This window comes from Numida meleagris, chromosome 3, assembly GCF_002078875.1.
Source record: "Numida meleagris isolate 19003 breed g44 Domestic line chromosome 3, NumMel1.0, whole genome shotgun sequence".
Lineage (NCBI taxonomy): Eukaryota > Metazoa > Chordata > Aves > Galliformes > Numididae > Numida > Numida meleagris.
In genome coordinates, this window is record NC_034411.1 from 92,854,194 (window position 1) to 92,926,282 (window position 72,089).

At 36.7% G+C, this 72,089-nt stretch overlaps 1 long non-coding RNA gene and 1 other non-coding gene across 2 annotated transcripts; one reads left to right on the forward strand and one right to left on the reverse strand.

Moving 5' to 3' along the window:
- TRNAS-AGA lies at positions 29,717–29,798 on the reverse strand. Its single transcript has one exon. It is a non-coding gene; the product is annotated as a tRNA-Ser (tRNA).
- On the forward strand, positions 47,926–49,977 carry LOC110396873. The gene is made up of 4 exons (XR_002437334.1): positions 47,926–48,415; positions 49,095–49,180; positions 49,291–49,367; positions 49,797–49,977. It is a non-coding gene; the product is annotated as an uncharacterized LOC110396873 (long non-coding RNA).

The following is a 72,089-nucleotide window of genomic DNA, read 5'->3' on the forward strand; positions in this document are numbered from 1 at the left end:
TTTTATTTTAATTCTCATTCTGAGCACAACAGCTGATTTGCTAATGTGTGGAAAAGCATTACCCAGAACTAATATGATTGCATTCATGGCATCCCCTGCCGTCTTCTTGTCAGCCTTTATAAACTTGTACTTATTTTGGACTGACCTTTTCTCTAATTGGACAGGAGCGCACAGAGAGATGTCCAGGTGCTAAAATAATACCTCACTGTAGTGAGACAAAAAAGAGCAATTTTCTTTAAGAAGTGTCATTTCTCAGAGAAGACATATAATCAAGACCCTGGCCCCCTTGGAGGAACAGGATTTCTGCTTTGTGCCCATCCAAGATTCTTTTTCCAAATATAAGTACTTCTCTGCCAAAACAGAGGGGGTATTTCTTTTCTTTCTCTCTTGAAATACTGCCTACTATCATTGATTTAAAAGCAGTCTGCTTAAATGGTACTGATGGTTGCATCCCTTTATGAGAGTGGAAATTGCTGGTCTAGGTCAGGGTAAGTAGGATGCCTTCACTCCTGCTGATGGTCTGAATCAAACACTGCAGAAGAACATGCCAGAAAACCCAGTCTGTGAGTATAAAGTGGTCTCTATTATTTAGAGACTGGTTTAGAGCTTGAAAGGTGGGATGTTACATCCTCCCTCCTTTTTCTTTTTAAATATAACAGATTGATTTTTGTCTATAAAGCCTCAGTTCTGCCCTGTGGTCTGTTCAAATGTGCAGCTGCATCTGTCCCACACTTCATACAGATCAATGGGATTCAGCAGAAGGGCACTGCCCATTTACACAGCTCTCAGTTCAGAGTGGCAGCATCGCTTCCAGTCAGGGATTTCAGTGGGAGCTGCACTTCAGGCCAGATGTGCTTCTACCGAACGTGTTCTGATGCCCATTTAGCAGTTCTTCCCCTCTGCCTGTCATTGCTGTTTGTGAAACGAGGCCTTCTTCCCCATATGCTTTATGAAGCTGTAGGAGGGCCACAGAAATGATCCAGGGGAATGGAGTGCCTTCTCAATGAGGACAGGCTGAGAGAGCTGGAACTCTTCAATGTGGAGAAAAGAAGGCTCAGGGGAAACCTGAGATCTGCCTTTCAGCATCTAAATGGGGGTTATAACGAAGAAGGAAACAGACTCTTCAGCATTGTCTGTTGTGATATTATGATAGGACAAGGGGAAATGGTTTCCAATTAAAAGGGGAGATTTAGGCCAGATATAAGGAAAAATTTTTTTACAATAAAGGGGATAAGGCACTGGAACAGGTTGCCCAGAGAGGTGGTGGATGCCCTGGCCCTGAAGACATTTAAGGCCAGGCTGGACAGGGCTCTGAGGAACCTGATGTAGGTGAAGGTGTCCCTGTTCATTACAGGGGAGTTGGACCAGATGACCTCTAAACGTCCCTTCCAACTCAAATGATTCTGTGATTCTATGATTAATGCAAAATATGGGTTCTCAGCATCTTTCTGAAAGGATCTCCTATCACACAGGGACAAAGAGACCTACAGTGTATAGATATAAAGCACATTCAGAGAGCTTAGCGTGACACCTTGAGCTATGCAGCTCCTGTCACAGTTGCCTGCCACTTTTTTTCATGTGTTTGTAAAGCACATTTTTTATATAGACTGGAAAATGAAATTTTAGGCTTTAATGCAGCATATATTTTTGATTGTCAGCATTAGCTGCCAAAGGAACAACCTGTGCCTTGCATAATCTACTATTACTCTGAGCAACAAAGATCAGGCAGCAAATGATTAGAATCATAGATCAAAACCTGGTATGAAGAAAAGAATTGAACTTGGTCCTTTTTCTCAGTACAGGGATTTCTGTCACAAAGATCTTTTGTCAACATAATTCATACCTCATTTCTCATCAGATAAGATAAATTTCAAGACAGTCTAAATGCTTGAATTTTAAAAGCTTTATTATATCTATAGAGTTTTAAGTATGGAAGAAATATTGCAGTAGCATACTAAACTTGACAGCAAAATTTGCTGGCATCACAACATGGTAAAATGAAGGCCAGAGGCTTAAACTTTTAAAAATTAGTGCTCGCACCATCTATGTCTGCTTCATTTAAAGCATGGGTGTTAAAGTAATGTAGGCAAGGAATAGCCAGGAAAGAGCAGATTACGTAGCATTCACTATAGACAAGTAATAGGTGCTACACAAAGTTTTTTCCCATAATGCTATATACATTGCACTTTTACAAGTATAAATGTTCTTCTAGAAACTTATTCTGGTACTTGGCCTCACCAGAGACAGTTCTCACTTGTTTCAGATGGTATCATACGTTATAGACTCCTTTCTTCTTTTTTACTGGCACAAACAGCAGAGTTCTGAGACATAGAAGTGTTAGAAGGATCTGGGGCATTTGTGGTTGTTTGAACTGGCTGCACTTGTTCAAGTCTGACGTAATAAAAACATTAATAAAAAGAGAGTTCTTGCCTGGAATGACTTTTGTGCAAGTACACAGTAAGAGGCTGTTTGATAACCCTATTTCTGTGTGGAACAAAGGAAAAATAAAATCAGAGCTGTATAATCAGATGCTCTAAGATTTTTATTTGTGCTGACAGAAGACATCACCATGTTATTTTTCTACTGTTTTAAACAAATATTATAGATATCTAAACAGGTAATATTGCTCAGAATGTTCGATTTATTCTCAGTGCACTCTCCATTGTGTTACCAAAAGTGAAAGTCAAGGCAGAATATAGACCTGCCAAATTTAAACGTTCTCTATATTTCTGTGCTCAGAAAGATGGGTAACACTGGAAGTAAAATAAAGAAATAATAGATTTCTTTCTAAAGGATTAACTCTTCTCCACATGCAGAGAAGGAGGATTGCCTTCTAAGCAGAAGGATAAGGAGCTCAGACCAGTTCTAGTACTCTACTTAGAAAAGCTCCCAGCAGATTGCTCTGTTGTTATGCTAAGTAGGAATATAATGCAGTGCCATCCAAAGCAATTGTCACTGGTTCACTTACAATTCTAACAGCAGAACATTTATAGCTGTAGCTCAGAGCTGAGTTACAAGATAAGTCTTTAAGTGGCATCACATTCGTTCGGAAAGATGGTGAGGAATACTGAATTAGAAATTAGAACAAGAGTTTTTATTCTCATTCCTTTTAAATTACAGTAACAATTTGTGACTCATTTAATGTTACCCTTATCTGATTAGACTGCAGACTCTTTTGACCTGACAGCTTGAGGGATGTAGCTGGAATGCTGAATACTAATGGCTATGTTAGGTGTGATTTTAGACTTCTCTAAATATTTGTCATAAGTTTCTTATCCATTTAGGGCCAAGATGAAAGAACTATGACAGGAACAGTAGTTTTCATACTGATGAAAAGGTGATTTCTTTAGCTGCAAAGTGACCTCTTCTTTAAAACTTGATGAAAAAAGGATGATAATGATTTCACTCTATAAATGTTCAAAGTACAAAGATCTGATTTTATAAAAAAATAATATCTGTGTCAAAATTAAAATAATTAAAACTAATGTAAAATATTTATAAATCATTATTTTGAGACTAGACTGACTGACATTAAGATTTCCATGTGGGTTATATTTGTAGAAATATTTCTCTGTTCCAGGATTTGCAATTGACTTCCATCAGAATCTCATTTTAAGACAGGGTTGCTTTTCATCCAGACTTTTGAGCTACAAAATCTGTGTACTGTTCCAGGTTTATCATCAGCTAAAACCATCTTTCCATACACTCTTTATCAGTTCTTTAGCCTCATTCTTCCACTTCAAAAGGTCCCTGAACTAACGATGAATATAATGGACTCAGTTAATCTTGGCTTTCCATATACACAGCGATAAAGTAAGTTAATGAAAGAAATGCATTGAGAAAGATTGTGATGACAGAGATTATAATCCCTGACAATGAGAAAGACAAACCTCTCGTAGGCTGCTAGGTGTACAAACCACCTATAATTTTGAGCCTCCCCTTCGAACACATGTGCTCAAGTTTGAAATCTTCAGGGTACTTGGTTATTTGTTCTGACAATTTTTTTTAAGCTTCGTTGTTTGATTCTTTCTTTTTCTTTCCCTGCTCGAAACAAGTTTAGTGAAATAAAAGTCATTGTAATAAAGTTATGTACGAAGCACAAAGTTGACAATTCAGTGCTTTAGGCGTCATGGTATTTATTTCAACACTTTATGTTCTTTGTCAAAATAGTTTGGGGAAATGGAAATGCGCAATAGTTCAGGGAAATGGAAATGCACAATACAGCCTTGTTTGTAATAAATGTATCCATAACCAAGAGATGACACTGTGTTTATCCAAGCTGTCATTTATATTATGGATTGTTGTATCTCTGAAAAAAAAAAAGATGAACTGTTGAATAAAACGTGACATACAACAGTTCAAAGCACTGTTGCTAATTATTAATCTAAAGTAAGGCTAAAACAAACTTATGTTGCCTCTTTTTGTATTCCTCTCTCTCTCTTCAGATATACCTAAAACAAAATAAAATAGCTTGTAGATATTTTTCAAGAGGATTTTCTTCACAAATCATGGGTTTAGAAGAAGAGCAATGAATAGGAAATTCTGTCAACACCGAGCACTAGAGGGAGAACCTTGGCAGAAGTAAATAGTCTGAATTCCACTACTATTTATATGTAGGTTGCTCCGAAAATAATGCCTCCTATTTAATTCAATGGAAACTGCAACAGATACAAAGAGCACAAGACTATTTCATAGAGAAAATTCTCAGCTACAAAATACTATTTTTCAACATAGTCATCACCCTTAGCTATGCACTGTCAGCAGTGATGAACAAGAGCCTTCATGCTGTGCTCGTAAAAATCTGCACCAGTGGAGGTGAATTCACTGTCACTCTCACCACTGCTAAAATGCACCACCCATCACCTCACTATGTTCACTGTTTGGTCTCCAGAAATATTCAGCAACTGTTGACGAATGTCGATAGATGCCATTTTTTTTTCCACATAGAGGAATTCGATGACACACTTTTGCTTCATGTACACTTCCGTGTCAGAAGCCATTCTGTCGGACTGCCCCTCTGCTGCAACAAAATGTGATGGAATATTGGCAGGAAAGTTCAGCCTCTACTGCCATTCCACCAACATCCACCTCTGACAGTGGGGGCCAACATTATAAAACATGAGGCATTACTTTTGAAGCAGCCCTAGTAGAAGTATGGTAATTTCACCTTCCCGCCTTACAGTTCACCCTTTCTTTCCATGCTGCTTAAGGGGAATAACTTTTGCTAAACGCTGGTCCTTTCCTTCTCAATTAACAGCTCATTTTTCTACACTGAGTTATTTAGATAAGTGATCTCAGATGGAGATTCTTCTATTTTTAATTCAACCAGAAAAACAGTACGTGATTCTGATTGAAATCTTTATTTCCAGTCATGACTATGTATTTGAGTCTTTCGGTATATAACTTTACTATGAGAGAATGTATTTTATATAACTGAAAATATACTGGCAGAGAATGTAGCCTGAAAGTGCTTCATATTATATAAATAATTAGAAAGAATCAAATTCAGCCTCCATTGTACTGACACAGAGCACAGTGCTGATTATTAAATTTCTTTTCATTAGAAGAAAACAACTCAGATTTGATCTTATGAAACAAAAGTATGTTTTTTATTTAATTCTTATTTCTTCTCTCCTCTTTTCCTGTTATCATTAAACATGAAGACAAGTTTTGCATTTAATTGTAAATGAGCTGTGAAATGTAAGCTGAAAAGGCAACTTTGGTATATTCAAGATTGGAGATATGTGAGCTTTTCCTTTGGCTTCATCATAATTCTTCTGGTCTTTCTGCTTATGACACACAATTTGCACCTGTCCAAGGCAAATGCAACATTTCATGTTGGAGTGTTTTGTTTAATATTGATGGAATTTTGTAATTATTGTTGTTGTTGTTGATGATGATGTTTCTCTTTCCGGTTGATGTCCCTTTGTTTAGTTGATATACTGTTAGGAGTGTAGGAAGAGATGCAACTCCCGTCTGTATTCCAAAGTTTTATTTGGGTAGAGTCGATAAGTATAATGATTGATTCCTCTGGAAGTGCTGCAAATCTATTTGGAAATTATCTACCTTGCAACTTCTGTCTTTGCGTATTTTCAAAAGCATTGTTAAAATAAGATATATTTTACCTGAGGCAAAGGTAAGTAATGCAATACAGCATAGCAGCAAGCTGTCACACAAACTAAATAGCAATTGAAGCTCAAGTACAGATAATGATTCTTTATTAATAGCAACTGAAAATGTATTAATTACCTCATAGCATGGATAAAATATCAGTTCTGATGGCCAAGCAAAATAATTTCAAGGTGCTTCAATGAAGGAATAAAGAATGGTTCATTTGGAACTGCTGGATAATGCCAAATCTTGACTGCACACTGTACTCAGTGTAGGTACCAGGTGGAGCTAGGACATGCTGGGCAGGTCCTAAGGTAGCCTGCACCTATTGTCTTTATTGCCATTGTAGATGGCCTAAATTCCAAATAAATCTGGGTTCCTGAGGAAATCCTCCTGGCCAGTGATTTGCATCTCCGAGAAAGCATCCTGGATAACCTTGTCCTCCTGGTGCTGCATATGATGTCACTGCAAAGGGTACACAGTGAGTGGTGGTGACACACAGTATTGGCTCTGTTTGCACAGATGTGTACTCCAGTGGATGTGCAGGTAACCCCTTAACTCCAGGGCTAAGTTCATGCACCAGAAACATAGCACTGAGTTTCTGAAATGCACTTATATGTAAGGTGTTTATATTCAGGAAAAGTAGATGTAAAGTTTCTTATTGGAATGATAACTTTTAATTTCCTTTTGTAGTTTCTCTTTCATATGTGAAAATAACAACTCATCATACAATTCACTTGCTGGACTGTTTGCTGGGAATCTATTTTATTGTCCCTTAGCCTATGCAGAATGTGATTGCCAGAATATATACAGGATTTTTATTTGCATTCAAACCTCATTATATATGGACACTATTGAGAACAGCAATGTTATTGCTAAATTCGACAGATTAATAAGAAGAGAGTTGTGGTCTGCCACACCGAACCAGATGTATTGAAGAAATTGGCTTCATTTTCTCCTCTGTGATTGCACATCTTCTCCTTCAGATTGTGGATTTTACCTACCATAAAGCTTAGGTTTTCTTGTGTCTTTCTAGTGTCTTATATCTCTCTTTTCATAAAACTTGAAGAACAATCTAAGTGGACTTTGTTGTTTGGCACAATGATCACAGAATCACAGAATTGCAAGGGTTGGAAGGGACCTCAAGAGATCATCAAATTCAATCCCCTACAAAGATACCCTACAATAGGTCGCACAGGTAGGCATCCAGACAGGTCTTGAATACCTCCATAGAAGGAGACTCCACAGCCTCCCTGGGTAACCTGTTCCAGTACTCTGTCACCCTTACCATAGAGGTAACAATGGTTGCAGTACTGGTTATGAAATGTGAAATCTGTTAGAAAACAGGATTATTTTTATTTGTTTTGTCTCCTGAGACATTATCATATTTAAGCATCTGTAGCTCACATTATATTGTTCCTTCATAATAGAATGCTGAAGGCAGAGATTTGCACAGCCCGGAGTATGCAACAGAGGAAATCACAAACTGAACTGTTTTTTTGCTGCTGGTGCAGACACACTACAACTCACATTCCATTTCTGTAATGTTAATGTGTCAATATGCTTATCAGGTGTAATAGAAATTCTCAGTACCAGAGAAAAAAAGAATCCAAGTAACAATTATTAATGAAATGTAGAAAAATTGTTCGCCATTCAATTTGATTTTGTTTCTTTAAATATACCTTACAATCTCAGAAAGCTTCATATAACCTATATTCTCTGGGTACTGACATAAGGAAAGGGACAGAAAGGCAAGCAGATTTTACAAAGGTTTTCTACAAAGTTTTTTTTTTTTTTACTAGTATGCTTCATATGCAAATCACCATAAAATGAGCAAATTCTTGACAGCTAGAAATGTTTCATACTGCATGTTTTTTATTTTGTTATTTACCTGATTTGTGATCTGACTACTATTTTTCAAAGCACTTTTATGTGAAGAAAAATTTGTCTGAGGTTTCTGGAATGTTTTATATTGAGCAGACTTCAGTCATTCATTCAAAGAATCAAAATAAAATGGACAGCAACTGTGGACATTTACCTGTGTTTGAAAAGTATAGAAGATAATATTTTACTGTCCTTCCAGTCACGTAATTTTGATGGCCTCAACAGGATCAATACTGCCTTCACTGCACTGGCTTGCTTTGATAAGCAGCAATTTTTTTCATTGATGGCTTTAGGCAGAAAAAGTGAATCAAGTGACCCAACACTGCACTTAATATCAACCCTACTGGAGAAATTAGATGGGGAGGTTTCAGAGGCTGACGATTGGCTACAGAAATAGGAAGATGGCATTTTATCATTTGACTGTCTTAACCCAGGGCTAATAACAACCAGACCTCCCTTTCTCACCCCCACTTATCTGAAAACTGCTCCGTGTGTGATGGTTGTTATGGGATCAGAAGTTAAATGCCCATACCTTGGAATGAGGTTGCTGCATTTTCTTTTTATCATTGCCACACATGGTTGAGAAGCTCTGAAATCCTTAAGAAAAGAGAAGTACAACAGCAGTGAAAGAAACAGGAAAAACTGGAAGAGTGCTTGAAGCACTGCTTTCAAAACAAGTACACAAATATATAAACACTGGGGACTAGAACAAATAGACCTATGGTAACAGAGAAATGATATAATGTGTTTCAGGAAGTGGAAAAATCTAAGACATTTAGAATTCAATAATGTAAATGTATTAACTGTATCTACTGATATATAAAATATATATATGCATACTTCTGCAGTGCACACTGAAATACATTATCTTCCTTCTCATCATTTTAATGGGTTTATTAAGAAACAAATAAATATGAGGTAAAATCAATGTAAGAAAAAATATAACTTGAAAAATAGGCTCTACATAACATCTAACTTCAGCTGGCACTGTAATAGTTTGGAAATTTTGCTTACTGGCCTTTTTTACTATAAACGAAATATCTGATTTATTCTGTCTATGCTCTAATAGTTCAATCCAACCAGAATCCATAATGAACAGTGAAATATTTTCTGTCTGTATGTAAATGGATGAGTCTGGCAACAACCTCTCTTCAAATAATGGTCATATTAATTATTGAGAAGGACAAACTTTACACTTCCAGATTTTGCTCTCAGCAATTTATAATTTGGCAAACCATAGTCAGCATGCACTGAAAAGTTGCACTGTGGGTATTTACCTTTGCTCTGCTTAAGTTCATGCTGGAAAACTTCACCTAAACTGTTCTATATCCATGAATGCCTCTATGAAAATAGAATTCTAGCTGTTAGCTATATTCTTGAAACACTTTCTTTATTGCCTGTTTCCATCTAGAAATAACCCCAAACTGCAGTGTATGTCTTGATTTCATATTCCTCAGAATCACTGATCCTCTGCATCTCTGTTCCTCATGGCAATGCCACCCACCCATATACACGCTGATGCCTTCCTGATGATATTGCCATGTTTTTCCATGCTCCCTTCCTCCTTCTTCCCTCTGGTGCTACTAGAAATAATTGGGAATGATCAAGGACCTCAAATGAGGCTCTGCAACTTGCTAACACTTTATCTGTGGTATGCCTGGAATTGTCTCAACTACTTTCAAACACATTGCCAACAAATGGAAGGCTGAAGAGCTGGTTTAGAGGAGAGAGCCCTGTGTGAACAGGAAGGCCTTGCTCTGTCCAAAACTCATGATTTGCTGCAGAAGTTTTGACTGCAAATTTGTTTTTGGCAAACTTGTTTATTGCAAACTTGTTTGTTGTGAACTTGTTGACAAACTTGTGATTGCAAACTGCAATCTAGCAGGCATAAAAGGATGCATGAGAGAAGCTCTGCGGGCCTTCTTATATCTGATAATTTGAAACACTGGCATGAGCACTCTCACAGATTGAGGACACCCACCACTGGCTGGAGCAATCCTGGAAGCAGAACCAATGATCTCTTCGTCTCTCTTTCTCTCTTTTCTTTTTTTTCTATTGTACAGTTGTTAAGCAATGCAAGGATTAGTTCAATTTCTTATTAAGTCGCATAATTTAACCACACACCTTAGACATATATAACTGTAAGAATGTGAATACTTTTAAGATAATTGTAGTACAGAGATTGTCATTAAAATTGAAGATTGTCTTTGCACATGGAGTATTGTTTTACCTTAACCTAGCCAGGGGATTTGTGAATCTGGTCACTCCTCCATTCGTTCATGGGCAGGATGTAACAACGACATAAGTGGAAATGGCAAGTAGCTGCTCTGAGACTCTGGAATAAAATGATACACAGGCATGGGATAATAGAAGACACCCTAAAACTGCCCCAGAACTGTAAAAAGCTCATCAATGTCAAATTACTTGTCATCAGATTTATTTCAGCTTGGGAGCTGGATGAATCCAATTCTAGCAATAGCAAAGAGAACAGCAGATATGATCCATGAGGTCATGGATCATAAAAGATCAACATACAGCAGAATTTGGTCCCAGAAATTGACTCTTGTATGTTTTATTGTGCGAACTAACCCTTCAGTGATACATTCAGGACTTAAAAGAAATATTTTTAAAAAACAATCAAAGTGCTAACCAAACAAGTAGAAGAACTAAAATTGTCTTTTTATTTTTTCCAACTACTGTGATTTTTTAAAGAAAGGCATACTAAGAATCTTTTAATGAAATAAAATGTCAGAGTTTACCCTGAAAATGTGCAGACAAAGGAAGCTTGCAAAAATATCTTTTTTGCATTTAAAAGCATAAACATGTAACATAACCAGAAAGACTAAAAAATTAGGATGACAATCTCAATTTGCTAAAGACATTTCTACAAAACAGTGGAGAGATAACACACTGACAAATTCTCTTTAAAATCAATTAAGTTTGCTATAGTTTCAGCATCTAAAAATTTTACACCTTTTAACTACAAAGTTATGTAACAATTTATATATTTTTCAGTGTTTGGTAAATGTTTCATAATAATTCTAATTTTCAAAATTTAATAGAATGTGTGTAATGGTGGTGTAAATTAGTGATAATATCTGCATTGAGGCAGGCACATTCATTTTCACACTGATACATTTACTGTTTTGCTTTCAACCATACTTTATCTTCACAAGTTTAGAGGACTTGTAAATTCCTCAGCTTCAGTATTCTTACAAGGTACAGTTTAATGATCTCTGGTAGATCCTTTTTCAAATTCTTAAAAAAGAAGATAAAGCCCTTGTGTCTTGGTTTTTATTTTTTATCTGAAACAATGAATCTGCTGATTACAAAAGCTTAAGTAACAATGCAGGTCAAATATATTTCATACAAAGGTTTCTAGCTAAATTGAATGTGCTTTGAAGAAAACAGTTGCACATTGTTCATTGAAATAATGTGCTGATCTTGTTCCATTCAGTTGCTAAAATATTATTTTGATATTTATGTTCATAATTAATACACTGCATTGTGTTTTATAGGTCACAGTGCTTCAGTTAATACATTTTAATCACAAAAGAGAAGCTTGCTTTCATATTCTCATAGATGCAAACTTTTATTTAGCTGAGATTCTATCTGCAATTTTTCAGTGTTTTCCCTTTAGTTAATTATGGTTTTGTGGGTTCGCTTGAAATAAAATATGTTGGAATTTCATAGGAAATGGGTATATGGACTTCCAAAGTATAATCTAAAGCAAAAAGCTTCAGCTCCTGAATAATTTTTCTTGTGGTCCAAGAATTTTCTTCGTATCATCCAGTACATCATATTCACAGAAGTATTTGAAAAAATAAAAGATTCCCTGAATATTAAGGTTATCAAAAACTCTTTTACAAATCCAAAGCAAATTATTAGAACCATTTTTTATTTCAGGAGTTTATTTTCAACATTCTTTATAAGTTGTAATGTTGACTCACTAAATGACAGTCTTGTTCCTTCCTATCTAGTTCTCACATCGTCAGAGAAAAGTTGCCAGCTAGATGAAGAGAGCTTAATAAAGCTATGACTTGAGATGATACAGGCTTTCTTATGCTGAAATTACTCTGAAAATTTGTTGTGAAAAGACCATAATTACCTGTTAATATCTAAACTCTAAAAGTACTCTGCAAAATTTATTGACTAAGGATCTACATTTGGTGGTTAATTTGTACAAATACACAATATATCAAAGGTATCGATTTTGCAGAAGTCTAAAAATTTCCTTCATCTTCATTAGTGTTCAAATCTTTCACTGTGTAGAAAGGAGTAATGTGATGACAGAAGAAGCAATGTCCTTTGAAACTTTTATAAATCTGAAATGAGGCTAGCATACCTGACAGTCACTTCCATTTTAGATACCAAGATTTATTTGTAAAACACAGATTTAATATAGGCTAAATATTATCAAATGCTTCTCAAATAACTGTAAATAGTTTACAGCAGGCAAATGTGAAATTACATTTCTTTATATCCAGTCTTCTGATCTCCATATTTATAGAAAGCATTTAGGTAACACATTCAGAGAATATGCTTTAGAAAACCCTCTGAGCAGGAGTCCATATGTGTCAAATATTCTATTTGTGATTGTTGCAAGAGTGCAAAAAATAAGCCTGCATTCTATGTAGTCCTGCAAAGATTGCAGGAAATAAAAATTGAAAGATTCTTTCATGAGTCCTTGTGTGGTGTCCCAAATGGCCAGAGCACTCCTGTGGATTTTACATCAAAAGTTCCCTAATGTGATACTCAGCATAGAAAGAGGAGAAGGCATGATAATGTTGGAAACGCAGTTTGTATTATTATATTCATTTCAAACAAGTATTGAAAGAAAAAATATTTGCAAGTTTTATTTCAGTCTTTAGGTTACAGATGTTATTTCTCTTTTCTCAATGGTTCACAATGTAAAATAATTCCCAGCAGGACTGTAGAGTAGAAAAGAACATAAAATAGACCTTCACCTCTGCTTTTCCAAAATTTAAGACCAAAATGTCTTAGCTGTACTCAATAAGCAGGCTATCTTTTCAGTTCATTTCTTCCAGAATAAATTATTTGGATTTGCTTGCAAGAGATGTTCTAAGTGAGTGCTCATTAGTGTGTAAATTTGAAGGTTTGTTTGCTAGATTACATAACACCAAGCAGAGTCAGTGCAAGACATCTCAGAAGAAACTCAGTGAAGAAGGTAAACTTTTAAAAAATAACGCAGAGACATTCAATTATGCATGTGTAGCACTGCAGATGTGCAATTAGAGAGGAGGAATGGATTGAGATTGGGGACAGGTAAATGAAATTTCAGAGCAGGCCTGGGTGGGACAGTTCCTGGGTCAGAGAACTGTCATTTCAAGGGGTTTAGCATCAGAGAGGTTGCTGGTCAGTAAAATTTTGTTGAGATTGGGCAATGGGGATTTCTTCTGCACATTTTCTTGTGAAAAAAAAATAAAGGGAGGGGGGACAGTCAAGCTGCTCTGGACAAGGGGGAAGGCAGAAGGTCAGGCTAGGACAGGTATCTACTACTTGCAATTGCCACCCTGTGGGGCAGGCAATGGCCTTTCCTGTCATGGGTCAACCTCTGAATTTGCCCAGTCTGCAAATGACGCTATTCTAGAAAATGTCTGCTTTGTTGAGACCCGAAAGTTGCCTCCCAGTGCGGAAAAAGATATTGACAAAGCGATTGCAAATGTGTCATTAATTTGAAAGATTATTCTAAAAATTATTATAAATCAATAAATTCAGTTTGCTTAGGTTCAAGATGGTGGTAAATTCCCAGTGTGTTGAAAGTATCTGCAGTCTTGTACTCTTCCATCTTTTGTCTTTATTTATAAAATACTTACATGTTTTATTACAAATACAAATATAAAAGTTAAAATTCCAGGAGTTCTGCTCTCAGCTGGAGCTGATACAAATTAATTCAGTGTATCAATTTTGCAGGAGAAATATTAATTTTATGTTACTTATCTACTCAGTTACTGTGAAAAATTAGAGAAAGATCCCTTTTAAAACTTCACAGATCCACACTTGTGACATTTGGTATCTTCTGCTTGCAAGAGCCTTGTTAAATAATCAGCATTCTAATGGGCTCACAAAGCTTAATCATACACTGTCTACATTTCCCTTGATTTCATTATACTTTGTATCAATGAGATGGAATGTTAGCATATTGCTACACCAAGCATATTTAAAGTACATCATCTATCAAAGTAAGAAAATAAAATTGAACTAAGAGTTTGGTTACATGAGATTAAAATAGGTATAACGTGTAACTATACATGAATAACTTCCCAGTGAATGCCACTTTAAGAGATTAAGTTTCCAAAGGAATGAATCTACTGATGTCTGGATTCTGTGTCTCAAAAAGGTAAAACAAGATAATGGAAACCAGTATTTCTGATACATAATAAAAAAATGAATGTTGTCCACAGTGAAACAAAAAAGGATTGCATCCCTTTGGTTCCATAATGTAAATATAGTAAATTCAGTAAATTGGTATTGATTTTAATTCTTCACATTTTTCAGGAAAGTACATGAATGCAGCCAAGTGGCTGTTTATACTACTACCACAAAAATCAAGAAAGCATGGTTTCTTGCAAGACCATGTGGTATGCTGTATACTGCCCGTGTTCTTCTGTGAGTGAACTGCTCAGCAACTGAACAGTCCCTTTAATCAGTGTGAATGAGACTTTTTAATAGACTTTCAGTATGAAATACATTGTTTTTCTTTTCCATACAAACCATCTGGAATACAACAGCAGTTTTTGCAGCTTCCCCTCCTGGTTTCTTTGAGAAAGAAATATGTTCTGCCACAAGCACATAACTTACTTTAATTAAAATAAGGCCAGCTGAGACTGGTGACATCTCTTTCAGTGCTGGTAAGCAGATATGACATGCAAAGATATTTGTTTGCAGTAGGGGTTACTTGTTTGCACTTCTGCTGAATCAGAAACCAGAATTCACGCTTTACTTTCATTCAGGCTAGAGGGATGTGATTAAAAAAAAAAAAATTAAAAAAATCAGAACTGTAAAAAAAAATTTCTTCAGAAGTTAATAACTAACTTCATAACTTTTACCCTAAAATTTGGCTTCATGGCACTGTTTTACTAGCAATATTCTTTGTTAAAGATAAAAAAATACAGAGATCACATCAAAAGTAATACCTCCTATTTATTTCCATGGAAACTACAGCAGATACAAAGATCACAATAACACTGTTTGATAGAGCAAATGCTCAGCTACAAAACAATGCTTTCAAGATGGTCACTAACATTAGCTATGCTATTTTTGCTACCAATGAACAAAAGACTGAATACCACACTTCCATTGCTGAAGCTACCCACCCCTCACTGTGCTTGCATCCACTGTTTGGTCTCCATAAATGTTCAGTAAGTGTTGATGAATGTCAGTGGCTGCCGTTTTTCCACATGAAGGAACTCAATGACATGCATTTGCTTCATCAGATGCCACTTTGCCTGACTGTCCCTCAGCTGCCATCTGTCACATATGGAATGGAATGTTGGTGGGAAGTTTCAGCCTCTACTGCCATACCAGCACCATCTACCTCTGACACCGTGGGCCAATACACTAAAATAGGAGGCATTATTTTTGGAGCAACCCTTGTAAAGACCCTTTCTTTTCTTGATTATTTTTTTAAAATATCTTTGATATCCCTACACCTACATATTTGAATATAGATTCTCCTCTTGCTCTCCTTCAGTAGGTAAGTTCTGAAATAGTTCAGGTGGGAACTCCTGATTTCTTTCCAATTCTCCATGAACAGAAGTAATCCATGGAGATATCTCAGTGCAGAACTGGAGCAAGACAGTTGTAAATAAGACCCAGTGGAAGTGGTCTGAAGCTGAAGATGACAATGGAAGGAACTTTCAGTGACCAATGAATTCAGCAAAGAAGGAACAAAATAGACATTTCTGAGTCAGATCACATGATTGCAGAGCTCATGACAAGTGTATAAAGAAAGCACTTGAACTTCTTTCTGTTAAATATCCTCACACTGGCTTACAAAGAAAATGGGGCAGAGGATCACTGCCATGATGTCAGGAATACTGTCTTTCAAGATCATAAGTTTGATCCGTTTTTTTTTTTTGTTTTTTTTTTTTTAATCTCTGCACTTTCCTGAAAATATTTTGCACTTGCATTGAATGTTTTTCTCCTGGATAATAATTTCTTACACAGACTTGATATTTGAGCGAAAGGGGGAACTGCATTTTCTGGAGAGCTGGGAGCATGCCTTTCTGTTAATTTCTACAGATATTCCCAGAAAACTGAACTACTCCAATGCAAGATGGTCTAATGCTTCTAATCTGGCAAGATGGTTTTGCAAAACAGAAAAAATAAAACAACACTTGTTTTAATTTAAAATCAGAACAAATTTGGTGTATGATCTGTTGGCTTGTTTTTCCTTTATTTTTTGTTCCTCTGTCCTTTGTTTTCTCCTTTCTCAGCATCCTTTGGGAACAGCTGATACAGTTGCCAGAGAGTAGTATTGAATCTCTTAAGGACACAATATTAAAATGCAATATGTTAATTCTTTCCTGTATTTTTCTCTGTATGTTCCTCTCTCTGAACGATAACTTTCCAGGCTCCATTGACTATGTCAAATTTATTGACTCTAATGGAACATTTATCAATTAGGTCATATTTTTGCACCTACTTTAACCAGGTAAATTTAATCTCATATACAATTGCACCCAAAATGTCTACAGAGTTCTTGATATTAATAAGAATACTAAAAAGGCAACAGCATTTCTTAGTCCTTTAACTTTGTAACATACCAACAGAGCAGATCTTAACAAAATTCACACAGATGGTGATTTACCATGGGGAAAAGTGGGACTGACATGTATTTCTATCAGAAAATACTGTAAAAAAAAAAAATCACATAGAAACAAACAGATATCCAGAGCTAGCTTCATCATTGGTATAACAAGCATGGAGCATTTTACATTAATTTGTGATAGGTAAATGTATGTATGCATGTGTGATACGTACTCATAAAACTAGATTTATATATTCTAAAACTAGAGATAGGTTCTCTCTGCTTCTATGTAGTAGTTGTTCTAGTGTCCCTCCTATATATCACACTGCCATAATTAAAACTGTAGTACTGGAGTTGCAGAACAATAAAAAAATCTTAATTGTTACATAATTGCATGAATAACATTTCAAGTTTTGGATGTAATACAGTTTGCAGCCACTTGTGACTAATGAAAAGCTTTTTATAACCACTCCCCAGTAGCTAACATAATTTGCAATACAGTGCATCATTTGTGCTAGTTCCTCAAATGTTACAGCCAGTACTCATTACAGCAGCTATACAGCTGGCTTACTAAATAAAGCAGAAAATGTTGCAGTTGCTTATCAAGGCTCTTGATAAGCAAAAGCAGATCCCTCAAATACTGTGTTAGGAAGGTAAGATAGGAATTGAGTGTGAACAGTGACTCTCAGAAGACATTCACCCTGCTTGTGTCTACAGTACAGAAGGTAAAGGTTTAAGCAGGGGCTCAAGCCAAGTGCAAGACCAAGCATTTCTAATTAAAAGACATTGCATCATCAAGAACCTGAACCTGTATCATTGGAAGCTGAGCATCCATAAGTCTATGGTTCCTGATGAGATGCATCCCAGAGACCTGAGGGAACTGGCTGATGAAGTTGCCAAGCCACTCTTAGTGATATTTTAAAAGTCATGGTAGTCAGGTGAAGTCTCTGATGACTTGAAAAAAGTAACGTCACATCCATTTTCAAGTAGGGTAAAAAGGATGACCCCAGCAACTACCAACTTGTCAGTCTCACTTCTATGCCAGGGAAGATCATGAAGCAGATCCTCCTGGAAAATATGCTAAGGCACATGGAAGACAGAGAGGTAATATGGGAAAACAAGCATGGCTTCATCAAGGGCAAATCCTGCTTGACCAACCTAGTGGCATTCTATGATGGTGTAACTGCATCAATGGACAAGGGAAGAGCCACTGATGTCATCTATCTGGACTTCAGTAAGGCCTTTGACACAGTGCCTCACAACACCTTTCTCTCCAGATTGGAAAGATATGGTTTTGATGGGTGGACTGTTCAATGGATGAAGAACTGGCTGCAGGTTCAAATCCAGAGAGTGGTAGTTAATGGCTCAGTATCTGGATGGAGAACAGTCCCACAGGGGTCAGTGCTGGGACTGATACCCTATAATATCTTCATCAATTATGTCAACAGTGGGGTTGAGTGCATCCTCAGCAAGTTTACTGATGACAGCAAGCTGTGGGGTACAGAAAACAGGCCCAAGGGATGGAGTGGCAGCCAGAGGGATCTAGACAGGTTTGAGCAGTGGGCCCAGGAGAACCTCATGAGGTTCAACAAATCCAAGTGCAAGGTCTTGCACCTGGGTCAAGACAACATCAACTAGCAGTACAAGCTGGAGTACTGCGTCCAGGCCTGGGGCCCCCAGCACAAGAAAGACACGAAGCTCTTGGAACGGGTCCAGAGGAGGGCCACTATGATGATCAGAGGGCTGGAGCACCTCTCCTATGAGGAAAAGTTGAGGGAATTGTGTTCAGCTTGGAGAAGAGAAAGCTCCGTGGAGACCACACTGTGGCCTTCCAGTACTTGAAGGGAGCATATAAACAGGAGGGGGAACAATGGTTTATGAGGGTGGATAGCCATAGGACAAGGGGGAATGGTTTTAAACTGAGACAGGTTAGATTCAGGTTGGATATTAGGAGGAATTTTTTCACTCAAAGGGTGGTGACACACTGGAACAGGTTGCCCAAGGAGGTTGTGGATGCCCCGTCCCTGGAGGCATTCAAGGCCAGGCTGGATGTCGCTCTGGGCAGCCTGGTCTAGTGGTTGGCAACCCTGCACTCAGCAGGGGGGTTGAAACTCAATGATCTTTGAGGTCCTTTTCAACCCAGGCCATTCTATGATTCTGTGATTCTATGAAGCTGGGGATGAAAGGATTGAGTGCAGCCCTGCCAAAAAGGACTAGGGGGTATGGGTGGATGGCAAGCTGGACATGAACCAGCAATGTGTCCTCACAGGTCAGAAAGCCAACCATATCCTGGGCTGCATCAAAAGAAGCGTGGCCAGCAGGTCAAGGGAGGTGATCCTGCCCCTCTGCTCTGCGCTGGTAAGGCTTCACCTGGAGTACTGCGTCCAGATGTGGAGTTGTCAGTACAGATGAGATATGGACCTGTTGGAGCACACCCAGAGGAAGCCCAGAAAAATGATCGTAGGGATCGAATACCTCTCCTATGAGGACAGGCTGAGAGAGCTGAGGCTGTTCAGCCTAGAGAAGAGAAAGCACCAAGGTGACCTTTCAGTATCTACAGGGGAGTTACAGGAAAGAAAGGGACAGACTCTTTAGCAGGGTCTGTGGTGATAGAACAAGGGGAAATGGTTTCAAACTTAAAAAGGGTAGATTTAGATTAGATATAAGGAAAAAGTCTTTTACAGTGAGGGTGGTGAGGCACGGGAACAGGTGCCCCATCCCTGGAAACTTTCAAGGCCAGACTCTGAGCAACCTGATCTAGCTGTGGATGTCCTTGTTCGTTGCAGGGGAGTTGGACTAACCTTTAAAGGTTCCTTCCAACTCTAAGGATTCTGTGATTCTAAGAAGGAGATCTGCACCCCTCACCCCAGAATCTCACTTTGGAGGAGCACAGTAGAGTGACTTTGGCTGAACCTTACTGAGAAAGGTGTTAATATACAAGAAAGTATTTGACTAAAAATTATCCAGGAAAAGCAAAAGCAAAAAAAGTGTACAAGTGTAACTGTTGAGGCAGCAGCAATTAGCAACTCAAAGGTACAATAAAATAGCATGGACATGGAAAGGTCAAAAACCTTGAGAAGAAAAAAAAAAAAGCAGAAAATCTGCAGATTGCCACCCTGCCACACTGAGACTCAGCCGCCTCTAAGGAGCAGCAGGTTATCCTGCCCCATCTGACTGACAGCTCTCTGGACAGCAAATTATCTAACTTCTAATCAGCAATGGTGAGTACATTAATACTTTGCCTGGTAGCTCATTAGGCATAACTATTACTGTGCATGATGGTGAATACATGATTGCATTGTTTTATGTAAACTGTTGCACAGTTTCTTTGCTCTTGAGAAAAGAGGCCCAAGCACAAGTAATCCAAAGAGGAGAGTAACAGTGGGATTTACAGTGCAGGTGCCTAAATGCTAGCTGATATGCAAAATAGTTCTTTTATAGCTTCATCAGGCCTCTATTAGTACTAATTCAATGATTACGTCAGAGTTTTACTTAACAAATTTGATTAAATTAATTCCACAAAGTGATAAATTCATGAATACATTAAGAAGATTGTCAACGGTTTACGGGCACTCGGCCCGGTTCCGTGACAAAGGGGACGGGGGATCCACGGGTCCACGCCCCAGGAAAAGGGAAAAGGGGAAAAGGGTAAGGAGATGGCCCTGAGAGCAAAGAACAGCGGCAACAATCTGAGGAGAAACAAACTAATTTACTAAATAAGATATCGGAATGCAAAACAACACACTATAATACAATATAATTACAATTTAAGCTGATAAATCCAATACAGAGAGAGAGAATGTCCCAAAATCAAGGTAGGCCTTACTCTACTACCGACGATAAGACGGCTGGAGAGCGAGGTGCTGCCAAGACGAGAGACGGCGGAAAAAGGGATGAGGTCTCGTGATCTGCAAGTTTTTATACTGCGAGCTTTTATCTTTTCCCTTCGGCTGGAAATGGTAACAGAGGAGCAAAGTACCGTGGGGACTGTAGTAGTCCTTCTCTTCTGAGAACCAGGTATATCCACTACATGATGTTATGATGTGGGATACAAATAACCAAAAATCACAAAACCATGACAAAGATCTAGTGAAAGGTTCTACATCTATGCTGATTAGAAAAACTTCAGTGATACTGCTCCTACTATTATGAGCTAAAAATTGGTAGTAGATAGTGTTCAGTTTTCTATCAAACTGCCAAAGCATCATTAGAGCACCATTTATGATCACAGTAATGGCATCTTGTTCATAGTGTCATAGTAAAGCACTTTCATGCATGCGAAAGTTTTCACAGACCTCATCTGGTGCAGATTGCTGATCAGATTGTCAGTTCATGACCAGTGCAATATCCCCAGCTGTCTGATGCTTGCAGAACAGACAGCAAATTAGCATTCAAATACTAAATGCTGTGTCATTCAACACGAGAATCAAAAAAAAAAAAAAAAAAAAAAAAGAAAAGAGAATGGTTGAAAAGTAAGCTTGTTATTACATCTATTTAAATACAAAATCTCAAAGATTCACAACAGAATGCTCCAGCAAAGTACCTCTGTTTTCTTGACAATGGCTCTCAGGACAGGTTTGGAAATAGCAGGTCCAACAGTTCACCATCATATGTATGTACTTTATAAGGGCACAGTAAAGGTTTTTATAAAGATTCTCAACACAACTTTCAAGGAAGCAGAAGAAAAGTTTTCTCTACTGGAAGATGAGTGATGCACAGGGATGAGATTAAAGATACTGTTGGTCATATTAAAAATGTCAAATAGGTCCTTGAATGCTTGAAAGTAGTATATGTTCCTAAAACTCAACATGTATTTTCCCATTACACTGTCAAGATGGTCAAATACTGTTAGGGAGCGAGAGGAATTTCTGGCAGAAACATTTCAGCAGTTTATGCAATTTGCTATCTCTGATGGAATAATAACTGAAATTCAGTGGGTAGCAAAGTGCAGTGCTATCCACTGTCCTGGCAACCTCTGAAAACATGAAACAGATGTCACAGTGTGAGGCTAAATACTGATGACATTTCTGCCAAATTAAACAAATCTGAAGGTTAAAATCTAATCACAAATGATTTCAGCTTGTCACTGCTGTATGGTAAACAAGAGTCCACAATAGCTGAAGGATGAAGATGTCATCCACCTTAAACTGAAATCTGTTCTCGCATGATATGACTGGGGATGTACCATTTCTGCCAGTTGTTGGGGAAATCTTTGCAGCACAACAAATCTCTACAGGCTTGAGGCTGAAAGTGAAAGCCAGATTTATGGCATGGTTCTTGTGATTTTCAAAGCTGTGAAGATTCAAGCAATATGAGAAGAACAAAAGCAAGATCTGAAAATGATCTTTTTCAGAGAAAGCCTTTGGCCCTATGTTTATGCTGTGACTACCTGTCAGGATTTATTAGAGACAGCTTCACAAATTCAGCTCTCCAGATTAAGTTGCAGACAGTTCACTCAGTTTACAATAGTATGACAGTAACAATCCTTAACTAAAGCCACAGTGCCAAGGCCTGCTGCTGTCACACATGGCCCTCAGCAAGGCTGCGCTATTCCACCATTTCTGTATAAGATTGCCATGAGCAGAATTCTTTGTTCCATTGAGGCATGACGTGGTGCAGCCCCACATTTTTCAATGTAGATAGTGACATGTCTGACCTTCAGAGAGATCATCTGAGATCATCTTACAACCACAGGGAGAGCCCTACCAGCACAAGGATGCCCCCGGTACAGCATACAGAGCTCACTGCTGACTACTTTGTTTATGCCATTGATCATCTCAACCTGCTCTTCAGCACAAGGGAACAACTGTCCTGTCCCTGCTTCTCGGAGGTAGGAAGCTTGCTCCCTCAGCCATGTGTGCTGCCAAACATGACTGAAGACAAACTCTGCCAGTCTGACAGCATCCTCTCTCACAATCTTGCTTGATGATGAACTCATGCAGAGGATAGCAAAAGCTGTTGGAGTCGTCATAGAGATAAATCAGCATGTCTGGAATTAAAAGGGCATCTGACTTCAAACAAATGTTAATGTGTGCTTTATGGTAGTTGTCACTGTTATTCTGTATGGTTGTAATGCTTGGACAAATTAAAAATTTTCACATCAAGCCTTCCAGCCATTTCTATATAAGTTATCATTCTGCTCTTAGTAGTGCTAAAATGAATAGGACAATATGATCCCAAGCAGTAGTGAGGCAGTTTTACTCCAGGGCTGAGCTGTGCTGGCCCAGGCATCTGATGTTTATCTCAGAAAAATGATTGCTCAGAGCTATTTTCTTATTTTAAAATGTGTGAACAGCTGAGGGATTGGCCAATGAATTGCTAACCTGACATGCTAAAAGCAAATCTTCATTTGTGCGGCATTAGTTCTATGGCATGGGACGCTGCAGCTGAAAAAACAATCTGCTGTGCCCATAATTATGAAATGATACTGTCAAGGCCAAGGAGTAAAACTGACTTGTGTTCTGCAGATCACAACACAGTGAGAGACAGCAGGAGGATGCCTCTTGTACAAGCAGCTCTTTTGATGAAAATATCAGGCATATATCTCAGCAAACCATACATAAAAAACAAAATAATTGTATGATTAAGTAGTAGAAGACTGGCAATAGCATTTTATGCATTTACCATGTAGATACTGCAGTTTTTAAGGCTATGAAAGTGAATATCTTTGTTATCCTGTAAACAGAAAGTCTTTTAACAAATAGTTCAATGAGGTATGTGTCTTCTACTTCTGTGAAAAGTGTAGTTTAAGATATTGACTGGGGAAGTAAAAATCCTTCAGTCAAAAAACTTGACATATTTCAGTTTTCAATATGATTTTTTCAGGAAAGATTAAGTCTACTGTGTTCTAATCTTTAGGGAGAACTGGAGTATATGGCAGTTATATTGCAGCAACATCTTCCATCACTTTTCTCAGCTGTCAGCTTTTCAATGCTGCAGTTCAATATTCTGCCCCAAAATTATCCATGGAAAATTGATATAAATTTGCATTTGCACTACAATATTTCCATGGGAGAGAAAAATATTTTTTGATCATTTCCACATAATCTTTTCTGTAATTCTGGAATTCCCAGGCATTAGTTTTCACAACTATATGAACAACTGTATGAAGGAATCAGTGTGAGTTCTTTGATAAGAAAAAGAATATTCAGTTTCTTATCCAATTATGCACAATATTTCCTCACTTATTTCCATAGCAACAGTGATTACATAACAATCATATTATATTATAGCTTTATTTTTCTTTCTTGGCCTTAATTTTTTTTTAATTCCTCTGGTAATAGATCGAGTACCTTGGAAACACATTCCTTACAGTCCTTGTTTCAAGGCTAGTCTAAAATGATAATCCTGGCCAATCAATTTGTGGGATTTGCCTAGTATTGTGAATTAAACCTGTAGTTTCTGGCCCATGAGTTTGAATCAAAGAATCAAAAGAATTCCAGTCTTAGCATAATTTTGTTCAGGTCTCTAAAACCCTGTAAGTAGCATGTGAAAGAGAAATATTAGAATAAATAAATGTGCTCACTTAGGAGAAAGAATCAATTTTCTTGGCACTTATTTGTGAAGTATTTTGTAAATGAAAATACTGTTTCTAAGGGTAAATGTTAATGATGTTACTCCAGTCATTCCAATTATACCATAGGTAGTTCAAGAATATTTCAAAAGAGACTTAGACTGTACCCCAGAGAAGATAATACGAACTTAGTCTCAATGGTATGACTTTCTTAAGTTTTCATCTAGTATTATATCATTTTCAGCTTTTGTGCATTTACATTGCACGTAACAGCATATAAGTGGGAATTACTGACAACATAAAGGTTTTAGTTCTCTCAGGCTTTGGTTTTGTTTAAATAAAATTAAAGTGATGAAATGAGAGAAGAATAAATTCAAATCTTTTACCAAAGTAATTGCCTCAGAGCAGGGTTTGGTACTCTGAATTCACACTGCTGAAGAAGGAATGCTTGCTCAGTGATGTGACTGAACACATTATGGGAATTATCACTGGGAAATGATAATATTTATAGAGTTTAATAATCTCAATAAAATAGAAGGGAAGAAGACTACCTCAGGAAATATGTGCCCAAATAATCATCTAATCTTGACCTGGCACGGAAGGAGAGAATTACCAACATATACTATAATTTTGGCCCATACTAAACCCTCCCAATCCAAAATGTTTTTCTTCCAATGAGAGTTATGATACCTAATGTCATGAAAGATTTGATATGTTTGTGTAAAGAATGAGAGTTTAAGATAGAGTGCTCAATTCAATATTAAGCACTTTTTTACAAATATAAACTTAAAATTTTTTTACATAAATGTAAAAAAATTTGATATTTTGTATAACAGCAAGGTTAATTTTTTCCTATTCCTATTTTTTAATGTAAATATAAAATCAGAAATTAATAACATTTTTACATATATTTTCCTCAGGGGAAGAAAATATATTATATATGCTACATTATATGTAGCTTGGTCCATACCAATTTTACTACACTTTTAAAGATTGATTCTAAACTTCATGGGAATTAATTCCAGAGTAGCTTCCAAGTATCAGGAGAGAAGGGACCACTCTGCGTATGAAGTAGTTTATGCATGGAGTTAGGTAGTAAGCTAGGCTCAAAACTGCATTCTGTGACCTAGAAAAACTCACTTCTTTTCCTGCTCTAAACTATGTTGCTCTCGGATTTGTATTCTGTGCATAAGATATTGTCTGCTGATAACCATCCTTAAAAACTTCATGAAAACAAATGTTCATAGAAAAAATGACATAGCTTCTGCTACCTGGCCTTAGATGACTAAGAGCTAGAAAGGATTAGCTAGCTCCTATTTTACAGAGACACTACAAAGTTTGTTTCATGTGTCTACGAAAGTTACTTACAGAAGCAGTTCATTACTAGATCACTAACAAATAGTTGCCTAACATTGGTACATTGAACATTATACACTACTTGAAAAATGTATGTAGATCTCATTACTTAGGTAAAAAAAAAATGCATTATTTGAAGTCTATTTGAATAGCTTTCATACTTAAATATCAATAAAATTGACTTTGCAGTCATAATAATGTTGATTTTATTCCGCTGGCCTTATCAGTTTGTAAAATTAGATGTAGTCAGCTGCCCTATAACGTGGAAATAGTGGAAAAAAATCAGAAATGTGTGGATTTGGGATGGTTGGATTCTGATAATATATTCTTTGACTTTTTTGCATCCTCTTCTTCAAAAGTATAAATTGCCTCATTGTGTCAGGCTTTTAGTCTCCTGCTTTCCTACCAATGACCTGCGTTTTGGCATTCAACAGGATGATCAGATTTTGAGTCACCTAAAAACCCAAAGATAAGCTGGTTTCAGCATAAGATTCAAAAGTCATTTACTAACTAGTTATGCTTCAGAGAGACTGCTTTATTTCTGGGGTTTTCTTGTCCTTTCTGACAAGTGCACATATTTCTACGTCAGTGTAATAGTGCATTTAATGTTGTGGTTACTATAGTAAATATTCATCTTCCTGATGAGTTAATGTTTCTTCTCAAAGGTTTTTTGTTTGTTTGCTTGCTTGTTTTGTGTGTGTGTGTTATTGTTGATTTTATTTATTTGCTTCTTTGTTTTCCTTGTAGAAAATAATTTTGCCTAAACTAAAAATTTTCTCTCTTCTCCACTGACTACTTGCCCTATTGTTAATGTTTTTCACATCATTTATTTATATTCTCTTGTTTCTTCACAAGAAAACTGAAGCAGGAAGAAGCTTCTCGAAGCTGTACAAGGGAGTTGGCTATGAGATCTCCGCTGGGTATATCTCCAAACGTTTGGATTGTTCAAAAATGTTGATCTTCTTGTTTATTTGCTAAACAAAAAATGTCTCCCTCACCTTATAACAGTTTCCAAGAAATATGAAATATTTCATTCCATTTTTTCAAATATGAAAAGTTAGAAACTTTTTAGTAGCCTCTCTAATCTTAGAGCAGACTTTATTCATTGATGGATATGCATCTGAAAAACCTACATATGCTTGATTACAGCTTCCAGGGGCAATCATCTTGTTATAATTTAAGTGGCTTAGCACTCGCCAAACTTTACTGTTTCTTATAATAGTAAACATTTTCAAAATTGATTTTTTGCATGGAAAAATGTACAAGTTTCTGTAAAATGTAGGCAGCATTTTGAGAATTTGTTGAAAGCAATGCAACACCCCCATAAAACTCTCCATCTTTTTTTCCCATGTGTTTTTAATACATTTCTGTTAAATTTCAGAATCAAGTATGAAATATATAGTCCTAACAACGACAAAAAATTATATATCTGATCATATCTGCAAATATGATCAATTTTGTTTTGTATTGAGATAAAAGTTATAGTAATTCTAAAAGAGCCTAAAATTATGATGGGCAGTACATTTTCTCTTCCTATTCAGGCAACAGTGCCATAAACACCTACAGTAATAGCTGAAATTGTCACTTTTAAAAAAATATGGAATATTACTTTGAAGCTAAAAACATTTTTATTACAAAAATCAGAGTAGACTCTGCTTTTATGAATCACACCACCATGATTTATAAAATCTAGTGAAGTCATCCGAAGTAGACTAGCTCAACTCTGTATTTGTGGAGAAATGATCTAAAAATTATTAATATTAAAGATGGGTACCCTACGTGTCTGCTATGTACCATAGCAACACATCTTTTTGCACGGTCTGCGTAGTGGAAATTAATATTAGATATGTCATTACCTGACTGTTCTTATTTGGAATAGGTATTCATGCTCATGAAATTGAATGACTAAAATACCATTAATCTGCATAGTAAATGATTTTCACAGTCTGTTTTTCAAAATTAATTCAAAATTACTGACAATGATTATTTATTCATGAACATTGTAGACAAACTGCATTACGCAGATGACTGCCTAGCTGGTATACACTGTAAATCAAAGATGTATTTGACAATACATGTAAAATTATTTTGGAAACTAATTACACATTAACAAATCATAAATATGAATATGCTGCACACTACTGTCACTACTGCAAGGAATATTTTTATCTATATAGGGGCAAGGAACATCTCCAGCCCTTACTCATTTCTCCAGATTTCTGACCATGTCCTTACTTCAGTGGTAGCCCTGGCCACTTCAAGATCTTCAGTGAAAAAGCTCCACATTCTCTGAAAGTAGCTCTTCCACTTTCACTGAATGAATTTATTCCGCTGTCTCCAAGGGCCATTTGTATCTCTCATAAATGTATGAGAAGAATCACTGCCACTATGCTGTATGTTTCCCAGTCTTACCAAGGACTTATATCTTACCAGGTTATCAATTTCCACGTGTGATAGAACAGTTACATTTTCTCAGACATAGAATCATAGAATCATAGAATTAGCTAGGTTGGAAAAGACCTACAAGATCACCTAGTCCAACCATCCACCTACCACCAACATAACCCCACTAAACCAGGTCTCTCAATGCTATATCTAAACGTTTCTTGAACACCTCCAGGAACAGTGACTCAACCACCTCCCTGGGCAGCCTGTTCCAGCGTCTGACCACTCTTTCAGAAAAGTAGTATTTCCTAATGTCCAGCCTAAATCTCCCCTGGCGCAACTTGAAGCCATTCCCCCTCGTCCTGTCACTAGTTATAAGAGAGAAGAGGCTGACCCCCAGCTCACTACAACCTCCCTTCAGGTAGTTATAGAGAGCGATGAGGTCTCCCCTGAGCCTCCTCTTCTCCAGACTGAACAATCCCAGCTCCCTCAGCCGCTCCTCATAAGGCCTGTGCTCCAGACCCCTCACCAGCTTCGTCGCCCTCCTCTGAACACGCTCCAGGGCCTCAATGTCTTTTTTACAGTGAGGGGCCCAAAACTGGACACAGTACTCGAGGTGGGGCCTCACTAGGGCTGAGTACAGAGAGAGAATGACTTCCCTACTCCTACTGGAGTAGGGAATCATCCACCCATGATGAATGCCATTTCTTATGGAAGCTACAGCCAGCATTGCATTTCATCCTGGATGCTTATCCAGTCTTGCTGGCCACAAGTCTGGTAGAGACAGCAGTGTACACAAAGGCAAAGTTCCTTTCCAGTGGCTGTTCAGAGCTAAATGTGATCATACCCAATGGAAGATCCAGCAAAATGAAGTGTCAAAGAACAGCCAAAATCTTGGCATATTCTCAAGAGGATTCTGCCTGTCATCAGTTACTCCAAAGAAAAATTCCAGAAAAAATACATTGAAGTACTACATCTTTGAACCTGATATTCTGTGACTAAAGTACTAGCAGTGGCACTTCCATGGCACATCAATTAGACCAGAATCTACTTGCTGTTATATTCATAATATTAGAAACTGTAAGGAAAAAGCTAATGAGATTTTACAGTACAGTTTTAGTCAGTTTAATATAATAAGGAAAAGAACGATTTTATCCTAATAAATGTTAAAAAAAAAAATCATTAGGAGAGAAGGAAGGATTCTCAAAAAAAAAAAAAAGAAAACATTAAATTATTATTCCAAATACAAACCTTCATGAGTATCACTATGAAATTATCTGACTTGAATGATCTTTAAATAAGCTTTAACACATAACATGTAAATTCACAATGCAGAAACACAGAACCATAGAATCATTAAGGTTGTAAAAGACCTCTAAGATCATCTAGTCCAACTGTCAACCCATCACCACCATGCCCACTAAACCATGGCCTTTGGTGCCACATCTACCTATTTCTTGAACACCTCGAGGGAAGGTGACTCCACCACCTCCCTGGGTAGCCTGTTACAATGCATTACCACTCTTTCAGAGAATAATTTTTTCCTAACATCCAACCTGAATCTCCGCTGATGCAGCTTGAGACCATTACCTGTCACTAGTTACTTGGGTAAAGAGGTCAGCCCCCACCTGACCACAATCTCACAAGTAATATCTCTGATCTGGGCCCCATGGTAGAAAAAGAACAGCTTGGGCCGTAGTCAGCAGGATTCGAACCTGCGCAGGGAAACCCCAATGGATTTCTAGTCCATCACCTTAACCACTCGGCCACAACTACACTGACAGCATAGTATGTTTACTTCTATTCCTTGTTAATAGTTGTGCATGAAATGGTGCAGATATTTCACCATTAAAGTATGTGTCTTGTGTGTCACACTCATGTTATATGACTTTAGGTGAGTACCAGAATTTTTATTCAAGCATCTAAACAGATAAAATCTACAGTGAGGAACTGTTTCATTCCTATGCAGAGTGGTGGTAAACGGAGTTAAATCCGGCTGGTGATGGGTCACGAATGTTGTTCCCCAGGAGTTTGTATTGGAGCCTGTCCTGTTCAGTATCTTCACTGATGATCTGGATGAGGGCACTGAGGGCACCTTCAGTTTGCAGATGACACCAAGTTGGCCGGAAGTGTTGATCTGCCTAGGGGTACCAAGGTCCTACAAAGCAATCTGGACAGGCTAGATAGCTGGGCTGAGGCCAATAGGATGAATTTCAACAACACCAACTGCCAGGTCCTGCACTGTGGCCACAACAACCCCAGGCAATGCTACAGGCTTGGGGCAGAGTGGCTGGTAAACTGTGTAGAGGAAATGGACCTGGGTGTTACTGGTCGATGCTCATCTGAACATGAGCCAGCAGCATGGCCGGGTGGCCAAGAAGGCCAATGGCATCCTATCTTGTATCAGAAATAGTGCTGCCAGCAGGAACAGGGAAGTGATCATCCTTCTGTACTCAGCACTGGTGAGACTGTACCTTGAGTACTGTGTTCAGTTTTGGGCCCCTCACTACAAGAAAGACATTGAGGCCCTGGAACGTGTCCAGAGAAGGGCACTGAAGCTGGTGAACTGTTTGGAGCACAGGCTTTATGAGGAGCAGCTGAGGGAACTGGGATTGTTTAGTCAAGAGAAGAGTGGGCTTGGGAAAATCTATCACACTCTACAACTGCTTGAAGGGAGGTTGTGGTGAGGCGGGGGTTGGACTCTTCTCCCATGTAACTAGCAATAGGACTAGAGGGAATGGCCTCAAGTTGCAGCAAGGGGAGATTCAAGTTGAACGTTAGGAAATACTACTTCTCCAAGAGAGCGGTCAGGCATTGGAACACGCTGCCCAGGGAGGTAGTGGAGTAACCACCCCTGGAGGTGTTCAAGAAGCATTTACATGTTGCACTTAGGAACATGGTCTAGTGGGAAGTATATGTGAATGGTTGGACTGGATGATTGTAGGGGTCTTTTCCAACCTTAGTGAATCTATAATTCTATAGTTCTGTGATTCTCTTAGGAATCCAGCCTTTAAGGGACTTCTGCTTATCTAATCCTCAGATCATTTGAATAAAAACACTTAAATTGATTAGTCACTCACTGATGTGTGTGAACTGCACATTTTGAGCATGTTCATGTTTACTGTGTTTTCTTTGAATGGTAATGAAATAATATTCCCCTCAGATTGTGTATAAAACCAGGTAGTTAAATAAAATTATATGCAATTCAAAGAAAACCCATTACTGATGCCCCCAATTATTCATCCCATATTTATCAGATATTAATTTTGAAAATAAGATAAAACACATAGAATTTGGAATAATTTTCCTAAATAATTAGAGACATTTTTTGTTTGTGCCTGGTCTTTACTGTTTTTGTAAATTAACTGGTGAATTAATTAGTATTATTAGGAGGGTTATAACTGCAGTGTCCTTACTATGATAATAAATAGGAAGGTGAGCAAAAGGAAATAATGTCTTTAGTACTTCCTTTGATAATACCAACTATTCTAAAGCCTAAGAAATACCCCATTAATTTATGATATTGCTCATTTCAGTGGCATTTTCCTTCTGGATCCACAGGATCACTGGTTTCTTTATCCACATTTACTGGAAAACAAATGACTTATGGCTTATTTCTTTACAGAGTAAGCTGAATATTTTTCTTGTTTTCTAATGTCAATTGCAAGGGAGAAAATTATAGAGAGTAGTAAAATTCAAAATCATTCAGTACCATGGGGAACCCTTCCTGTCACAGCCTGCACCCCAAAATGCAAGTACTGAAATAATCCCCCCAGTAACTACTAAACTTGTTCCTCAGTGTGCTAAAAGCAGATAAATCATCAGCAACAAATATAGAGGGACCATCTGAAGGGGAGCACGTTTTTGTGGTAGCAATCCATGTGATCCATGAATCAAACTTCCAGACCATCTCTTCTTGTTTATATAGTGAGTTTTTAAAGGTGATAGGTTGCTTCTGGTCATAATTGGATTATATTAATATATTCATTGGCAGACAAAAAGAAGGACTGATAAAAAATATGGCACCTTCAATTTCTCTCCAGAGAGATAGTGGATTGAAGCAAACATTACTTTGACCTAAGCATTAAGGGACTATGTTGCCTAAGCTTCTAAGAAAGAATTTGGAGCTTAGAAAAGAGTGCTAATGATTACATAATTCAAAGTAAATGGTCTTCAGTTAGGACACAGTTTTTCATTTAGCGTACCATAATACCATCATATGATATGCTTAGGCTTTGTCAATATAATATCAAAGATAAGGAAATGAAGATGAAATAAACTTAGAAAATTAATGCTGTAGAAGTCATAGTTTACCCAGAGAACTTTTTAGTCTTGCTGGTACCACCCTGTCATTACTAATTTCCATTTTTATTTGAGAAAAATAGAGATGTTCATGTGGTTATCTGAGGAGGACAGAGACCAGTGTATGATATACTATGCACATCATATGGGTGAGGCAGGAATGTCAATTTTAGATTTGGGTGAAAGCTCATTTAGTGCTATGTGCAGTAATAATGACTGCATTGCTACTCAACAAATAAGTAACAATACTGATAATATGAAATTTTGTGATATTACTGTCAATTTTAAGATGAGATTGAGATTGAATAGGTTGGGCACTGTTTTTGTTTGAACACTAGACTAGATAATTTGAGTGGCATTACTATCTTGAAATGTTCCCACTATAGATATAATTGTCTGAATTTCCGTTACACTGAAAGGTGTAGAATAAGTAATAAGCATCTTTGGATTAAAGTTTTTTTGATTTTTGAACAAAATGAATTGTGCCCTAAAGGTAACTTTTCAGCTTACTGTAGAGAAGATTTGGACAATTTGCCCAGGTGAACCGATAAATACCTGTTTGGGTTCTCAGAACCCTTTATGAGAGTAACAAGAAAGCATTGTATGTTCCTAGATTAAAAATGGAAAAAAGATGTCTCCTGCTATTCAGATTTATAGAAAGATCAATGTAAGACATTACTTCAATCATCTTCCATTAAGCACAGGGAAAAATATGAATAAAACTGGATGCAAAGAGAGGAGGAGTAAACTTCTGGAGGTTCAAGAGACAATTGAAGATACTGGAGCTTGTTCAGCTGCTGTCAGATGCACAAATATTTTTGAATCTAGCTATATATAGATTGAGTTAAAAAATACGATCTCACCAGCCCCATATTTTAGTAACAGTAGAAATTTTAATGAACTTCTGAATTAAAGGGAAAAGTCCAAAGCTTTGATTTTGCTACCCTATAAGGGATTAATGTTACCAAGGTAGAACTCTAGTACATAGCAGAGGTTTGTTTCTGTGTTAATTGTCTATACTCCCTTTACTGTCAGTGTTTATAAAGTAGAACTTCTGTGTCATTATTAATCTCATCCTGAATTAGAATTCTAAAATAAGCTGCTGGCTGGCATGGTATTTCATTGAGATCTGACTTTATCAGATGTCAGTATTTAAAAGATGAAGTGAATGAAAGGCAGAGGACATACAAGAAAAATACATTGACATAAAAAGTTCTTTTAATTTCCCTGTTAATTTCTTTCAAAATCTCTATTCTTGTTTGCATAATATGAGTAAATAATACAAGTATTTGAGCAAGAATTTCTGTGTTAAATGTGGAAACATTATTGGGAAGACTGTGACAACAAACTCCCCCCACAGAACTACTTAACTGAAATTCATTACAAAATCCAAGTCACTTTTAAAAGATGCGAGTCTGAACCTCAGCTTCACAAATGAGAAATTCATTAAATTGTTACATAAAGGAGGTATGTTTTCCCCATTATTTCTTGTTTTTATGGTTAACAGTTTGTTCATAGAACACAACACTAAATTTCACATTAGCACAGTGTAGAGTAAAGCCAAAAATCCATGGACTTTCTTATAGGAAAAGATAAGATGAATTCAGGCATTACCACAAGCCTCTGCTGACTCGATACATGTCTGAATTTCATTTTTTTTTCTACTGCTGAAATCCATTATTTAGTACTGGTTCGTGTCTGTTTGGTACTTATTATTCAGGAATAGGCATTTGCTTCTTGAGAATTTTGTAGTGAAAGGTAAGTAGACAAAAAGGCAAAGGTTAGAGAATACAGAACAGATGTATTGAGATCCAGCAATAAACTTCTAATATTAGTAATTTGAATAGCTTTAATTTACTTGTAGGCAGAACACAGCAAGAATAGGTCTATGAGTGATGTTTAATGAGGAAAGAGTATGAGTCTCACAGATAAGACCTGGAAGTCATACCACGCAAATGAGTATGTGTAAGAGGACAGTGAAATAATGACTATAGGAAAAACTGACAAATGAACTATGTGGATGAATACTGGGAGTGGGAGTACAGAAGAAAATGAAGAGGGAAGATAGTGTAGGAAGAACAAAATTATTTATAGCATTGAAGATAAATACATTTTTATGTAAAGTTGTTAAAAATCCATGAAGTATTCAGAGACTATGGTAATGATACCACATAAAATCACACCATGAGTGGACAGAAAACTTTACATTTTTAATGCTTTTTAGGAGAAAAACAACCCTTTTCCAAGAAAAATATATGTACTTAAGATCCTGTGCCACAAAGGCAGTTTTGCCTTCATGAATTTGTTTTTTTTTTCAGCTAGCATACATCAAGACATGTTGTTCACACTAGGATTGCTCCAAAAAGACAGTTTGGAAGAGTGCTCATCAGTTTTGCCTCCCTTCTCCCTCTGTATTTGTCTAACATTGCAACAGCAGACTTGGGATCTCCAGCTAAGTCCAGCATTATTCCTGTTGATGGGCACCAACCATGGGCACCCAAAGGGGCACCACATTTTCTGAATGAAGCCACTTTCTCCAAAGGGTGTACAGGAACTCAGCGAAGGGCAGAACCTTCTGGGAGGTACCTTCCATCAATGTTAGTGAACAAATCCAAATTCCTTCTGAGTCCCTGAAGGGGCAAAAGGCATTATATATGTTGAACTATCAATCTCAATTCCAATGTATTTCCCCAACTCTTTTCCTCTACTTCACATACTGTAGAATACAAATAGTTCATTAATCTTAAGTATGCAGAGGGCAAGATGTGCTTTTCAAACTGAGGGATATTTCAAATTTTGTGGAGATAAGTTGACCAATCTACGAAGTAGAACAGAACATGAATCAGAGACTCACAGAACTGCTGACGTGAGAACGGACATTTGGAGATGACCTAATCTAATGCCTGCTCAGAGCAGGGTCAGGAGGAGCAGGCTAATGTGCAGGGGCTTAGTCTTGTAGCTCAGTAGAGGTGAATCTGCCTCATCTCCTCATCTCTAGGTACAACCAGTAGCAAGGCTCAGCATGTATTCCTAGTAGGCACACATACAAACACACGTACCCAAGACATATTTGTGTAGACATACACCTGATCGCGCAGCAAACACAGACAGACACAGTCAGCACCCACAGACACCAACACATGTGATATCCTCATCCTGTTCCCTCTCTAGCTGAGCAAGATGTAAGTCCATTATTCAGAAATACATACCTACATATGTACAAGATAGATCCATCCAAAAGCTAGGTTCAGACACTCTGCTCCATTATGGGTGCTAAAAAGAATTTATCAAAAAATCTAAGAGTTGCTCAGGACTATGTTCATTCAGGATTAGAGTAACTCCAAGGATGCTGATCCCAAAACCTGTCTGGTCAACCTGTTCTAGTGTTTGCCCCATCACAGCAAAAAGTTTCTTACATTTGAACAGAATTGTCTCTGTTTCAGTTGGTACTCATTTTCTATTGCTCTTTCCTGGGCACCACTGACAGGAGTCTGACTCCAACTTCTTTATCCCTTCCCACAACCAAGTATTCATACATATAATAAGATCCCTCCTTCTCTTCTCCAAGTTAAACAGCTCCAGATCTCTCAATCTTTCCTCCTAGGAGAAATACTCCTGTCTCTTAATTATCTTAGTAGCCCTTCACTGCATTCCCTGCAGTATGTCCACATCTCTCTTGTACCAGGGACTCCAGAACTAACAGAGATGCCTCTCACAAATGTTGAGTGGAAGTGTCACCTCCCTTGACTTGTTGACAGTGGTCTTGACGCGACAAGAGGTGGCAGAATTTTTTTATTTTTTTATTTTTTAAATAGGAAGAGTACATGAGGATGTCCCAAGAAACCAGTTGGTAAGGAAGGTGCAGAACATCCCTTAACATAAGCTCTTCATGATGACATACAACATTCACTAGAAGTACACCAGTAAAGGGAGTCTCTGTCACTTTAAATACAATAGATATAAACTGCAGGTCCTTACAGTGACTAAGCAAACTACATTATTTTTCCATGGTATTTAGCATTCTTGGCAGATTCTTATCTGTCATTCGCCATGAGCTGTGACTGCACATCCACAGGTTTGAAATCTTAACTCCCAGGAATGATGAACAGAAGAAATTTGGGAGTATTTTATCCAGATATATCAGTTTCTTTGCGGTGATATAGTGCAGAAAATACATTTGTATTTGTTGTTTATTGTATTATAGTCTACAATTTCACTTTTATCTGAATTTATTTCATAGCACTCTCTTAGTCAAACCTTGAACACTGCTGAATTTTTGAGATACAAACGGCCTCCAAAACCCCAAAGTAAGGTTATTCATTATCTCTGATCTTTGATCCAGTAATTACTTGCCCATTTAATACCATGTTACTCCTTATATGTGAAAGGTTGTAATTGCACTATTGAGCCATTTGGAGAGTAACATTTTCCTTTAACAGAAATGAATTACAAGATTAGCTTTAACTATATCTAAGTGATGTTGGTCATTGTATGAAAGAGATGTTATTTACTATGCTACAATATCTTAACTCTAATTTTCGAACGTGAGCTCAAAATGTTCATCCATTTATCTGAAATAAAAACTCCCAATACAGCTTACATATTTTAATCATTTTTGTTTATCTGAGGTATAGATTGAGCTCTGAATTAAGATATTCAATACAGTATCTTTATATATCTATATATATATATACACACATATATATGTGATCACATTATACAAGAATTTAGTTAAAATATGCTCATCCTTTCTAATATCCAGTGGCAGACTTTGCTACTGTAAAACTATAGTACATCTGATTCTGCAAAAAAGAGACAACTTCAGGTAAGTATAAAACTCTGGCAAGTTGAACAAACAGCAGAAAGTAAAAGGAAGAGAAGTGCGGAACATCATTATGGTTTTTGAAGATGTTACAGAATCAGAATAGTTATTTTTGTGACTAATTATGCATTGGTTTATTTGTCTGTCTGATAGAAATACATGCGAAGCTTGGAATATATTCATATTCTTTTGACTCATCATTAATTTATTTTATTTTATCTTTTTAAATTGTGCAGTATATTGTTTTACACCTAAAGAGCAACATTTATGTATACCACAGTAAATCTGGTGTACATCCACTGAAAATTATGATGAACAAGTGAATGAAGAGCAAAGAACAAGCATCAACTCTGCTATGTAAGATAGCTGAAATGACCAGAAATACACAGACTTAAGAGCAAAAGCAATGAACTACTAAGTTCAGCGGATTTGGATGACTGATAATAGTTATAAGTTTTTTACATAAAAGATACTATGAACGGTATTTAGGTCTAGCTTCTTACTAATTAAGAGAACACAGTATTTTTGACAAATACTTTCAAATGAAAAAAAAATAGTGGAGACTACATGAAAGACTATACCATAAAGCAAGATGTATGAAAAATTTGCCTTAAAGCTGTTACTCTTAATATTAAATACTTGGCCTTGTAACTTTTATTTTCTTCTTAAACACATTTATTCTTAAATTTTTTCATCGTTTTTTATAGTGCAGTATCACCTAGAAATTTCAGGTATTTGCTATTTAAAGAACTGAACAAGCTTATGATTGCTGTTGATGTGTTTAGTCTAACACCAAGAGAGAAGAACGAGTGAAATAACCAAAATGATGCAGGAGAAATAAGGGTACAAGGTGTAATCATAATAAACTTAGCACAGCCTTGTGTACAATTTGTAGTAGTAATACCAAAAAAAAGAACAAAACAATACACCATCTGCTGTAATGCTGAAGTACAGCAGTGCTCTGTAGCTATCCCTGCAGAGTGATATATGAACACGGAAAGGCAAATTCAGTAGCAAATTTGTAGACTAACATAAGTGAGATCAGTCTGAAATATGCTTTGAGTACACATGGGAATTTTTCAGTTTTAAAATAATAGAAAAGCGATTTTTATCCAATAAGTCTCAAATCATGTTTACTTAAGTAAGTCCTTGCAGACAATCTTACAAACTACCAATTAAAACATCATGGTCTATCAGAACTAAAAAACAGAGCATTGAAACCTTTGTCTTTTGTTTAGACAGTGTCCCTAGATAAACTAAAGCAACTACACTAAATATGACTTTTATCTTTTTCATTTTAGATTGTCCCTTAAAAGAAAAAATACCTAGCTACACATTTATGGAGTAGTTTTCTTTCAGCATAGTGTCTTGTAATTAAAGGGTTCAAAACTAATCAGAGACATAAAAAGCTTCAATGACAAGTTAAATAGAAAGTAGAATAGAAAGAAAGGTGTAATAATAACCCTTAAATAGGTTTATATTCACTTCAAGATAGATGGATTAGATTAATTGATAAAGGTGTGATCATCTTTGCACTTTTTGAGTCTAATTTAAGGAGATGAGTCTTGGAAATACACCTGTTAATCAACTCAGTTAGGCATTTATAAGTGATCTTACTTGTCTGTCTCTAAGGACTACATTTAGAAAGTGAGTTTCTGATCTTCATTTAAACCGAGGTAGCAGCAAGTTAGCTGAAGCACTCTAATGGATCGTGCTTGAGGGCTTGTGACACCAAATGGCAAATGGGATCCATGCAATCCAATGATGCAAAGTTGAAAGTAGCTGCCAGAATTGTGGCAACATGATTATGCATACACCTCTCTTGCTTATAGATTCTGAAATAATTTCAGTAACATCTGGCAGTGAAGTAGACTACATTTAGCAATTTATTCTATCAGAGAAATTTGCAGAATTGAGTGGCATGCATAGCTATTAAGATTTATTTTCAACATCTTTAAAAATCAATTTTTTCTTAATCATTCTGGCTGAGATTCGCTGATTTTTATATATATATATTTTTTTTTTTTGCTGTAATGCAAACAGATACTTAAAGGGGCCAGAGTTTTCTATTTATTCAAGTTGAATAACATTTATTCATGTGAGTAGCTCCCTAATTTGCATTAGAGTTTACTGCCAGTAAGTTCTTGTTCCATACAAAGAATTATTTATCTGAGGCCAGATTAGCATCTACATTCTGTATTAGCTACTGTGACAACTTACATGACTAAGTGCAAATCTGTCTGATCCCAAATAAGTGATTCCAGAATTCTACTAATGAATGGACATGCTGATGGCAATCTTAAATGCAAATTATTTTCCATTCTTTATATAAGTAGGATTTTTAAAACTCTATAGGGAACAGCAACTTGGCAGAAGAGTGCATTTGCTAAAATTATGTTACCATAAGAATTACTGGAACAAAAGAGTGTGATGTTCATTTTAGTAGTGCAGACAAAGCAATACTTTTGAATATTTTGTATTTTACATATGTTCAGAGAAAAAGTGAGAGATTGCTGAAGTTTTCCACTCCGGGAAAAAAAAAAAAAAAATCAATCTGCAGCAACTTTGTTTTAATATCTAAAGTGACAATCAGAACACAAAATAACGTAAATAAGAAGTCAAATTATTTCTGGCTCAAGGAACCTGTCTTCTGTGCCTCATACTTGACATTACCTTAGAGACACTCTGCAATCCATCTCTGTTCCATTCTGTTTTTTCAGTAATTATCACTGCATACAAATGTAATAATGCAGAGGAAGAGGCCTTTTCTCCAAGGAATTTAGAGAAGAGCAGCAAAGGTAGCATATGGAAATTAGAACATCTTTTGGAAACTTAGCGGGAGATAGGGATGGATGCAACCTCAGCATACTGTGCTTAGCTGTGTCATTTGGCTGTAGCACATGGTAATTTAAGTTGCAGACCACTCTTCCTCCTTTCTTCCCCTAGTTAATTCACGTTTGCTTGGGAAAATGAGATAGTATTCATACATAAAATGGAAATTTTAAATACAAATTCCCCAGACATCAACAAATACAGAAATGTTATGGTCTGAACACCTAGATTTCTCTCTTTTTTCATAGAAAATGTGTTTTACACAGATGTTATGAGCAGAGTTGTAACTAGAGCTCATACAATTGCATTTGTATGTCCCAGATGATGTTTGGGAGAACTTGTCCCTTTCTGAGAAAAGGTCTATTGTGGCATCCATCCCTCCTTACTGCAGCACATGCAGTGTCAGTGACCTGAGCTATGAGCAAAAATAGCTCAAGTGAAGCTCCTTTCTACCAGTACTTCTCTTCTTCTCTCTTCATTGTTACAGCAAAGTGACCTGTCTCTCTGATATGAATGGCTTAGCACTCTCACACCATCTGCTCTTTTGATGCCTTAGTGCCCCAGTGCTTTGTCGTTTTCTGAGACATTTCTAAGAGGGCAGAAAAACTGCAGCATATGGTGAATATAACAAGTCGCCTGCACTGTAAGAACATGCCTATACAGAGCTATGGTGTCTTAATGTTCCCCTTTTGGATTCACACAAAGCATAGCACAGCATAGCATTGCTCTACAGACACAGCTGATACTAACAAATGTTACAGGCCATGGAGGTTTTTATACCCCTGAAGCCATCTATGCCTTGGCTCCATTTGTGTCCACAATGCTGCTTCTCCTGCAGCCCCAACAGGATGGCCAATCTCTGCCAAAGGCTGTCTGGTTGGTGAGGTCCCAGTATGACCATGACCTCCCTTGCCACCTCACCAGCTTGGACCACAACACGGCCTCAGACCTTATACTGAGAGTGCAAAGCACTGAGGGCTCAACAGTAGCTCTCCGGCGTGAGACGTGTTTAATTTGCTTCTATGGACATGGTGAACTCCACTATCAAAATAGTTGCTTGCTTCACTTTCACTGCCTGTATAGAAGGATAGAATAATTGAATAGCTTGGGCTGGAAGGGACCTCAAGCATCATAAAATTCCAACTCTCCTGCCACAGACAGGCTTGCCAGCCGCTAGATCAAGTACTAGATCAGATTGCCCAGGGCTCCATCTGACCTGGCCTTGAATATCTCCAGGCTTGGGGCATCCACAGCCTCTCCGGGCAGCCTGTTCCAGCACCTCAACACTCGCTTAGTAAGGAACTTCCATCTGACATCTAATCTAAATCTCCCCTCTTTTAGTTTAAAACCATTGCCCCTTGTCTTATCACTATCTACCCTTGTAAAAATTTGATTTCCTTCATGTTTATCAACTCCCTTTAAATATTGGAAGGCTGTAGAGGTAAGTTGCTCTCAGTATTGCATTTCTGGGTTTTTCCGTCTGCTGAAAGCTGGGCTACGTGTTATGCAAGTGCAGATCCCTCAAAATATCTAGGGCACAGGATGTCAGTATACTCTTCTCTCACAGTAAATTCAGGAAAATCATCCAACAAGCATTATTCTTTTTTTTTCTTCCTAAAGAATAATACCACTTGTGCAAGACATCAAATTCTTTACACTATACCTGAAATATGGATATAATCAGAATGAGTTGCAAGTAATATCACCTTACAAGATACCAGTACTTACAAAAATTAAAAAACCAAAAACTCTTCTGTAAAAAATCAAGTCTTATTCCAGATGGTGACAGTTGCAGTACAGTGGAATTTCAGAATCATCTCCTTATGCTGCCTGGGTAATATAGCTATTACCCTGATTTGACGTGTGTCAAAATATCCCTATAGTCTCTGTCATTCTGGTTAATACACCTCTGATGACAAGCTGCCTTGGGTCCTCAGCTGTATGAGTGAAGAATATTAAGTAAGCATCATGTCTGCTCCCAGTTTTATAAAGGTTAAGATAAGACATTTTATATAAACCTTTAATTCATCACCAGAGATAAAAGTTTAGTGCCACTGAAAGTTATTTAGTAGTAATAATAATAGAAATAACTTGTATTTACATTAAGGTTTTTAAATCTATACCCTCTCAAAATAGTTTACAGTCAATAATTTTAGGAGGAGCTTTCCCAAGATCAAAATCTGGCCATCTATCAGGGTTCTGCTTTTCCACTTGCAACATTACAACAAAGTCATTATTTTAGGATGAGAAAATAATTTAAAAAAAAAAAGAATTGTGAATAATTTGATAGAATAATCTGATCTTTTAAATATCAAAGCAGGCCAAAATGAAGAGCTTTCCGCATGTGTCAAATCCGAGGTCTAAAGTACAAAATTAGGCATCATTTTGACTGCACACCATAAAGCAAGTTACAGTGTGGATGAGTGGCTTCAGCAAACCCTGAAAAATTTACCTTCTATAGTAAAAGAGGTCATATTTTTCTGCAGATAAAATGCGGCAAGATATTAATTTCAATGAGTGAAACAAAAAAAACCATTTTTACAAATTGAAACTTGAGGCTTTTTTTTTTTCCCCATGGGATTTTGTGAAACTAGCTGTTGGGAGTGCTGAAAATGAGAATAAATAGCACTTTTATCACCAAGAGCATCTTTTCCAGTATGTGCAAAGTTATCTTTTGATGTATCCTCATTGTAGACTTCAGAAGTGATTTAACTTTCCAGAAGTCATTGAATATGATAGATTGGGACAATGATATTACGGCCTAACAGCTGGACTCTCTGCGTGAAACAATTACTGCCAGTAAGGAAAAATGTGAGCAATTGGGTACAAGCCTAATGGAGACAGAAGGGAATGGTTACAACCCAGAAGTAATAATAGAGGGATGTGATTTAATTATTTCTAAACTGAGTAAAGATAATAAATCTTCTAAATCTAAACTAGACTTGATTAAAAATGAACTATCGAGCAAAAATATTTACATTTTGCATTTCAGATTCAACGTTTTTCCAGAGAGGAGACCTTTCATATTAAAATGAATGCCAAAAATATTCAGAGTTCATTTTCATTATCTTTCAAATCCATCTCATTTCTCCTGGTTAAGAAGTGAAGGTTTGTATTCTCTCCTAGTGCAAACAGACAAATCTTTCTTGAAGTTCTGTGTTACCATTTACCACACTAAGAAATGTGGCAAAATAATGAATGAATCAGGGAATCTCAATGTAGTATTTAAACATGCAGTCAGAATTTCTGCACACAGATTCTCATAACCAATTTCTCCCACTCCTGTGAGTGGATTTGGGCAGCTAATCCTATTAAAAAAAAAAATCAATACTTTCTTGATACCAAAGGGAAAAAAAAATAAAAATACCAGGAATTTAAACAATAAGATGTCAGGCTTTATATCTGATTCAAGGAAGATATTTTGCATGTATTTTGTTTCTAGGGCAATAAGAATTCTGATCTTCACATCTTTAATATTCAAATCTTCATGAAATCACTTCATTGGAAATGCTGCTGTACTGAAAGCAGGTTGGAAATGTTGGAGGCAAAGTTCTTTGAAAGAGTTGTCCTGTACAATTTCATCATGCTACATACAATTGAATTGTTCCGATATTTTTAATAAAAGAATCAAATCCACTCATGAGATGTAAGTCCAAGAAGCTCTTGTACGCTACTGCTGCTTGGTGATGAAAAGGCAAAAGTTACAAACCAAACAAAATTGGAAAGATAGTTTTATAATAATCAATACTGTCATGCAACTATTGAAAATGAAATGAAAGTGACCTTTAGATTTGCAACTGCCAAGGACAATGCTTTTTCCCTCATGAATGAGCATTGGGCCTTAGAAGCCAAGAACCATTTTGCGGCTCATCAAACGTACAACTCTAAGTAGCACCAGCACACCATACAGCCTCAATTCAGTGACACTGATCTATTCAGCAAAGCTGATCTTTTAAGGAGGACCATTTACGAGCAAATTAAATTATTTTTGTTTTATGAAATGTGAAGAGACATTGTGGAGGTGCTTGCATGTGCATCACTGGAAAGTGGGCTGGTTAGCGATACCTGCAAAAATTAGATGGTGAGTGTAAAAATTGTATTGAATACACAGAAATGTCTGGAGGCTGTTTGCCCCAGTCTGGCCATATTAAAGTGGAAGATGACAACCGGCTAGACTAAAGGGTAACCAGGGAAATAGGAAGAGACAGAAACAAAGAAAGGATCGGCTGGAAAAGAAGCAGAATAGAAAAACAATTTGCAATTGGATGAGAGACAGCGGAAATGGCAGCAAAGCCTGGTTTGGCACCACCAGGCATTGCCTCATGGTATCACCAAATTCCCAAGGAGCATTGCAAGCTGCCAGCTCCTGGCCGAACATAGAGACCCTCACCTTGGTGTGTCTGTGGTGACTTGGCAGGGAATTTTGCACTAGCATCAGCCCCCACAGGCTGTGGGGATACAGGGGCACTCACAGAGCTGGGGCAGCCACTTCTCCAGGGGGAGATGGCTGTGTTAAGTGTGTAAATGGGGACTCACAAGTCCCAGGAGAGGAGGTGCGTGTGTGACATGGAGAGGGGATGTGTGTGCAGTTAGTCTGTGTGTGAGCATGAGTATGTGCTTCGAGTACAGAGATCAGTTACAGAACAATCCTTAGAAATTTATAATGTTTATTAACATATTGTGTGCCTCTAGTATAGTTTATCTGCCACATTGCTGATATTAATCGTGGAAGTATAGTTTGCTCATCTGTGATTAATTTTGCGACATTGTTTTACAAGTAAACTACTTAGATCCTGATTTATGTTTAACAGCATGAACTGAGCAGCTCTTCTCTGTGACAGATATTGAACAATTTCTGCACATTTTCACATACTAGGGCACCTTTATAGACATAGCTGGAGAAGTCAGAACACTTCAGTGTGGCAGTCTTACTTTGATATTTTTCACACAAGAATATGATTTCTCTTTCCTGAGATATAAAGACTGAACAAACAGAAATAGGTCAGCTAATGCAAACTGCACGGAGGTGAAAGAAAGAAGAAAGGCTGTTGGGGCAGTAAAGTAGAAAATTGCAATTATTTTTGTTTGAGAATGAGAGCTCACCAATGTATTTAAAATGACTAGATTAACAGTATATGAAGATCTGTCCTTAACACTGGTAAACTATGAAGAGCTGTGGTAAAAACAAAACAAAGCAAAGCAAAACAAAGCAAATCGTTCCATGCTAATCTTTGAGGTTGAAACTTTGAGCATAAACAGTCAGCAACATAGTTACTGGGATCACACAGAAAATATTGTAATGGACTAGATGTCACTGACATCCATCCTCCTGTACTGTAGTACAGAATCCAATATGGTAAGAATAAGGACTTAAAAAATCTGAACCAAAAAATATTCTTTTCCATACTCAAGAGTATAATTATAAACAACTGCAGAAGATTTTTTTTTTAAGGATTCTTGAAAAAATGAAAACAAACAAAATCACCACAAGAAACTTTTGTTTCATTTTAATTCCTGAGAGATTCCATTCTCTAAAATTGGTACTGAACATTTTCCTCAAGATAGAATAAGAAAATAGGATTGTGTGCGTCAGCCAAGAATTAGTTCGCTGATTCATACAGTGGAATTTTTTAAAAAAAATTTCTTACAATCACTGAAAGATTTTGGAAAATCCTTATATATATATATATATACACACACACATATATATATATGATATAGATAGAGTTCAGAAAATTAAATCTGACACTTGAGTTCTTAAACTTTAAAAACAAATCATTTTTTTCATAAAGTTTGATTAAACAGTGTTAAACATGTATTCATTTGAAAGGAATTGTGGAAAGTTAAGTAATTTTATGTTTCTCATAATATCTTCTCCTTCCCCCAAGTTTCTTGCTGTTTTTTTTTTCCAAGCATTTGAAAAAAAAAAAAGATCATATTTTTCCTAATCTTTTGTCCTGCTCTAACTGTATCAAAATGAAGTGATCTCTGGAAAAAAAATAAATTAAAAAGTTACTAGAACTGAAATTAATTTAATTTACATCACTTTGTAAGGTTGTATTTCATTGCTCTCCTTTCTGAGGTTTACCTATACCATTCAGGTTCAAGAATACAGACATATCAGCTTACTTTGATACAATTTTCAGCTTTAAGTCTTTTCTTGACCAGTGCTGAGAATTAATGATAACCAGGATCACGCAGAACCTTTCTAGTATTTTCTTTTGTAATAGAAGTAATAAGAATGATACTTCATCTAGTTTCTGTGATAATTTGTAATATAAAAATACAAGCAACCCAGCAAACTACAATTTTATTAAAATTAAACACAATATATATGGAGTTCATATGTATCTAAAGCTCAGTAATTAAGTACTTATTTACCTTTTCAAAAGAAACATGGAAAAATGCGAACTAACAAAAAAGAACTAACAAGAAATAATGAGTTGACATAGTACCAAAATATGCCCAAAATTATGATATATGATTATTTGATACAGTTCAGTTGCTTCAAGAAAAAAATTCATAGCAGACAACAGTGAAGTAATCATATTTTATTTAGATGGAATACCTCTGTTAATTGTATTTTTTCCTTTCCAGATACATGAGATGAAAGCAAGATATGATTAAAGTTTTAGGTACCATATCTAATTAACACTTCTAGTCAGTAGTTTCATTTGGTAATAACATACACAAAGGATCTATGTTAAGATGCTTGTGTTGACAGTCAGCATTCAAAAGGTACTTCAGAGGCCTGTGCTATTCTACACTGCACTGCAAAGAGAACCGATAGGGAATATTTCATTTGGTATCTTAGAGTACAGGTATGGGATGAGAGCAACGCCTTGGATGGGGGAACAAAGGCACAGGGTGATGTGCTGGGGAATCCCAGTATAGGATGATAACAGTGAGGCATGGAAGGAGACTGTCTCTGGGCCTATAAAAAGCTCACCAGTGGTCAGCTGCAGAGCTGCTAGCATGAGAGTAGGGCAAAACAATTATAAGGACAGCACAGGAGAAAGAGCATGTATCCAGAATATGTCACACTCAATATATAGTAAATTGAAATGTAGTATAGCATTGTAGAACAATACAGAATGAACAAGGCATAAAAAAGGTCAGGAAGTACACAAGTTTCCCACTGGACTCTAGGGCATGGAGAAGGAAACTAGCATTATCAAAATTATACGTCCCTTTATGAAGCACTGGGGATGCTGATGGGATATAACGCTCCCAACCACCCTGCTCTAAAACCAACAACCTTAGAATATACGGTGACACAGCACTAGAGCAAGGGGCAGATGCTAGGAAGCCTGAATAATACAATTTTAACTGTATTCTCATTAACGAGACTTCTTCAGTAGTGATTTTTTTCATTTTTTCTATTTATAATAAATCAAATCGGAAGTAATCATAATTATTTGGTTTGACTGTAATTAAAAAAAAAATCTGGCTTAGCATAAAATGTTTTCTTTTTCCTATAGCGGGATTTTGAATACATAACTCCATAGCCTAAGAGAGCCCTTCAAAACGGAGTGCATCTTGTCACAAACAAGGTGAACACCGAGAGAAACACTTTGCTGATCTATGGGTCAGATTTGAAAATTTTCTAGCAAAATTTGAGAATTTTTTAGCAGAAGTTTCATGACATTTCATTGTCTTCTGAGAGAGAACTTGTAACTGAAGCCTTATAGAAAATTCAAAACTTAACTAGTCAATATTTGTTCCTTGAGTAAAAACAGAGTCCATATTCCCGAAAAAACGTCCCAGAAGCCATTTGAAACAACCCAAGAACTCTGATCAGAGCTCATTAACTGTATTTTTGGAGATGTGACAGCAGCAATATAAGTCTATTTATATTTATCTCTATTTAATGGAAGTAGTAAACAATGTTCTTACATTTGAAATAACTCACCATGACAAAGATGTAGGCCAGGATTCTCTTCACATATCTGTATGTGTCACTCAGAAGTAGGTCTTCCTAAATAAATGAAGTTACACCCAAGCAAACTCACCGTAATTGCAAGGAAATAACATTTCCAGGGTTATGATGGTAGAAAGATGTTACATGAAAATGACACAATTAATTTTCTCCTCTTCTCCCGTGTGTAGCTTAGGGAAAGGTGGTGACAGCTCAGAGGTGGGAAAAGATGTGGTGAGGGAGATGTGGAGGGAGAGGGAATGGCTGAACGACAGCCAGCTGTCAGCTATGTCGTCAGCCAGCAACTGTGCTATAAACTGGCAAAGTCAGGGGAGCAGGGTTTGGAGGCCTTCTAGGGAAGAAAAGAGTAATACATATTGTTTGGGTAACCTAATTGGGAGGGGAGAAGTTGTTTTGTGGTTTTTGTGACAGAGGCCTGGCAGGTGGAGTGCTTCTTGTCTGGAAGGAACAGCTGACTGAATCCAAACACTTTTCTGATTAGACAACAGAGGCACCCAGGTGAGTATGGTTATCCCTGGAGGTAAAGGGTCTGTTCTGAAGTATTCTAAAAACACAGTTTGAAGAAAATCCAGCCCAATTAGGGCCACAAAAATGATCTAAGGGATGGAATACCTTCCCTGTGAGGACAGACTGCAAGAGCTGGGGCTGCTCAGCCTGGAGAAGAGAAGGCTCTGGAGAGACATGATAGCAGTCTTTCAGTATCTAAAGGGGGGGCATAAGAAAGAAGGGAACAGATTTTTTTTTGTCAGGGTCTACTGTGATAGGACAAGGGGAAATGGTTTCAAGCTAAAGGAGGGTAGATTTTGACTGGATATAAGGAAGAAGTTTGTACAGTGAGTGTGGTGAGGTGCTGGCACAGGTTGCCCAGAGAGGTGGTGGATGCCCTGTCCATGGACACAGTCAAGGCCAGGCTGAACAGGGCCCTGAGCAACCTGATATAGCTGTGGATGTCCTTGTTCATTGCAGGGGGGTTGGACTAGATGACCTTTAAGAGTCTCTTCAAACTCAAATGATTCTATGAATTTCCTGGGCTGATGAGGTCACAGCACCATCTAGACTGCCCTAGTGTGGCCGAGACCCGGCCAGTAGTGGTGTGAGAGAAAAAAGTGAGCTGGGCAGCCTGCTGCTATTGCTGGCCTTGTGCAACTGCCCTGCCCCAGCAGCCTTTCTTTTACAGCCTGTGGGAAGTAAAGTGGTGAACAAGCAGCCTTGCAGGTTTTGGTTCCTTGCTGCCTCCTTTGAGACCAGTGTCCTCCAGGACAGGTGAGAACATTGCCATTCACCAGCCATATCCAAGGCCCAAAGGACGGCTCAGTCTCTGCAAGGCATTTTTTTAATCTAAACACAGAACTTCTGTTTATTGGGAAACACAGGATCAGATCTGCTTCCTGGGTCAAGCTACTGTGTTTTTGTACTGAGGAGGAAGAGCTTTGCACTGAGGAAGTTAAAGGTAACAAAATGTCAACAAAAGTGAAAAGAAATGGGATTCACCTCTGAAGTGCTGCAGAGTAAAAGAGTGGTCTCAGTCCTCTACTCAGTTTTCATGCTGATTGTTATCTTTTACAATTAATACGTGTAGAATAAGGAAACAAGGGTTAGGCCACTCAAAGGATGAAAGCACCCTGCAGTGATATGTGCTTCCATATACCCTAAGCAGGAGCTGAAATAGTCACATTGAACAACTAGTTCAGGAAAAAAGCAGAGTGATGATTCTACAATGTATCAATTAATTAAACTGCTAGCAAAGGCAGATGAAACTTTCATTTCGCAATGGCTTATTTTTGAATAATCCTGATAAATTCAATGGAAGTATAGAGAATATATCCATTTTAAAAATATAAGCTTTGAAAATCATTTAAGGTTTGTTTTTTTTTTCCAGACACCAAAAAGAATATTGACCTTTTAAACTTTTTCTCAGGAGTTGAATGATGAAGCTACTGAAATGAGTTTTTTTTCCACTGTTCTCAGATAGAAAAGTGGATGAACAGAAGCTGAATGGGGGAATTACTTTTATCAAAATGAGACAAGCATCTTGGTTTAAAAAAAAAAAAGTCAGATGGTTGCATAAATAAAAATTGAAGTTACTTTGAAAAGTTGTTTTTGTTGAAAGCTGCTTTGAGGAGGTATTTCAAAGTTGTTTAGTTCAGAATGAATGATCAGACTTGGACTCAGTACCAGGGTACACACATTACTGCGTCACTCAGTACTGTAAAACAAATGCAATACTGTAAAACCTAACACAACCAGATAGTACCTGACAGTAACTGACCCATTGCATTCTTCTGAGTAGATCAGTAACTGAACCAGATTTTGGATATTCTGTGACCCTTCTCTTTGCCCCTCCAAATTTTATTTAAGCTTTCCTTTCATATATCTTAGCTTTTATTAAATACAAAGCATACAGGAAGCAACACAGCACTGATATGGAAAAAATGCTGTATTAAAGATGTTTTTATTTATTATTATTTATGTATTAAGGAAATAATGTTTATTGTAGTACAGTTTTTTTTCAGAAGAAAGGTGAGCAGCACTGCACATACCTAAAAACAGCATACTCTGCATCTACCCAGGGAAGTGGAAAAGAAAGCAAGCTTGTACATATTGTAATAGAAAGAGAAGCAGTAATGTTGTAGACATACCTAACATTTTCCCTTTACCACTGAATTTCATATACATACTGTCCCTGACTACAAGAAAAGGCAAATAATTGGTTCAAATTCTGTATTTCTTACAAAATGCATCTTTTAGCTAAAAACCATAATGCTTAACTTGAATAAATAGCATCTACTCTCAAATACAAATACTTATAGACAGAAATGCAATAGTTCACAAGTTGTGAGCTAACATTGCATCATAGATGTATTACTCAGGTATATGACACAGGCCACATAAGTAGGTTGCTCCAAAAGAAATGCCTCCTATTTATTTATGTGGGAACTACAACAAAGAACACAATTGCACTGTTTGATAGAGCAAATTCTCAGCTACAAAACACTATTTTTTAAAATAGTCACCACCATTAGCTATACATTTTCACCAGCGATGAACAATAGCCTGCATATCGTGCTTGTAAAAATCTGCATGGTTATCCAGAATGTGGCTTGTCTTTCAAGTCACTGTCACCACTGCTGGAACGTACCACCCACTGCCTTACTGTGCTCACATTTACTGTTTTGTTTCCATAAATGTACAGCAAGCATTGATGAATGTCAATGGGTGCAATTTTTTCCACATGGAGGAATTCAGTGCCACACTTTTGCTTAATATGTGCTTCCATGTCAGAGTGCCCCTCTGCTGTGATCTGTTGCACAGCAACAGAATGTAACGGAACATTGTTGGCAAGGTTCAACCTCTACTGCCACACCACCAACATCCACCTCTGACAGTGGGGGCCAACATGATAAAATATGAGACATTACTTTCAGATCAGCCCTTATTTTTCCAGAGAATTGTGTGTTCTATTCAAGTGAAACATAAGGGATAGATGTAAATGTATTTATACAGCTTCAAATTGAGAAATCTGAAACTGCCATTCTAGAGAATCTTGAGTAAGGTATAGAAGCCAGTGTCTGGGACCTGAACTTGTCAGCATGCAGTGTACCCATCATGTTGGTGGGACTGGATCCCTCGTACAGTGCCAGGCCACTAAGTAAAAAGAGAATCAAACATAGCTCTTGTTGAGGAATAGGGATCTGGTTTATCTCACTCTCAAACTCTCCTGACAAGGGTGAACTGGCTTAAGATTGAATACTAGAATCTGCTCATCCATGGAGAAATTGTAGTGCCACAGTAGGAATTCGAGAAGCCAGGAAGAAAATCCCAGTAATTTTATCTATGCCTACTCTATTTCCAGATTATTCTTGTCTTGTGTTTGTAGCTTTGTACTTAAAGCTGAGGAAGATAGAGACTTTACACATGTCTATATATTCATTATGCATAGAGGAATCACAGAATTGCATGGTTTGGAAGCGACTTCAAGAGATCATTGAGAACAGTCTCCCTACATACAAATGAACATTTGTATAGATTAACTGATTTGATAGAGTGGTTCAGTAACGGATACAGAATAATCTGGATGAAGACTGACAGATTCTTATTCTCTGCACAACAATAGCTGGTGGAGAAGAAAATTCCGTAGAAATCAGAATTGCTCAGCTAGTGCAATGCACAGGATATTTTTAACTGGAGAGTAGGTGATAATTTTCAACAATCATAACGTTAGGGCTAAAGTCAGTGAGTGCTCTGCATTTGTAAATGAAAACATGCCTGGCACCCTGTTTCCTTGGAGAAATGAGGCTAATGAAGAACAAATAGAGCCCTAAGCTTTCTGGGCTGCTTTGTCCCTTCTCAGTCAGGAGCTTTATTGCTTTTAAGCACAAGTGTAGCCCTGACATATCTGCCCTATTATTGTCTGATTAGTAGCAATTTTATTGCTCCTGTACACCGTCATTGACAATCAGTGGCCCACACACCTGAAATGCACTTGTATCTGATCCAGACAGATTGAAGATGTCAAGAATTGGGGATCAGGATAATTTATTTGAAAGATGGTATTTGTATTTTTTTATTTAAATCTTGTGTCTACATCAATTCCATGTACAGTATCAGTGAGCTCATGGTTAGAGTGCCACGGCCAACTCTGATGGACCCAATCTTTCCACTGAAAAGCAGAAAGAGCTATCATATGGGTGCAAATCTGAGCAAGTTTTATATACTGTGATTTTTAAGATTAAAAAAACACCACAGAAATGTAAAAAAAAAAGCCTTAACTTTTTCAATAATCTGGCATAAAATATCTGATGTTACTGAAATAATTTTAACATCAGAGCCTTAAAAGCAAGTCATGGGAAAATAATTTGTTAGTATGAAAGAAGTATCAGCTTGAATAGTACTGTGTAAGGTGCAGAGGTGTCAGTGTTTTATTACAAAAGACTGGTTAACATTAGAAGGGATCCATCAAGATGAATGAAAAATTACAAACCTGCAAAATTGTTTTATTCATAACAAGCATATTCAATTTCTTCAAGGGAATTTAACTAAACAAGACTACCAAATTGTCAAATATACTAGTGTTTAGTTGCATCACCAAAAATCAGACTAAATTCAGTGTAAAGTCAAGTAAGTTCAATTAGGAATTATCAAAATTAAGTAATCAACACCATCTCTATGCTTTTTCTACAATGGAGTAATATAGTTTCCATTCCATAAAGTCAAAAAATAGATTACCAGAGAAATAAGCAAAAAATATTAGCTTTTTTTTTGTTTCATTGATCCACCACTGCAAGTAGCAGAAACTGACTGACAAATTGCAATTTGCATATATGAGGTTGTACCAAATATATCTGCTTAAGAGAAAAGCTTACTCTAAAAAATCTCTACTGTGAGTCAACATGATACAGGCAAAGCAGCTATAAGGAAGACAGTAGGTCCTGCTGAACTTTTAGCAGGAATCAGAGGTGAGGTTGTTTGTCTCCTTTGCTGTTTGTAACTCTTAAGTGTTTAGGAGGTTCAGCTGCTTGTGATTAATGATGTAAATCTGCTTCTGTGGACCAGACTAGTGAACTCACTCCTTTGTCTGAGACCTTAACCAAAGGCTGTGGAAAAGCCTAAAAGGAGAGAGTTAATCAATTAGAAAGGACAGAGCATAATCAGAGCAAATGAAAAGAAAGTCAATTACAGGGTCACAATGAAGTCACATTTCAAAGTAACTATGCCAATGTATAGCAACTGCAATATAAATTTTATCAGAACAGTATCCCTAGCAGAAATAGGGAATGGCTATCCTTATAGAACCTTTAGAAGAATCTTATTCCTTTTATGAAAGGCATTATAAATTGGAGCAGCCTGTAATGAAAAGAAGTTACATCTGGTAACCTAAATGATTCCTCTGGTTCTGGTTCCTATTCCTTTACAGTCTTAAATGTTCAATGTTTTGAAGTATTGTAAAGGGTCACCTGGGAAGCACATAATTCTCATGCCTGTAGTAACAAAATCCAGTTTTGGATTAACAGTAAAAATTGAGTATCTGCTGTAGTTTAACCTGGCAGGAAGCAAAATACCACACAGTCCTTCAGTCACTCCTCCCTTCCAGTGGGATGTGGGAGAGATTCAAAAAAAAAGGCAGAACTCATAGTTTGAGATAAACCGGTTTACTAAGACAGAAAAGGAAAGAGAAATAACAGTAATGATAATAATGTATAAATGTGTATATATTTACAAAACAAATGATGTACAATTACTTACCACTCATTGACCAATGTCCAGCTAGTCTCTGAGCAGCAGCTACCCCCCCAGACAAATTCACACAGTTTTGTAGTTTTTTCACATAATGTCATATGGCATGGAATATCCCTTTGGCCAGTTTGGGCCAGTTGTACTGGTTCTGTCCCCTTCCAGCTCTTTGTTCCCCACCTGCCCCCTTGCTGGCAGGACAGGATGAGAAGCTGAAAGCTGAAATGTCCTTGGCTCTGTACAGCACTGCTCAGCAACAAATGAAACATTGGTGTATTATCAACAGTGTTTTTTCTCTTAGAGCCAAAACAGCATTGTACCAGCTATTATGAAGAAAATCAACTCTGTCCCAGTTGAAACCGGGACAGTAACAATTTACATCAAATAAACATAATTCATCTTTTTTTTTTCAAACTGTGAGGCCCAAGAAACAAGTTTTCAAATGTAAACTTGGTTATAAATGGGTTGAGAAAAAACTTTTTAAGAGTTCTGGCATCTTGCCATGGCAGAGTGCTTAATGTTGAACATTTAATGCTGGTGTTTCGTGTCAGTGCAGACTCATTGCTGACAGTAGTGAAGTAAGGACCAGAGTCCATGTACTTGGCATAGAGCAGAGCCTTCTTCCTTACCTACTCATCAAATTCTCTTTCCATTAGATATTTTTATTTTATAAATAAATTGTATTTATTTGTATTATTTTGACAGTGTGGAGTGCCCAATATATGTCTTCTCTTTAAAAACAAGCATTCACTTTTAAGCATTCCTTCTTAGTGTTTTAGGATATTTTAGAAATTTAGATATGATGAGTACAGAGAATTTCATGCCACATTCTGTTAACGTTTCTTTTTGGCATAAGAGATAGCAAAGCATCAGTTTTCTTAGTTCAGTTTCCTTGGTGTCAGTGTAGGAGTGGGGAATGAACAAGAGAGAGATAACACTTTTTCAGTCTGTTTTAAAACAGTTACCTGTGGTTTTGATGTCACTACTCATTTCTGGAAGTAAAACATCACAACAAGGCCTGGCTTCAAAGAAAGCTTTTTGGAGATTTCCATATCTTAAATTAGAAATTTGCAACTAAAGAACACTGAATCATCAGCCAACTCTCAAAGTCGTTATATAAATGGGTACATTTTTCAAAACTACAAAATTACTTTGGGCCTAACTCATGATATCAAAAGTGCCTAAGTCACTTAAAACTTTCTCAAGCTTTCTCACCTATCTCTAATATTGTATTTCTCTACTAATACTAAGGAACCCCAGCCAGGTTGGGATCTTAATTTTAGACTCCATCCTCTACACTGGCAAAAGCTTCATGATTGAATTGAGTTAAAAAGGGGTTTTAGGAGCTCTTCTCATTACTATGTATTTACTTCATTCTGGCTATTACTGGCCAAAGAGTGAAAGGCAATAAATTCATGAGCATGGAAAAATTCATAGTTCCAACATTTTTATATATGATAATGGAAGCATTGCTGGGCATTAGTGATGTAGTTTTTCTATTTGAGCCACCTATATGTTTAGAGAAAAAACTGGCAAGCGAATTTCAATAGTTTCAGTAGTTCAAAAGACAAAGTAATTTGCTGAAATAAAAGCAACAAACTTATTCCTTAAGTTATCAATGGCACCATAAATTCCCTTTACTTTGTGACCAGGAAGTGATGCTAAAATTGCTTGGTTGCATATTTTTAGATAATTACAAATATCCTATTTATACTCATATTAACTCAATTTTCCTATGTGAAAACTGAAATTGAGTCTTCATATTCTTCTAGTGAGATTATGCTTCTGAGGGACTAAATCTTCAGCTGCCATGAGCACCTAACTTTCAGCTTTTCAAAATAATGTTGCACCTGTCAAGAAAAAAAGAAATACAGACATATTATTTTCCCCTTGGTATTGTTGCACTCCATTTGTTTTTATCATGCAGCAAGACTTACATTTTGTGGTAATTATTGTTCATACAAAGGAATACTCAAGGGGGTGTAAGATGTTTCAGAGTTTATCTGAACTATCAGCTTTTGTCCTAATAATGGCATGTTTTCAGCAATTACGATTATTTGTTAAAGAGCTTATGTGCCTCTGCTTTTGGGTTCCCTGATGGGAGTGATAGTGGTGTATACGAGTCTGCCATTACCACACCTATTGAGAGGCAATTTTGTTGCTTTTTGCCTGCCAGGAGCTGGAGAGTTTGCTGCAAACGTCTGGGAATGTCTCCTGGAAACAGCTTCAGATATTTCTTGTGTTTCCTGTATAAAAAAAAAAGTCTTCCTCCTTTCAAATCATGGCAAAAACTTGTTCATCTTGCAGTGGCTGGTGTTGCCTCACATGGGGTCCAGGACAGTCTTCTATCAATATAAAGCTGAGATTTGGACTAAGTGTAAATCTAGATCTTACTCTTCTTTATAAAGGCAAAAAAGGCAACGTCTGAGTACCAGAGAAATACTAAAGCTGCTGTCCTGACTCTTGGGTAGAAGAACCATAGCTAATACCATGTGGAGCAGTGAGCACCCACGTTGGTTGTGCAGCATAGCACACTCGCTGAGCAGCAGCCTGCAACATATTTCTTGCCAGCTGGATGGAATCAGTGTGATTTGTGGCTGAAGGGACCACCAGCTTTCCTGTGAGTACTGCAGATAGAAGAAATACAGGAAAACATCTACGGAGTCAGCAAACTCACTGGATGTCCCTGGGCACATAGGTGTGAAAGAAAAGGGCTCTTCTGCATCGCTCACCATGTTCAAATTATGTATCAAGAGTAGATTTGTTCCAATGGGGGAATTCAAAGCATATTTTTTGGAAAACAGTATAGATTTATTCTACAGAGTTTCACAAAAGTTGCTCTTGGTCACTACAGGCTGAGCACATAGGCAACTGAAGTCTGAATGACCTAAGAAAGAAATGCTAGCTTATGGTTTAACACAAACAGATCTGAGAGCAAAAATGGCTAACTTCCTTTAATGACCTGGAAACTGTGGGTACTGAAAAAACCAAGTCTGCTGAAAAATGATTTCTATCTTGTCCAGTAACTGTTACTGATTTCATATTATCTACTCAATAAAAAATCCTACTTGTTAATTAATCACAAACTTATTATCAAACTACATCTGCCTTCAGCATTACAGGCATGTGTAACCTCTGACAGACTGCTCGTGAACACCTGCATTTAATTCAATACCACCGTTTGCTGAATTTTAATTTTATTTTACACACATGAAGTGTAGACATATCATATAATTCTCTCAAATATATATACTTCTAAGTTCTGATGAAGACTAAATTTTTATGTAAAATGTATATTAGTGTGTATATAATGAATAATACCTGGGAGGGAATAACTGCATGCATCAGTACAGGCCAGGACATGACCTGCTGGAGAGGAGCTCTGCAGAGAAGGACCTAGGTGTTCTGGTGGACAGCAGGTTGGCCATGATCTAGCACTGTGCCCTTGTGACCAAGGCCAATGGTATCCTGGGAAGCATTAAAAAGAGTGTGGTCAGCAGGCTGGGGGAGGTGATTCCTCCTCTCTACTCTGCCCTGGTGAGGCCAGATTTAGGATACTGTGTCCCATTCTGTGATCCTCAGTTCAAAAAAGACAGGGATCTCCTAGAAGTTCAGCCAGGGGCCACCAAGATAATAAAGGGCCTGGAGCATCTCCTGTATGAGGAAAGACTGAGTAAACTGGGTCTGTTCAGCCTGGGGAAGACTGAGAGGGGATCTGATAAATGCTTATAAATATCTAAAGGGAGGTGGGAGGCAAATGGAGGAGGACAGGCTCTTTTCAGTGGTGTGTAGCAATAAGACAAGGAGAAATGGCCTAAAACTAATTTACCTAACTTACTCTTTCTTGTTATGTGCTCTGCTAACACTTATTATGTGAATTAAGTAACTCATGGGCTTTGTTTGGTATTAATGTCTGTGATAGTTTATTACATACTCATGGCATGATGTTTTCAGCTACTCACATGTTTTGCCTTCTCAAGATAAGGTACACTTCTAACTTTAAGGAAAGGGTACTTGCATTAATAAATGAATCACCATGTGACATTTGAAATATTGTTTCTATGCATTAAGCTGCTATTATTTTTTCTTGTTTAAAATGCATGCGTTGAGTAGTTTCTTGCCACCCCACATATTTTGGGAGTCTAGAGACATATTCTGAAAGATCATGAAAGAAAAACAATCCAGATCTCTATATTCTGACTGCAGTTTGTACTGATAATGTCTAAATCTCTAAATTCCTAAATTCAGAATAAGAGATTTTAAATAATATATATAGGGTCACATTACATTATTTCTGTGTGTTCTTGATTAGATTCAAATATATGTTGAATGACATATTACCAAAAATGTGATGAGTAGGTGAAGAATTGAGGGCAGGGTGTTATATCCTCTGCAAGATGTACCTGCTTCACTAATGCTCAGTAAGTTGTGAAAAAGGTCAGTGAAAATTCTCAGCAGTCTCCAGACTCTCATGGTCATTAAGAAAAAAACTACCAAAGTTCTAAATGTAGGAGGTGTAGAGTGCATCATTGCCTCTGGCAGTAACAGAAAGGAAACTACATCAGACTGAGTCATAACAGAGCAGTTGTGCAGATTTTATTACAATTGAACTGTTGAGCACTTAACTTTTCCCCAGACACTCACCTTAATACCAACTTACAAGCTATGCGTTCAGGAATATAAATTGTATTACTTAAACCATGCATGTTCTTTTGTGGTCAATGTGCTATTATAGCGGTCTGATGAAAAATAGATGAAAACAGCCCCTGAAAACTTCTTCATTCATCAGTGGCATGAATTTCAAGCTAAACATCCCTAAATACCAGCATAACTTTTGTGATACTTTGCAGTTATTACAATATACATGATTTATTAAATCACTGGTAACAGAAAATAATTTGGGCTTATTCGAACTAGAGAAATGATCAAGACGAACTGGAAAGAAGGTCAATAACTTTTCTCAGATTCTGGAATGGATTTTGACTGGTAATGCTGTAACACTTAGTTAAAATAACTTTCCCATATATTGCAATTCTATGATTCTATGAAATTTTGAACAAACTGTAGCAAGATTTGTGGACCATAAAACTGTGCAATGTGTAAACTAGTGACAAGAACAGATAATACAGATCACTTAAAAATGATCCCAAAAAACACCAAGGAGAATGGGTGGCAGAAATTTTTATTTCCAAGTATGAATCATCAGAAGAAAATAACTAAAAGTTGCTAGAGTAGCAGGTTAGAGAAACCAGAGAAGTTCCCAGAATCTTAACAGTTGCATGCCTAAATGTCAAATCAGGGATGTGACTCCTTGCTAGCATGTATCCAACTGATCATAAATGTTAGCTATGACCATTTTATTACTGAAGTAAGAAAGTATTATTCTGCCCTGGTGAGATCATATCTGTAGTACTGTGTCCAGTTCCAGGCTCCTCCATTCAAGAAGACAGGGAACTTCTAGAGGGAGTCCAGCAGAGGAACACAAAGCATCTCCCTTATGAGGAAGGGCTGAGAGACCTGGGACTGTTCAGCCTGGAGAAGGCTGAGAGATCTTATAAATATTTAAATGGACAGACAAAGACAACATGACTGTTAAAATTTCTTTCTGAGCCTCCTCTTCAGCAGACAGTCCTTTAGAGGCTGTCCTGGATGATCTTCTACAGTGAAGTCCTATCTAAAAATTCATATCCATTGCTATATTTTAAAATAAGTTTTATAAAATGGAGTGAAGTATAAACACACACACACACGGCCACCTAAAATAGGATCCACTGAAATGCGTAGATAAACAAATTGCAATAAATAATTATTAATGTAACATATATTTGTTCACTCTTTATTTATTTATTTATTTATTTATTTATTTATTTATTTATTTATTATTTTTGCTTATTTCCACTGCTCAGTGAATTACATCTAGCACTAAGCTCCTGTCTTTTATCTGCAAAATGACAAGCATAACAGACACAAAATGATAAAAGGTTTGGAGCTCTATAAAAGATTTTCTCCCTCAAAGCTTAAGCATGCTATCTAAAATAGATTTCATACAATTCAGCTACACATGCAGTTGAAATGCAAATTCATAAGGTTGTGTATTTAGAGAACAGTGATGCTTAAATGATAATTCACAGTGAGAATTTGTTCTCAGTAAGTCTGATTCATATACATACTTGCTGAGCTAAAACCATCCCTCATTTCTCAAACGAATATCTAAAATATCTTTAGAAGCTCAGTGAAATTTGAATCAATATAAGTCAATATAGCATCTGATTTCCTCCCTTTGTCTTCGTCTGTGTCCTAAGCACAGCTCTCGGCTGCTTAAGACTCTTTGAAGAGAAAATTCAATGACTTGAATACAGTTCTTTCATTTGCAGTTTTAGTAAAATATTTTAATATCCATATGTGTAAGGTCTTTGATTTAGGCTTGTATGTCACTCTTTAATACTGTGTAGTCTATGAAGAGGGGCATGTGACTCTTCACAGTACTGAGAACCTAGTACTCTAGAGACTGTAAAGAATTATGAACAATTAAGGATGCTGTCCAAGGAAGGAGACAAGTTATCATCTTACTGAGCAAGAGAGAGCTTTTCTCTGATTAGGAGGAAGGTCATGCTGCTGTAGTTGGAGCATGCTCATCATAGCTTGCGAACGAAGGAAGAGAGAGCAGCCATCTATAAGCTTGTGTTTTAATGCTGCTCTACAACATCGGAAAGGATAAATACAGTGAGTTCCATCAGTGAAGTTATAATAGAGAAATTACGAAAGTTACAGAGCTATGCAAAATTATGTAGGAGAGAAAGGAAAAGACTTAAAGAGCTGGAATGTGAAGAAACAGATTGAACAAAAAAAAAAAACACAAAAAGAATGGTGTGCATGTAAGGATTAGTATTGTGAAAGAAATGTGAAAAAGAAGAAACTGCAAGAAGACAGCTGCTCTTTGATTTTTCAAAGATTTCAAATTCTTTTCATATTCAATATGTTTAATGCTTTTCCTCCTACCCTTCTGGAACACTCTAGGAAAATGCACATTGGAGAGGAGCTTTCTAATCACTCGTAGGTCTGAGTTCTTTTTTTTTTTTTAGTGAAAAATGTTTACATTCCACAGAAGTTAATAGGTAAGTCATGGAGTAATAGAGAAAACAGTTTGATCTCATTTATCAGAATATATTACGGTGTTAATGGTTCACAATTTTTACTGGATTTCACCCTGTATCTTTTCAAATATTCATGTTGCTTGCTCTTTTCTTAGGAGAAACAAAGGTTAAGATAATTATCATCAATCAAAAACTTTTACATAAATAAATTGTTTATTCATTTGGAAATTGTAAGCAGTTTAATATACATGAGAGGAAATCAGTATCCTCAATTCTAATCATACAGTAATTAAGTACGCCCCAACACATCATTGTTATTGGATCAATATCTATGTTGAATCCTGGACCTGAATAAAAGATTATTTTTTAGATATTATTATGCATTATCTATGATATTTCAAATGATTTTGTCTTAGCTATGCTCATAATAGTTATTCTATCTTCTTTAATTTCATCCCTCTGCCTCTGACATTTACTTTGATTTTTTAAAAAGTATTTAATTAATCTTTAATTCAGAAGAAAATTGTGCAGCATGCTGGCAGACCTTTAATTTCCAGAATAGTGCCTGTTTTCTTCTGTGATGCTTCATAAAACAAATTGCTCCCTGTAATCTATAAAACAATAAACAGAATTATTATATCTTAGCCTATTCATTCTGCCCTCCTGAATACCACTTACTAAATCAAGCAGTAGAGGAAATTACTAAGGTAATGACAAGAAAACAGAAGACAATTATTTTGAAGAGGCAAAAATAAAAAAAAAGCTAGAATTTCATTTCAGGTTAAATTAAATTTGAATTGCATTTATGGCATTATGACTTAATTTTGAACTCACTTAAATTTAAATTAAAATATTATATAAAAATAAAGAATGGTTTTAATCTCTAATTGTTAAGAGGAGCATTACTTGTGAGTTAAATGTGCTGGTAATGTTTTCTGACATCATTGTTATAACATGAGATCTGAGAGAGGGGCAAATGAGGCAGAAGAAAAATATCTCAGAAAAACAAACTGAAATTAAACATTTTTTATGTGAAATATTCCTTAATGCCTCTCATTTCTTCATTGGTTCAATTCCATTTCCACTGAGAGGAAGATCATCTTTTGACAGTTAAAGGCCTGAAGGCAAAACTCCTTACCCTGGAGTTTTGATATCAGCTTGTTTTCTCCAGAGGCATTTGTGATGTGTCTCAGACACACACACTTACACGTTCTTGGGGTCTTACTGGGTTGGAAGGGCTGTTAATGATTCTAACCACTGCTATGGGTACAGACACATCCACCAGATCAGGCTGCCCAGGGCCCATCCAGCCTAGCCTCGAGAACCTCCAGGGATGAGACATCTACAGCTTCCCTGGGCAGCCTATGCTACTGCCTCACCACCCTTTGAGTAAAAGATTTCTTCCTAACATCTAAACTAAATCTCCCCTTTTTTAGTTTTAATCCGTCCCCCCTTGTCTTATCATTAAAAGTTGGTCTCCCTCCTGTTTATTTGCTCCCTTTACATGCTGAAAGACTGGGACAGGGTAAGGGACATCAAAAGACTTGGCTGAGCTCTGTTGGTGTGGAGCACTTATATCTGAAGTCATAAGGTACCTTCACCACTGTTCAGTTTAGCTTTAGACTAAGGTGCTCTAGATTGCTCTAGTTTTGTTGGTTAGTGACCTAAATGTAAAGCAGATATACATGATGGTTCTTTCTGATCTATTTATTTTGTTCTCAGCACAACATTATACAGTATTTTTGCAGCATTCACCATATTTTCTGACTAAATTTTATTAGAGCTTATATTTACTGTGTATCTAAATTTCTCCTGGTTTCAAGGAGACATAGCATTTATAATTTTCCATCTTTAAACATATTGCTTTACATACTTTATCTATAAATCTTTCTTTTCTTCACCCTAGTCTTGTCGAGATTTCAGTGATGGGAAAGTGGTACTTGCAAAGACAATTTTTAATTAGTTTGTAGAATTTACTAGTATCTATGCTACATAACTTTCAGTTATTATTACCTCCCTGTCTTGAGTATAGACAGGAACACATTTAGCACAGATATTTTAAAGATGCCTTTGAAGGCAGAGAAGAGTAATGATAATACTTTTCACATAGTCAGAAATAATAAAGTCATCCTTTTTATTTATCAGTTTGAGTGGTTATTTAGTTTCAAAGCAAGTAGTATATTCTAGCCAGGGGAAACCTGAAGAGTTGGTAATGATAAACTTTCAGTACTGCATCCCACAATTCCCTTAACAGGCTTGACATAAGTAATAAGAAATCAAAGCCTTTCTCAGTTTAGCATTAAAAATTGTTCAAAAGGAAATTATTTACAAAGCAAAAAGAAAAGTATAGACATAATAATTACTTGATAAATAAGACTGCTTCTAAATTCATGTTTCCTACTGTCTATCCCCATGATTCTGGAGCCCTAGCTAATATGTATTAATAGATTACAGAAAAAATTCACACTTGAGCATAGTGTTTAAAGATGATTGGGAAGTTTTCTACTCAAATAAACTGAATTGCATGAATTCTTATAAATTTCAGTTTTCTTTCTTCAGCAGTTCTGTATTTAAAAAGACCACAAAACCCCTTACCTAAGTCAAATTTAAAGAAAAGTCCTTAGCAGGAAATGTGTCCTGCTTTTCCTTCTAAGAAGTGATTAAATCATAATGTCAGGGGAGACAAGAAAAAAATTACTCTAGTAGAGGTTATTTTGCTTTGGTAAATGAATGCCAAACTTAACTCATCTAGGAAGTCAGGAATATAATTCTTCTTCAGGTAATAAGAGCATCTAGAAAAACTGGTTTCAATAAATTTTGGAAGAAATCTGAGGACTGAATAGAGGCAGATATCTGAGTTTCTGCTGGTTTCAGATAACTAATGTTATTCCTTAGAAAAGTGTGTTTTAACAGTTCGTACGCTCTAATAGATAAAAACTTTTATTAGCTGCAACCCATATGTAAAATGAATAATCTCTTGATCTCCTGTTTGGCTTAATATAACTGTTTTCAAATGTTATAGGAATTATTTAATTTGTTTAGGTGAAGCGTACTATTTACTAATATATAAACATCTGAGAAGCTAATGAGTAAACTATGCATGTTTCTATGTTTCTAAGCATGTTTCTATGTTTCTAAGCATGTTTCAACTTCAAAGGGAAATACACCCTAGGATGAATGAAGACTAAATCAATATGAAATGATTTTAAGTTTTCTAATCTCTATTCCCATTTCAAATTTATTATGCAGGAATGCAGGCATATGGTATTGAACTGAGGGCTCTTTAAGCCTTTTTTCTGTAAGTCTGTAGTCCTTTCTTGCACTCAGTTTAATGCTTTCACGAAAAAAAAAATACCATTTATATATCTACTTTTCTGATACCTGCTGAAATTTGAATAAAGCACAAGATGTTAGTTCAAGGATCTATTTTGCAAGCTTTTAAGTTCTAATGTGATTAAATGGCAATATGATTACAACAATCAGTTTAAGTAAAAGAAAACAATGTGGGACTGATTAAAGCATTTAAAAGAAATCAGCATGAAAGAACCATCCAGAATGAAAAAGACTGAATCAAAAAATATCACCCATAAAAGCACAAACGCTTTGTCCTCTGCCAGAAATCAATCTTTAACATTATCTTGGAAACTACTGTAAAACCTGAGAAGATGGATCATTTTTCATGGCTTCTAATTCTGAGATCTCCTGATACAATCACTGTTTTAATGATAATTCTCTTTACACACATTGTTGTTTTGAATAGTTGTTTCTTTTTCTTTTAATCTGAAGAAATACTTTGCCTCCAGACATGGACCACCCTGTCACCGGTTCTTGATGATTCTCAATTTCTCTGCAAATGTGCAGTAACAGAATGAATGACATCTGCCATCAACAACTGGATGCCAATGATGTCTACATGCATACTGGTTATAAAAACATAGTTTTGAGAATATTCCAAGATGCTTTGCAAAGCACATGTTGTCCACTGACCACAGGCTGGATGACTTTTTGCTTACCAAGCTTGCTTCTAATTTTCCTTTATTTTCAAACCTTCTTCATTCCTAATAACTTTATCCGAGGCCCATGGCTTATTAACTACTGATTAAGAGTTGTACATGACAGATGGCAAGGGGACATTACTGTGAGTACAGTGCTTGTATTCTAGATTCCCAATAAATCTCTTTTGGAATGCCATAATCTGTAACTACTTAGAGTACAGGATCACTGTCACTTAACTATCTAGCAATTAGAACTTAGTCCTAAGGAATTTTTTATCTTCTTTATGATCAATGAAGGGAAGCCAGATTCCCAAAAGCTATTTTATTCCTTTCTAAAATAAGCAGGTGAAATGAATTTCTTTAAGGGGTAATTGCAGTAGGGTTGCATATCTTTCTCTTCTGGCCCCATTAATGCAAAAAGCTTAAAATTAGACTCGGTACTTTGTTAGACTGAACATGACATGTAAGGCAGTTGGTTTTAGTATTTCTTTTAGCAAAACAGTATAAAGAATGCTTGACAGAGCTGAGGCAGAGTCTGAATGGGTGATGACAGATTTGCCTGTCATTATAACAACGTGGAAGCATGTTGTAGAGTCCTACACAGAATAATTATGTGAGATAAAAAAAGATGCTCCTTTGTGAACTTTCCACATTTGTAATGCCTTCTTTGTATCTCTCACATTTTTGCTCTGTAACTCAGCCCAGTTAGATCTTACACATACACAAAAAGTACTTCTCAAGAACACTGTGAACAGTCAGAAGGTAAGAGGGAAGTTTTGTTTGTTTGCTAACCAGTAACTCAACAATTTTATTTCCCATCACAGAGCAAATAATGTGAATAACAAATTAATTTTTAGTAAGTCATTAAAGACAGTATGAAAATTTTGTTTCATTCAAAAAAATTGTGAAAACTTTTTTTTAAGTGCAACATAAAGTCATTCTGTGTAAATATCAGAGATTACAACTTAGGAAATATTCAGGAGGAGTTGTACTTCAGGTTCCAAACTCCTTTCAGACACCTAAAATCTAGATAGATTATATATCTAAAAAGAATTAAGATCCAAAATACACTGTTGACCATGGTTTAAAACATATCTCTGTTCAGTAAAAAACTTAATCTTACTCTGAAGTGATCCTTCATGTTAGAGATGTCTATGGAATATTTTAATCAGATATAGTATTTTTGGATATTCTCTTTCTGTTAGGAATGTACAGGGAGAGAAAAGAGTACTTTATTTTCTTCAACTACTTTTAGCACAGTCGTACAAATTATTGAATATAATTAATGCAAATGATATTTAAAGCATAATGACTGTAATGACTGTAGGTATGACTAGGTGTCAATGAATGCGACATAGTGAAGTCAGATACGTTAAGGGTGCTCATTTCTACAGCTTTTTCTGAATAGTTCTTCTGTTAAGGGAAGTGTGGCTATTACAGATGTGAATAAACCTTCTGAATCCCAAAGCCACCCATCTGCATTGTTGAGAGCAAAAATACATATAAATCCAGTTCAGACAGAAGAGAGGGTGAGCTGTGAAGCTGGTTTCTGAAGGCTCTGAAGGACAACTTTTCCATAGAAGTCCATGCAGCCAGCTGAGGGGCTCCTCGAACAGCCACATGTGTTGATGGCTGTTGTCTTCCCACTGGGAATCCAGATCCCACTGCTAGCCATTATCGAGAAGGGCCATCCTGCTTCCATCATGGTTTCCTTTTTATTAAACCACAGACAAATTAACAGCAAGTGTTAGAAACCAGGGATAGCAGGATATTCTGACACACATGCTGTTATCTTGGCTTTCTGTTCAGCATCAAATAAATCAGAGGCAGCAGGGAGCTACGACCTTAGGTGAGTGCTGCAGCAGATAGTGGTGTTGTATTAGCTGTATCTTGCTTCCGGGTATTATTTTGGATTTGTAGAATGTCATCATGAAGCACACAGAATAAAGGCAAAAAATCATCAACATCTAATTCTAGCATGCATCACTGTAGGTTTTACTTTGACCGTTTCTCCACTGGAAAAAAATTCCATCAGATGGGTTCCTCTTTTCTCTTGGGCAGTATTGCACTTCATTCTTAACACACAATGAAATCTCTAAGTTTATGGTACTTTAAAAAACAAGGCGGTTTTTGAAATAGACCACAGGACATGGTAGTCTATGATCAGGCTATTGTGGCATATGTAGAATTTGCCTGGTATCAATGTCTGAGTTTAGTATCTTTTAAAATCATTCATTAAATATTTGTATTACTGATATTCTAAGATTTAGGATTCTTGAACAGGAGTCATTGAATTGTAGTATCAAATGATTAAAAAGGATTTATCCAAGTGATATTACTATTCTGAAGGATATTCAATTATTTGATTTTTTTTCTGTTATTAAATATATTGTGTTGTTGATGTTAAGAAGAATTTATGAGATATCTCTGTGAAACCAAGACAAACTCACAGAGGAGCCAACTTCCTTAGTCTTCTGACTTTGTGCTATTGTATACAGGCTTGTAAGACAACTGTTTTGAACTAAGTCTTCACACAGAACATCAGTTGATGTCTGAAATGCTTTAAAAAATTCTAAAATATTAATATTTATTTTATTAGTATTTATTTCGTCTAAGGTGTGCTCCTTGCATCTGAAAGTAAGTGAAATGAAAGAAAACCATTGAAAAACTCTGCTCAGTTCATAGCTGACAAGATAAGCCTTCAGTCTCTCCGACTTGCTTTATCACTTTTTTATGGAGTGATAACAGCTGTCACTTTATCAAGTAACATAGAATCATAGAATCATAAAATGGTTTGGGTTGGAAGAGACCTTAAAGATCATATAATTTCAACCCCCCTGCCATGGGCAGCATTGCCAATTACTAGATCAGGCTGCCTGGGATCCCATCCAACCTGGCCTTAAAGGCCTTCAAGGATGGGACATCCACAACCTCTCTAGGCAACCAGTTCCAGTGCTTCACCACCCTCTGAATAAAGAATTTCCGCCTAACACCTAACATCTAACCTAAATCTTCCCTCTTTTAGTTTAAAGTCATTCCCCCTTGTCTTATCACTATCTGATCATATAAAAAGTTGCTCTTACTCCTGCTTATAAGCTCCCTTCAAGTACTGGAAGGCCACAATGAGGTCTTTCCAGAACCTTCTCTTCTCCAGGTTACACAAGCCCAATTTCCTCAACCTTTCTTCATAGGAGAGGTGCTCCAGCCCTTTGTGGCCCACCTCTGGACCCACTCCAACAACTCCACATCCTTTCTGTGCTGGGGACCCCAGACCTGGACACAGTACTCCAGATGGGGCCTCAAAAGGGCAGATTAGAGAACAACTCCTCTATTGATACAGCTTTCCAGACTGCAAGTTCATACTGCTGGCTCATGTCCAGCTTTTCATATAACAGGACCTCCAGATTCTTTTTCCACAGGTTTCCCAGTCTGTACACATATAATAACATAGAATCATAGAATGGCTTGGGTTGGAAGAGACTCCAATGCTCATCAAGGTCCAACCCCCTGCCATAGGCAGGGTTGCCCCCTGCTAGATAAGTACTAGGTTCAGATTGCCCAGGCCCCTATTCAACCTGGCCTTAAACACCTCCAGGAGTGGAGCATCCACAACCTCTCTGGGCAACCTGTTCCAGCACCTCACCACTCTCTCAATAAAAAACTTTCTCCTGACATCTAATCTAAATCTCCCTCCCTCTAGTTTAAAACCATTCCCCTTTGTCCTGTCACTGTCTACCCATGTAAAATGTCAGTCCCCTTTCTCCTTACAAGCTCTCTTCAAGGGAGAATCGGGGTCTTTTATAGTGCAAGTGTCTACATATCTGGGATTTCCCCAACTTCACTGCAACAACTTACACTTGACCTTGTTGGAAATAGATAGGTTCATGTTGGGGCCACTTTCTCAAGCCTGTCCAGGTCCCTCTCAATGGCATCCATTCCTTCTGTTGTGTCATCTGCACCACTCAGGTTGGTGTCATCAGCAAAACTGCTGAGGGTGCACTTAATCCTACTGTCTATGTCACTGATAAACAAGTTGAAGAGCACTGGTCCCAAGACAGACATCCTGAGGGACACCACTTGTGACCGGCCTCCACCTGAACAGAGACCACAACCCTCTGGCTGTGACGATCTAACCAATTCTTTATCCACTGAATAGTCCAGCCTTTACATCCATATCTCTCCAATTTAGAGATAAGGGTGTGGTGCAGGAAAATGCCAAAGGCCTTGTAAAAAAACAAAGGCTTTTTAAAATGATTATTATTGTTAAACTCGAAAAAAAAATATAAAGGCTTTCATTATAAAAGCATTATTCCTGTTTTACAGATGATCAAAACTAGTTTCCAAAAAAAGAAGGCAGAGCAAATATACTGCTGCTACAGTACTCTTTCACTCCTGATTTAGAATTTCTTTCAACTTCTTATTTATAAAAATCTACTAATACAAACAGACCAGACTCCAGTTATGGTAAAATACATCTCTTTCATCATAAAAATTGGGAATATTTGATCTGTGAGTTATAGCAATGTAAGAGAAGAAGTCACTGCTGTGGCAGGCCTGTTCCCTCTGCTCAAAGGACAACATATTGGAGAGTTTCCTAAACTAATTGGACGTTTTATTAATGCTCATAATCTCAAAGATTTATTGTGCAGAAGCTTTTTATTTCCCAGCCTTGCTGCATTAATCACTAGCAGAATCCTATCTGATGCTGGTCACAGGCATGATAAACCATTATTTGCTGCTCTGAGGATATGTCTATATGCTGTATCTAATTATTGCCACACTACTGGCACTACTATCAGGTAATTGACACTAAATCTTGTACGTCTCTGCTGAAATCCAATTTTATTGCACGCTTGTATGTGACATTATATACCCCTAATTTACTTTTGATATTATGAGCATTCCAAAATCTGCCAAGAAGAAAGGACTTTTTTCCTCTGTTTTGTAAATTTTCTTCATATTCTATTACTATGCTTGTCATTCAAAATTCACATTTGGCCAATAGTTACTTTAGGTTTCAAAGTAAGAAAATAGAAGACAAAGAGGCTGAAATGGAAACAGTTGTAAACATCAGGAATAATGAAGAATTAAACTTCATCATCAATTCATTGTGAAGCCCTACAGACAGAAAGACTAGACTCAAAAGAACTGTATGATTTTCCTTATAAGAGAATTTAAAAACTTTTGATAGTTTCTCTTACTGAAGTTCTACTCTCTCTTTTCTTACTTTTCTTACATCATCTTTAACATCTAAGGAGCTGTTCCCTTCTCATACAAGTTTGGTCACCAATACAGTCAGCACAGATTCTCAGACCATTGGTCTCAAAGAATCTCAGTATTTAAATATATTTTATATATTATAATATATATATATTATAATAATATATTACATATACACATATAAATTATAATTATATAATATTTATATAATATATAAATATATTTATATAAAATATTTTATATTTTATATTAAATATAAATATTTAATGGGTCAATCTAGATATTACAATCATATAACATGATCAAAGTTTTACCTTCAACTAACCAAGGAGAGGCATAAAGGTTACCCACAAATCAAGCCATTGAAAATGAAATATCATTTTGGGAAATTCATATATTTGATCTTAAAAAGTGATCTAACTGAATACTGCACATCATAAAAATAAAATACTTATAGAAAATAAGTAAGAAAGTCTCAAGAATTTATGGTCCATTTCAAGCTTAACAGTCATTTGTGGGTAATATATATATTCTTGGAACAACTTTTATCTCAGATAAATGATCTGAATTGCTGCCCACCATCCATGATGTAAAGACTGAAAGGGTACTGTAGAGTGGCACTGAGGGTAGTGAATTACAGCAATTTATTTCTGATGCAGTTTAGGCATTTTAAAGCAGCAGATCTTAAAAATGTCAACAAAACCACCATCACTTATGGTGATAACATTTTAAACCTGTTTGTATTTCCTTTATCTTTTTTTTCTGGTTCTATTTTATTTACTGGGCATTTTTAATATTTTTCTATGAGCTTTCCTATGGAATTACAATATAGAATTTATGGAACGTTTCTACAAATTATTTGCAATGTTTTTACATATTTTTATTTTTCCAGTAGTCTTCACGTATTGAAAATGTTTCTCCCTCAGTAAATCACTACCTCTTGTCTAGTATCTCTTGTACATTTCATCTATAAGTTCTGTTCATTTTATGAGCTAAGTATCTCTTTTCAAAGGGAACTGTATTTTCAAATTTATTATTTTTGTCTGTATGTAGGAATCACAGTATGCCAGTTAGTAACTGGATCTGTACTAATCTGTTGATCCTCATCTAACAAACTCAGGGAAATAACAAAATAAAAACCTCATGAATTTTCCACCATTTCCACTTGAGGAACATCTTCCATTAGAAACATTTTGCTGGATTCTCCAGTGACTGCTTTGGATAGAAATATTGTACACTCTGATGAGATAATGGAGGGACTTTCAAAGGAAGTCTTAGCTTGCAAAAATAGTTATCTCTGAGAACATTTTCAGTTTGTCCACAGATGAAGGTTCTTAGTAAAGGCTCAGTACAGGTTTATGTTTTAAATTCTGTAATGTAGATTTGGGTTCTTGGCTACAATTAAAACCATGCCTGGAGTGATTATGTTTACTGTTGGGGAAAAAAAAGCCCAGACCTTTTTTCGTTGTGGGGATCTGCCAAATGAGGAGTTTTGATGCCAAAAAATATCTTCCCTGAGACCTTACTTGAGTATGGGACAGATCATAGGCAAAGAATCATTCCACTTCTAAGGGAGCATTTTGGAACCTATGAATTTTCAAAAAGATTGTTCTTTTCAAGGCATGGGTTTTT